The sequence below is a fragment of the Hemiscyllium ocellatum genome, chromosome 35 (assembly GCF_020745735.1).
Source record: "Hemiscyllium ocellatum isolate sHemOce1 chromosome 35, sHemOce1.pat.X.cur, whole genome shotgun sequence".
Taxonomy (NCBI): Eukaryota; Metazoa; Chordata; class Chondrichthyes; order Orectolobiformes; family Hemiscylliidae; genus Hemiscyllium; species Hemiscyllium ocellatum.
Window position 1 is genome coordinate 12,471,026 of NC_083435.1, and position 72,089 is coordinate 12,543,114.

General features: G+C 43.7%; 1 protein-coding gene across 1 annotated transcript; it reads left to right on the top strand.

The window, feature by feature from the left end:
- Positions 1 to 48,769: 48,769 nt before the first annotated feature.
- LOC132832830 (zinc-binding protein A33-like) lies at positions 48,770 to 58,888 on the top strand. The gene is made up of 6 exons (XM_060851001.1): positions 48,770 to 49,868; positions 49,953 to 50,048; positions 50,142 to 50,375; positions 50,837 to 50,859; positions 51,032 to 51,147; positions 57,339 to 58,888. The coding sequence occupies exons 1-6, from the start codon at positions 49,461 to 49,463 to the stop codon at positions 57,887 to 57,889; spliced, it is 1,428 nt and encodes a 475-aa protein (XP_060706984.1). The 5' UTR covers positions 48,770 to 49,460; the 3' UTR covers positions 57,890 to 58,888.
- Positions 58,889 to 72,089: the final 13,201 nt, after the last annotated feature.

A 72,089-nucleotide genomic window follows, 5' to 3' on the forward strand; every position in this document is an offset into this window, starting at 1 on the left:
GATAAAGGGATGTCTAGAGTATGAGAAGCCTTCAGAAATGAGATAATGAGAGTCCAGAGAAAGTATATTCCTGTTTGGGTGAAAGTAAAGGCTGGTAGGGGTTGGGAATGCTGGATGACTAAAGAAATTGAGGTTTTGGTTAAGAAAAAGAAGGAAGCATATGTGAGGAATAGACATGATAGATCGAGTGAATTCTTAGAAGAGTATAAAGGCAGTAGGAGTATACTTTAGAGGGAAATCAGGAAGGTGAAAGGGGACACGGGATAGCTTTGGCAAATAGAGTTAAGGAGAATTCAAAGGGATTTTTACAAATATATAAAACTCAAAAAGGCAACTAGGGAGAAAATAGGGCCCCTCAAAGATCAGCAAGGGCAGCCTTTGTATGGAGCCACAGGAGATGGTGGAGACAGTAAATGAGTATCTTGCATCAGTGTTCACTGTGGAAAAGGACATGGAAGATATAGAATGTAGGCAAATAGATGCTAACATCTTGAAAAATGTCCATATTACAGAGGAGGAAGTGCTGGATGTCTTGAAATGCATAAAATTGGATAAATCCCCAGAACCTGATCAGGTGTACCCCAAAACTCTGTGACTAGGGAAGTGATTGCTGAGCCCCTTGCTGAGATATTTTTATCATCAATTGTAACAGGTGAGGTGCCAGAAAACTGGAGGTTGGCTAACATGGTACCGCTGTTTAAGAAAGGCGGTAAGGACAAGCCAGGAAATTATAGACCAGTGAGCCTGACAGCAGTGATGGGCAAGTTGTTGGAGGGGATCCTGAAGGATTGGATGTACATGTATTTGGAAAGACAAGGACAGATTAGGGATAGTCAACATGGCTTTATGCATGGGAAATCATGTCTCACAAACTTGATTGAGGTTTTTGATTGAGGATTGATGAGGGCAGAGTGGTGGATGTGTTTTATATGGACATCAGTATGGCGTTTGACAAGGTTCCCCATGGGAGACTGGTTAACAAGGTGAGATCAGATGGAATACAGGGAGAACTAGCCATTTGGATACAGAACTGGCTCAAAGGTAGAAGACAGAAGGTGGTGGTGGAGGGTTGTTTTTCACACTGGAAGCCTATGATCAGTGGAGTGCCACAAGGATCGGTGCTGGGTCCACTACTTTTCATCATTCATATAAATGATTTGAATGTGAGCGTAAAAGGTACAGTTAGGAAGTTTGCAGATGACACCAAAATTGGAGGTGTAGTGGACAGTGAAGAAGGTTACCTCAGATTACAATGGGATCTTGATCAGATGGGCCAATGGGCTGAGAAGCAGCAGTTGGAGTTTAATTTAGATAAATGCGAGGTGCTGCATTTTGGGAAAGCAAATCTTAGCAGGACTTACACACTTAATAGTAAGGTCCTAGGGAGTGTTGTTGAACAAAGAGACCTTGGAGTGCAGGTTCATAGCTCCTTGAAAATAGAGTTACAGGTAGATAGGATAGTGAAGAAGGCATTTGGTATGCTTTCCTTTATTGTTCAGAGGATTAAGTATAGACATTGGGAGGTCATGTTGCTACTGTACAGGATACTGGTTAGGCCACTGTTGGAATATTGTGTGCAATTCTGGTCTCCTTCCTATCGGAAAGATGTTGTGAAACTTGAGAAGGTTCAGAAAAGATTTACAGGGTTGGGTATTTGAGCAATAGGGAGAGGTTGAATAGGCTGTCGCTATTTTCCTTGGAGCATCGGAGGCTGAGGGGTGACCTCATAGAAGTTTATAAAATTATGAGGAGCATGGATTGGATAAATAGACAAAGTCTCTTCCCTGAAATGGGGGAGTCCAGAACTAGAGGGCATAGGTTTAGGGTGGGAGGAAAAAGATATAAAGGAAACCTAAGGGGCAACTTTTTCACACAGAGAGTGATACATGTCAGAAATGAACTGCCAGAGGAAATGATGAAGGCACGTACAATTGCAACATCTGGATGGGGATATGAATAGGAAGGGGTGCTGGCAGGTGGGACTAGATCGGGTTGGGATATCTGGTCAGCATGAGCAGGTGGACTGAAGAGTCTGTTTCCATGATGTACATCTCTACGATTCAAATTATTTTCATACATCGTCTGTCCATCCCAGGTATCAGTGAATGAACATTCTTTAGAGTGCTGCCAATATCAATACATAGTTTCTGAAAACTGTTCACAGTTTTCCAGTTTCGATGTGACTACTGTCTTTTCCAGTTTTAGTAATTCTGCCCAATTTAATATTTCACTCACTTTGAAAAAAGACCGACTTTTTATTTGACGTGCCTATTACCACTGTAAGTGGATTCTACCCTTTGCGATTTATGGATGAGGACTCCCAAATACCTTTGCTCTTTAGTCTTCAGCAGTCTTTTCCCATTGAAGTAATATTTATCTCCTCTACGTTTCTGTCCAAACGTCCAAACATATATTTCACCAGATTAGTTTCATAGAATCAAAGAAGAGGTCTCTTGGCCTATCCAGTCTGTCCACCCAAAAATACATTAAACCTACAATAGGACAAAGTGGAATTACAGATGCTGGAGATCAGAGTCAAGACTGTGGTGCTAGAAAAGCACAGCAGATCAGGCAGCATCCACGGAGCAGGAGAATCAACATTTCAGGCATAAGCCCTTCATCAGGAATTCCTGATGAAGGGCCAATGCTGAAACATTGATTCTCCTGCTTCTCAAATGCTGCCTGACCTGCTGGCTTTTCCAGCACCAGTCTCGTGACTTAAATCTACAGTAGTCACACCTTCCAGCTCTAGGCCCCTAGCCTTGAATGTTATGATTTCTCAAGAACATGTTAATGTTGCGAGGTTACCTATCTCAACTACACTGCCAGTTAGTGCATTCCAGATCATTGCCACCCTGTGGGTAATTTTATGTTTGCTTAAGTATTCGGTAAACCTCTGGCCTTAAAAATATGCCCCTTGTTACTGACTATTTAAATAAGGTGAACAGCTACTTTCTATATACCCTGTCCATGCATCCTTTTAATTTGTACACTTGCATCAAGACACCACCCCCACTCCCATTCTCTGCTCTAAACAAAACAAACAGAGTCTGTTCAACTGCTTTGTGTTGCAAAGATGCTCCATGCCAGGCAACATGCTGGTGATTCTTGTCCGCACCACCTCCTGTGTAATGAGATCCTTTCTATAATATAGTGACTAGAATAGCACTCAGTACACCTGGTGTGGCCTAATAAAAGTCCTTTGTGCCTTGATTGACAAAGACATGCAACCTTCAGGGATCTGTGGACAAGCACCCCAAGCTTCCTCCAAGCTTTGTAGTGTCCTGCGTTATAATTAATATGCCTTTGTCTTGTTATTTCTTCAAAAGTGCATCATCTCACACCTATCAGTGTTAAAGTCCATATAGCCATCTAGCAAATCCATCTCTGTCCTTCTGTAACTGAAGACCTTCTTCCTCACTGACAACTAGCTTGCTAATCTTTGTGGTATGCACAAACTTAGCCACCTTGTCCCCACATTCTCATCTACATTTTTTACATGTATCACTAACAATAAGGGACCAAGCACTGATAGTAGTGGTATGCCACAGGACACCAGGCTCCAGTCTCTCAAGACAGCCTTTTACCACTACCCTCTGTCTAATGACACCAAGCCAATTTTCCTTCCACATTGCCAAGTTACCCTGGATCCCACGTGCTTTAACATTCTGTATCAGTCTTCGATATGAACCCTTGTTAAAGGCCCCTCTGAAATTCATATAAACTATATCAAATGCATGAGCATCATGCACACACTTGGTCACCTCCTAGAAAAATTCAACAAGCCTTGTTTGGCATGTCCTCCCTCTGACAAAGCCATGTTGTTTCCTATTGATCAAACATTGCTTCTCTGAATGAAAATTCATATTTCTCCTTCAGTATTTTCTCCAAAGATTTCTTTACCACTATGTGAGATTCCCTTCCCAACTGTGAATGTTCTGCTTGTATACCTAACGTATCTATATCCCTCTGTAGACACTCTGTTTATCCTCAGCAATTCCCTTTCCATCTGTTTTCATGTCATGTCCAAACTTGCCAATACTACACTCACTTTCATCATCCATGCCATTATATATATATATATTTATATATTCTAAATAATTCTGGTACTAACTCCAATCTCTTTGGCACACAACTGGTGAGAGTTTGCCATCCTGAAAATGTCCCGCTTATTTCAACTCTCTGCTTTCTATTATTTAGGAAATTCTCTCACCGTACTAATATACTACCTCCAAAACTGTAGCTTTATTTAGCAGCCTAACCTATGGTATCTTGTCAAACACCACTTCGTACATCCAAGAATATTATATCCACTGCAATCCATTTACCTATTCTGTTTATGACCTCCTCAAAGAATTGTAGAAAATTTGTCAGGCAAAATTGCCCCTCCATGATGCCACAATGACTTTGCTTAATCTATTACTATTTTTAAAGGCTCTGCTATTTCATCCTTGATAATAAATTAACAATTTCCAAATAACAGATGATACAGAAACTGTCATGTATTTACCCATTTAGTTTAGATTACCTACAGTATGGAAACAGGCCCTTTGGCCCAACAAGTCCACACCGACCTTCCGAAGAGAAATCCACCTCCCTATATTTACCCCTGACTAATCTACCTAACACTAGAGGCAATTTAGCACTGCCAATTCACCTAACCTGTACATCTTTGGACTGTGGGACAAAACCAGAGCACCCAGAGGAAACCCACACAGACACGGGGAGAATGTGCAGACTCCACACAGTTACCAGAGGCAGGAATTGAACCCAGGTCCCTAGCACTGTGCAGCAGCAGTGCTAACCACTGAGCCACCGTGCCACCCTGATTTAAAGCCTGCACTGATTTTAGAAGATCACTGAAATAAATCTTCCACCAATGCTTAGATTCTGGAAAAGAATGAGAGGATAAGCAGAATTTAAACATATTACATCGGCACATGTAACTAAACAGATACGTGAATGAGCAAGGAGCAGAGGGATAAAGATCCTCAGAAAATAATGGAAAGGTTTAGTTGGATCAGTGTAGGCTTGGAGGGCCGAAGGGCCTGTTCCTGTGCTGTAGTTTTCTTTGTTCTTTGACAATTTGCTTATCCTCTAGTTCTATTCCAGAATCTTTGGTGGAAGATTTCTTTCAGTGATCTTCTGAGAATCAGTGCAGACTCGATGGGCCACATGGCTTCCCTTTTTTGCACTGTAGGGATTCTATGATCACCCTGCAATCTAGATGACACAGTAGTGCGGAACTGGCCTGATATTGCATTCTGAGATCTAGTGGTTAAGTCACTAACTCGTTGGATAATTTGTTTTCGAAGTTTGAAGTAAATGATAATGTGACATTTCTCTAATCTGAGGTAGGAGTATCTTCCTCTGCAGCAGCTAACATTTCTCTCTCCACATACATCCTCAAAACAGCTGTTCTAGTCATGGGTTTCATTGCTGAGCTGGAGATGCCTGAAGTACTTCCTATATCACAACAGCAACCATGTCTCAGAAAAGGTCTTCAAAGCACCATGGGACAGCCCGTTGTTGCGAACGGCGCTACACAAATGCAATCGCCTGACAAATCCATTGCCCTAGAACAGTGCACTTCCAGCAGTGGTGGAAGCACTCCCTGAGGGGCATTTGCCTTCTTTCTGTGGGTGTTAAAGTCAAAGGGGGCAGCAATGGGGCACTAAACGACTTTGTAGAGAACTTACCAATCACTCGGAAGACTGGCGTGTCCTTGAAGGGCATTGCTGTGTGCAGATAGATAGTCACATAGAGTCTGTTATTTTCCCTGCACCCATGGAGGTGTGCACTCTGATTGGTTGCTGTGCTATTATTGATAGTCTTCTCTGTGAATGGCAAACCATTTGAACTCGTTGGCAGTTGGCACTGATTCTACTGCCGAGATCAATATCACCTAACTCGTGTCGCTTCTAGGAAGACAAAATGTAGCTTTTCAACTGTGCTATGGGGTGGCAGAATGAATGCACATCAAAGCTAATTAGCCAATCAAATTTTGCCACTTGTCTGAGCATTTTAAAATTATCGTGATAAGGTAATACCCATGATTCCATCAGAGTATTGGAGCGACAGTGAAAAAATGGCCTCATCCAGTAAGAATAAGTGAGGACAGTATAGCATGGACTATTTGCGATATGGCTTTATTCACTTTCCATCTAATAAGCAGTAATCACTGCTTGCTCTGTGAACAAAGTTTTTCCAATGAGGCCATGAAGCCTTCCCGTCTTATTAAATATTTGGAAAAGAAACACAGGAACAAAAAGGACAAAGATTTGGCACATTTTCAAACATTAAGGAATAAATTCAATCAGCGACCGACGATTTCCACTGCTTTTTCAAAGATGGGAACCACAAATGTGGATGGCCTTGTGGCATCATACAACATAGTGAAGCTAATTGCAAAACGTGATAAACCTCATCCCGTGGGTGAATAGTTGGTGCTTCCAGCTATTGCCAAAGTATTATCAACCGTGCTACATCAATGACTATCAAGCATTTTCCTCTTAGCAATGATTCCGTGAGAAGGCACATCGATGAAATGGCTTCAAATGTTGAGGATAAATTATGTTCCCTTTTGATATCAAAAGAAATCGCCTTACAAATTGAAAGAACTAAATGCGGAAATCAAGCTTTACTTTGGGGGTACGTACATTTCATCAACAAAAATTAAATACGAGAAGAACAACAGATGCCAAAGGTAAGACTGCGTCAAGGATTATTTTGATGAAAAGTCTGTTCCCCTCAAAAACATTGTTGCTTGTGCTGCGGATGGCGAGGGTGCTATGACTGGCTACTTTCGGGGATTGTCGCATTATTAAAGAGAGAAGTGCCACATGTTTTCACAGTACATTGCATTATCCATCCGCAGCATCTGGCTGCAAAGAAACTTAGTGTAGCCCTCAACCATTCTACAAGTGGTGATAGATGTGGCAAATTATATGCTCTGAATGAACGACTTCTCCGCCAACTCTGTAAAGCTAATGAAGGTGAATTTCTGCAATTGCTGTTACACACAGGAATGAGATGGCTCTCGAAAAGAAAAGGCCTCAATAGTTTCCATGAACTGTTCAATTCAACCATCGAATTCCAACACAGAAATAATGAAAACCTTTGTATGAAAGCTGAAACAGTAAAACACAACTGTGCATATCTCACAGATATATTCGATAAGTGGAATTCCCTGATCATGCAGATACAAGGAGATAATGTGAGTTTCATAAAAGCAAGGAATGCTGTTACATCTTTTATTGCGAAAGTTGATCTCTTTCATCGGAATATCAGTCTTTGTGAGTTTTACCAGTTCCTGAGTTTAAACAATATCGCGGAGGATGTTACTGATGATCAATTACCTATCTACTCAGCTCACATTTGTGTACTGCAGGATGATATGAAAATACGATTTGCTGATTTTATCGAGATGGAGATCCCTACATGGCTGGCTGACTCCTTTCTCTCATGCGCAGAAGAAATGGACATTCGCCTTCAGGAAGAAATGATAGAGTTCCAAAATGATACTGCAACGAAAATTCGGTTTTCGCAAATGGGTGAGCCCCTTCTTTGGATTCAAGATGCCACCCGATGTTGTTTCCCGCTATTAAGCGAAGAAGCAAAGCGGTTTGCACTACCGTTTCCTATCTCTTATTTGGTTGAGAAAGGATTGTGCTGTCGCCAGAAAACAAGACCCGCAATCGTGTGGATGTTGTTCAGCGTGGTGACCTGAGATTGCTTTTGACAAAAATTGAACCAGATGTATATGATTTAGCAAGAGAACATGAACCACGAGGATCGCATTGACGATTTTGCTATCACAGACTAAATTTTATACAGAGTGAGCCAAAAGTAGGTGGACAGTAAGAGCAGTAATGAATGATAACATTTATTCTTTGTTGTCTATCAAACATATTTCACAAAAGTTTTCCATTTTCAGCACTGCAGTGTATTGCAGTTACATGTGCAAAAACAGACTTTGGTGGTTTGGGGGAGTTGCATGATTTCAAGGTTAAGGGGTGGTTAAATACGGAAAAGTTGAGAAACGCTGGACTAGAAGATCTCTGTCTCTATCATTTGAAATATCTGCTGAACACTTACAGCACTTTGTGACTGAGGTTGCCCGTCTGAAGTCATTCATACAACGCAGGTGACCGATTTGGATTTTACATCGGCTTCCTCCGGGGGTTGGATGCGAGAGTTGAGTTAAGTCTGCAGTAAAACTCATTCCCTCTGCCATCGCTCTGTGTTCCGCTGTACCTCGTACCACTTTTAAAAATGTATTTTTTTCTTCTTTCCTCCTGGGAAAATGTCAGGAGTTCAAGCTCCAGTTTACTCTGAGAATTTCAGTGGCATTCATGGTGAAATAGTTCACCCAGCACGGTAACATAGGAAGAGAAGACGATTTGAATCAGGAAGTGCTGAGCGGGAACATGGCTACCAAACAGCAAGCTCATGGGAATGACCGAGGTGGCAATTTGTCCCATTTGTCTGAATTTCTTCACCGATCCGGTTATACTGGACTGTGCACATAACTTATACCGTTCCTGTATCACCCAGAGTTGGGAAAAGGAGAGAAACTTCTGTCTGCATTGTAGAGAGGAATTTTCGGAAAGAAACTTCAGTGTTAATCGCACCTTAGCGAATCTGGTCCAGGAGGCTCGCTAATTTGAGCTGGATCCGAAAGAGAAGGAAAGTAGTCATCACGGTGAAGAACATCAGAGAGAACTGGAGCTGTCTTGTGAAACTGACATGAAATTGATCTGTCTGATTTGTAGAGATTCGCGGGAACACAAGACTCACAACTTCCTGCCGATCTGTGAACCTGTTGAAACCTACAAGGTAAAAGAGGAAATGTTTCAGAAGGGAAAAGCTTTAAAACATCTTCGTGTTCAAACATTTTAATTCTGTCTCTTTTTTCACCTAATTCCCAGATCAGCTGAAATTTGCCTGAGAATCTCTCACACAGAAGAAATCCGTCAGTTCTAGAAACAGAAGTTAACCAGAAACGGAAGATTTCCGAAGTGAGGGTGAGGTCTCCCTGTGCTGATTTTCTGGGATCTCGGTTAGTTTTGTTCCCTTTACCGCGGGACATTAATGAGGTTTCACATTTCATTTGGTAGGAACAGGCGAGCAGTCTGCAGACCCACATCACATCCGAGTTCACTAAAATGCACCAGATTCTCACTGAGAAAGAGCAGCGTTTACTCAGAGATCTCAGGAAAGAAGAGGAGAGGATTGTAGAAATTATTGAGAGGAATCTTGAGATTATCCAGCAGAATTTAAATTCTATTGTGGAGAAATTCTCACAGTTGCAGAAACAATTGGAGAAAAACGTCAAGTTGATATTTCTGAACGTGAGTTCAGTGAATTTGCACATAACTGGAAAATTGCTGACTGTGAATTTAATACAGCAGATGCTCAAACGAAACTGAAATTGTGACTTGGGACAGTTCTGCTGTTGGCAATGCTCCCACAGACTCTACATATTCTCAAGAGTACCGGAAACCTCCCGTGAATGAAGTGTGACATTGATACTTGTTTTGTTATTATCTCTGTCTTGCTCAACTACACAGTGGTATCAACGCATTTCATCCCACCAACAAACTTACCATGGACTACTCTTTAGCAACGGTCTCATTCTTGGTCACATGCATCTCCATCTCAGCACCTCTCTTTACTGCAAACGCACACATAACCTAGCGATTCTGCACTTCTCTAGCTTCCACCTAAAATACATTAAAACAGCCATCCCCTCAGGACAAGCCCTCTGCATACACAGGATGAGAAGGAACATGGCGGACTCTTGAAAATAGTCAAGGATGCCCTCATAATTGCAGGGAACAAGCTCAACACATCAACTGCTTTTCCAAGCTGCCACAGCCAGAAACTGTAATGACCCCCTCAGGAGACAGATACAGGCTGCAACAAAATATCCTTCGTTTTCCAGCACTTGCCAGGAGTCAAATAACTACACTGCTTCACAGCTGCAATACATTATCGATGAGGATAAGTGTATCGCGAAGACCTACTCAATGCCTCAACTTCTCGTCTTCAAACAACAGCCAAATCTTAAATAGATCACAATTCGTAGCAAACTGCCCAGCCTTCAGGTCAACAACACCGCACAACCCTGCCACACCAGCCGCTGCAACATGTCTCAGAGTATTGACACAGGTATCACCATGTATGCCGAGAGCACTCATGATTCCGCCAATGAGGTCTATCTCATACGCTGCAGGCAGGGATGCCCTGAGGCATGGTACATTGGGGAAACGGAGCAGATGCTACGACAATGGATGAATGGACACCACATAACAATCACCAGCCAGGAGTGTTACCTCCCAGTCGGAGAACACTTCAGTGGTCTGAGACATTTGGCCTCGGACCTTTGGGTGACCATCCTCCAAGTTGACAAGCAACATCAGAACAAGCAACAATGCAGAATGGCTGAGCAGAAACTGATAGCAAAGTTCGGTACCCGTCAGAATGGCCTCAACAGGGTTCATGACACACTGCAGGTGAGCCCACTGTATGATACGTATATACACACACACACACACACACACACACACACACACTCCTATATACTCAACACAACCACACCAATCCTTCCTCATAACACAAGCTCTCTCTCATATGCATACATATACACCCCACATACTCACACCGACACATGCACCCTCTCACACATACCCCATCACACACACACACACACACACTTAACCAAGTTACAAATCACACAACACCAGGTTATAGTCCAACAGGTTTAATTGGAAGCACTAGCTTTCGGAGCGCTGCTCCTTCATCAGGTGGTTGTGGAGTGCACAATTATAAGACACAGAATTAATAGCAAAAGCTTACAGTGTGATGTAACTGAAATTATACATTGACAAATATCTTGATTGCTTGTTAAATCTCTCATCTGTTAGAATGACCATGATAGTTTCACTTCTTTCATATGTAAATCATAAAACCTTTTTGAAAAGTTACATTCTCAGGTTAACTGTAACAATTGCGAATTTAATTTAAAAGAAGTTCTGGGATATACATATCAAAGTGCAGAAATCAGCATATCTCAATATAAAAGATGAAAGCTTTAACCTATTATTTACTGTATCACATCTCCATGACACTGGACTCCTTTGGCTATAAATTCTGTGAACATGGATCTTAACCTCCACAGGGGAAAGTGAGGACTGCAGATGCTGGAGATCATAGCTGAAAATGTGTTGCTGGAAAAGCACAGCAGGTCAGGCAGCATCCAAGGAGCAGGAGAATTGACGTTTCTGGCATGAGCCCTTCTTCAGGAATCCTGAAGAAGGGCTCATGCCCAAAACATTGATTCTCCTGCTCCTTGGATGCTGCCTGACCTGTTGCGCTTTTCCAGCAACACATTTTCAGCTCTTAACCTCCACAACCACCTAATGAAGGAGCAGCGCTCTGAAAGCTAGTGCTTCCAAAGAAACATGTTGGACTATAACCTGGTGTTGTGTAAACATTCCCCTTCCTGCTCATTATCTCAATCCACTCACTTTCCTGTTTTCACTTCAGCACAATTTGCACAATCTCTCCCGACAAAAACGCCCTCACACATTTCTCTCATCTCCCCATTTCACTCACTCTCTTCCCTCCCTTCCCATCTGATCTCCTTCTCTCCCTACCGTTCAGGTGCCTTGCTTTCTCCAGTCCCTTTCTCTGATGCCCTGCATTACCCTCCACCTCATCGACTAACTTCTCTCGCTCCTCCAGCCTCTTGCACTCTGTCTACAGTTTCTCATTCCCCATTCACTTCCTTCTGCTTTCTACACTCTCCAACTATCTCACCCTCCTGATCCCACCACTCTCCCATTCTTCTCCCTTTCTCCATGCTGCCTCCCATCAAGGTGAACAACTGTGATGAATATGACAAGTGGATATTTCCTTGTGGAGGGCAAAGATGAAACTGTCTAAGCAGGGAGTAGATGTAGGAAGACCTTAAGAAAGGGCAAAGGGATTAAAAGTGCAACAATGGGCAAAGGGAGCACAGCCAAAAGACCTCTGCTGGTCCTGATGCTGCCTCAAGTCAGCTCCATCCCCAAGACCCCTGAGGCTAGGAACCTGCTACCCCCAAGTACAGTGACAGGCCCTATTGACACCCCAGCAATTAGCGACAAATCTGCATTCTGGGAAGGTCTGAACCAGCACCCAGAATGAAATCTTGAATGACAGAACAGTCCCAATACAGTTGATATCCCCTCATATCACCTCCCAAAAATCCCAGAACACCTCGATCTTCCCACCTCTCCTGTGCCCTGCCAATCCATTGCTCAACACTGCCTGTGATCTGCTCATCTGCTCGTAAACTCTCCTCTTTCTCACTCTCTCCTCTTCTCTTCTTCCCCAATCTCTCCACTCATCCTACTCACTCTTGCTTCCCTCTCACCCAAGTCTCTCCTTCACTGTCCCCACATTGGCAGGCCTTTCACACTCTCCTGCCTTTCAATTTCTACTTCCTCTCAATCCTTGATTCCCCTGTTCCATCACTCACCCTTCCCAATCCTCAGCTCTTTCTCTCCTTCTGCTTTACATTCCACTCCCCTCACTTTTCCTGTACTTCAGTCACCCCTTCACCTCCCCTACCCCCTCACCCACTCTTAATCTTTCCTCTTGTCTCTCCAGTCATGCTACGTCTTCACTCTCTGGTCCCATTTCTTCATTACCACCCATCTGGCTCATTTGCAATCCCAGTCCCTCTGTTTCGCTCTCAAATTCTCCCCCTTTCCATCAATCCTAGCACTCTGACTCCCTTGCCCTTGTACTCCACTTGTTGCATTCTGACATAAGCACATTCAAAAAGGAAGCAAGGGATAAACTAGAAAATTATGGACCGGTCCATCTAACCTTAGTGGTGCAGAAACTTTTGGAAGCATTTCTGAGGGACAGATTAATCTGCCTTTGGAGAGGCAGGGACAAATTAAGAATAGTCAGCACGGTTTTGTTAAGGGGACCTCATGTTTGACAAACTTTATTGAATTTTTCAAAGACATGACTAGGTTTGCAGGTGAGGTCAATGCTTTCAATGTTATTGACTTAGACTTCAGCAAGGCTTTTGATAAGGATCCACATTGAAGACTGATGGTCCCTGACCTTAAATCTATGACCCTGATCATTGAGCCCTCCATCATGGGAAATGTTTCTGTCCGTCTACTCTATTTATTCCCGTTGTAATTTTATGCATTTCAATCATGATCCCAATCAATCTCCTCTGCCAAACAAAAAACAGAAACTATCCAGTCTCTCTTCATCAGTAAAATGTTAAAAATCACACAATACCAGATTATAGTCCAACAGGTTTAATTGGAAGCACACTAGCTTTGGGAGCGTCACTCCTTCATCAGGTGATAGTCATCAGGTGAAGGAGTGACGCTTCGAAAGCTAGTGTGTTTCCAATTAAACCTGCTGGACTATAACCTGGTGTTGTGTGATTTTTAACTTTGTACACCCCAGTCCAACACCGGCATCTCCAAATCATGACTTCACCAGTAAAGCACTCCAGCCCAGGCAACATCTTGGTAAATCTCTTCTGCATCCTCTCCAGTGCAAACACATCCCACCTATAATGTGGATTCCATAATGTCACATAATGACCTAGCTGTGGCCTGGCCAACTTTTCACACATTTCCCTCTTCGCCTCCCTGCTGTTAAAACTCTATGCCTCAGCTAGCAAAGGCAAATATACTATGTGCTTTCTTGATCACATTATCCACCAATGCTGAAACTTGAAACTGGTGGACATGCACACTGAGATCTCTCTGACCCTCAGTGCTTCCCAAGGTCCTACTGGTCATCAGATATTTCCTTGCTATGAAGAGAGACTGGAACACTTTTTTTTTCTTTCATAGACAGGCAGGAGACTGAAAGAACATAGCAAGCCAGGAAGCATCAGGAGGTGGAGAAGTCAATGTTTTCGGTGTAACCCTTCTTCAGGATTGAGGGTGGTTGTGGGGAAAACTGCAGATAAAGGGGGTGGCAGGGTAGGGTGTTGAAGTGGTGATCAAGACAAGTAGAGGGTATGTGCTGGTTGGTCAATGTGAAGAATGAATCCGGTTGGTGGTAGGGAAGAGTGGAAGAGAGGAGGAGAGACTGGGAAAGGAGACGGGGATGGGAAGGGAAATTATTTGAAAATGGACAACTCAATGTTGAGTCCTCCAGGCTGTAGGCTGCCCAGGCAGAAGATGAAATGTTGTTCCTCCAATTTGCAGTGTGCTTCATTGAGGCAATGGAGGAGGCTGAGGATGGTCATTCGGAAAGGGAGTGGGAAGGGGAAAAAAATGGGTGGTGGCTGGGAGGTCCAGTCAGCCCCTGCGGGCCCGGCTGAGGTGCTCATCGAACAGATTCGAAGTTTACATTCAGTCTCCCCAATGTAGAGAAGACCATATTGGGAGAACCTGATGCAGTAAATCAGGTTGGAGGAGAGGCAGGTGGACCTCAGTCTCACCTGGAAGGACTGTTTGCGGCCCAGGATGGAAGTGAGGGGGTGTTGTTCTGGCAGGTTTTGCACCGTTTCTGGTTGCAGGGGAAGGTACCTAGATGTTCGGGAGGGAGGTGGGGGGGGAGAGGGAGGGGAATCAGTGGAGAGAGTGGCACAGACCAAGGACTGTCAAAGGGAACGGTCCTTGTGGAAGGCAAAGCGGGCTAGGGAGGAGAAGATGTTCTTGGTGGTGGGGTCTAGTTGGATTTTGTGGAAGTGCTTAAGAACAATGCATTGGATGTGGAGACTGGTGGGGTGGTAGGTGAGGACAAGGGGGAGTCTGTCTTTATTGCATTGTGGGAGTGGTTTACAGCAGTGGAATGGGAAATGGAGGTGGTGCTGGGGAGGGCTGTCTGGATAAGAAGATTGATAGCACCAGACAGTACTTCATTGAACAGAGTAACCCCCTCAGGATTCGGCATCAAAACCCCCTCCCAAAACTTCGGGGGTCCTAATTCAGCCAACCAGTTTGCCAACACAGTGAACTTATCATTAAATGACTATCCCAGGATGTGGAATGTTTCCTCAGCCAAAGTATCCTTCTTCTTGTTGAACATTTTGCTCAGACACTGATCGCAGTGCCAAATGCACTCTCAGGCTGAAAGTACCAAACAGGTTCCTTAAGATCTGTTCAAAATGATTACAAGAAACATGTACTTCAATAGATAGCTAACTTATTTGATTAAAATACTTAATCCTTACTTAAGTTAATAATTGTTAGTTTATGCTGTGTATATTAAAGCTAAGCGGTTCACTTAAACTACTTTATATGTTAAACAATTGAATCTCACGCTGCCTTTCAGCTCATCACCGACTTAGTGACAGCTGCACTTAAAGGTCCATCTTAGATTCCATTACATTGACCGTACCAATGTGAGGGAGGACAGTCCACGATAATCAGCAGGAGGTTTCTTTGTCTATGTTTGACACAATGCCATGGCGCATCACGGGGTTTGGACTCAATGTTGAGGACCACCAGGGCAACTCTCTCCCCATTCAATAATGCTGTGCCTCTGTTGAATTTGTCCTGTCAGTTGGACAGAATGTAGCAAAGGATTATGACAGTGGTGACTGGAACATTGTGTGAAAGATACAACTCCGTCAGTGTGACTATGTCAGGCTGTTTCTTGACTTCTCTGCAAGACAGTTCACCAAAGTTTGCCACCATCCACTAAATGTTCATAAGGCAGGCTTGTAAAGTTGACAGAGCTGTGTTTGCCATTGGTGTTTCCATTCTGTTTAACTTCTTTGAGACTGTGTAGTGGTTGTTGTAACTAGGTGGATTGCTGGGTCATTTCAGAGGACACTGGAGAGGCAACTATCCCTTCCCCTTTTATTTACACACACACACACACCCTTCAACTGACTTCTCCCATCATGACCTGATACTCCAGCTGCCCCAGTTTTCTGGGATGTAGCACTGCATTACTAACCCCTCCCCTCCCTCCCAATCTTTTCCCTCACTATCCCCTCTCACTCTATCACTTCGCACAGTCCCCGCACCCACTGTCTCCACCTGTCCTTCTCTCCCCCATCCACAGACTTACTCCCCAACCCATTTCTCTTTTTAAATAGTTATAGTTCACCTTCATTACTCCTCTCTCTAACGATGTTATTTGATCTCTCCCCCAGCTCCAGCCTCTCTGACTCTGGATCCGAACACAGCCCATCCCTGCCTCATCCTGTCTGAGGACCGGACCAGTGTGAGACTCGGTGACACAGAGCAGCCGCTCCCTGACTCCCTGGAGAGAGTTACTCCCCAGCTCAGTGTCCTGAGGGATTCTCATCAGGGAGACATTACTGGGAGGTGAAGGTGGGGGTAAAGACCTGGCGAGGCCTGGGAGTGGCCCATGAGTCTGCGGAGAGGAAAGGGGGTGTCGACCTGGAAGAGGAGACTGGATACTGGACTGTGGGGCAGTTACCCAAAAGAAGTTATTTAGCTACCATCACACCCTCACAGACTCCCCCCCCCCACCCCCCCCCCACCCAAACCTCTTCCTAAGTGTGAATCCCCGGAAGATCGGGGTTTTCCTGGACTATGAGGGTGGATAGGTGTCATTTTACGTGCAGACACCATGTCCCATCTCCACACTTTCACTGAGAGGCTCTTTCCCTTCTTCCATCCGGGAGGGAATGACGGCGGGAAAAACTCCGCCCCGCTGACAATCTGCGGGATTAAAGGGCACTGACAGATCCTTCCCATAATTTCACCCCGTCCCCCTGCCTCCTGCCAGCTGTAAACTGATGGGGGTCGGTCTCAGTCTGGGGGAGAGAAGGAGGGGGAGAGAAGAAACAAATAGAAATTCAGTTGTAGAGAGGGACTGACTGGGTAGAATGAGCTGTGAAGGAAAATAATATAAATTTGTGAGGATTGAAACTTGTGAGTTTATGCAGACTTCCCGTTGAAATGGATTATTTAAATATCTATATGGGATGAGACTGTTGCAACAACTGAATTGATAAATTGTCCACAGTGAATGTGCTGTGTGAACTGATCATTTGTGCACATCATTAGCAGATAATGTTTAACCACAAAAACAGTTCAGATAAAGTACATAAGAAATTAGTGGAATTAGAATTATCATTCATCTCTGGTTTACTGTCTGGCACATCACCCTCTACATATGTGAAATTGTCTTTAAATTACAATGTGTTATTGAAATTAGTATTAAGATTCTCTGTACAAGAACAAGTCCAATGCAACATTTTAAATTATTTGCCATGACTTGGAGGTGCCGATGTTGGACTGGGGCTGACAAAGTTAACAATTACACAACACCAGGTTATAGTCCAATGAGTTTTTTTTGAAAGCACTAGCTTTTGGAGCACCGCTCCTTCATCAGTGGTTGTACGATAACCTGGCGTCATGGGATTTTTAAATTTAAAATTATTTGGTGGTGCATAATCACGAATTCATGTGAAAAGGGATTCTTCAATAAAAGTAAAGACCCATGGCAAGGAAGGCTTTGGTCATCAAATCCCCATTCACATCTTAATTAAATCAAGAGTTATAAACTCAACACATTTTTGTTTTATTTCTTATTACTCCACACTTTGTATTTGTATACCATTCATTCCAAATTCATCTGAATAATGTAAGAGTAGGACTATTAAGTGGAGTGATGGTTGCCTCGAAATATTGCTACAATTCACTCTGATACAGCAGCCAGTACCACCTTGGGTGAGTTTCTGAGGTGGGTAGAAGTAACACCCTCCTGGATCAAGTGGAAAGCGACTCAAGATCCTAAAATCAAAATGAACAGAACATTATCAATAGGTCCTTTGTGGCTGCAGAGGTGCATTGACTGAGGTACCCTGTCCAGTACCTTTCCCAACACTTTGCCCCATCTCTATGACTACTACCCACACACCATTCTAGAATATTCTTTCCATTGAAGTGTTCACCTAAGTTGTTGTTCAATTCTTCCCTTCCCAAACTGAGACAATTTGCTCTTTAGATTGCCTCCCCCCCCACCCCCACCACTCACCAGCTCCTCCTAAATCTCACGCTTTCTTTTTCTAAGTTAAAAATCACACGACACCAGGTTATATCCAACAGGTTTAATTGGAAGCACACTACCTTTCAGAGTGACGCTTCTTCATCAGGTGATAGTGGAGGGCTTAATCCTAATACAGAATTTATGGCAAAAATTTACAGTGTGGTGTAACTGAAATTATACATTGAAAAAATGATTGTATAATTTCAGTTACATCACACTGTAAATTTTTGCTATAAATTCTGTGTTAGGATTAAGCCCTCCACTACCACCTGATGAAGGAGCGTCGCTCCGAAAGCTAGTGTGCTTCTAATTAAACCTGTTGGACTATAACCTGGTGCTGTTTGATTATTAACTTTGTACACTCCAGTCCAACACCGGCATCTCCAAATCATTTCTTTTACTACATTACATCTTAACCTTCTGTTGGTAATTGCTCCACTGTTGGGTACAGTCTCTCCTTATTACTCTATCAAAACTCTTCATGCTTTGCAAATTAACCACATTAAACCACCAATGAACTGTAGAGGCCATGAATATAATCGTCAAAAAGCCGTCAGACACTGGGTAGTACCAGTGGGCCAGAAGAGGCAGAATGAAGGGTGAGGAGGGGGAATAGGGCTAGCGAGAGGAATTAAGGAGAAGAAGTTATGACTGGATGAGAAAAATGCAAGGTGGGGCAAGGAGTATTGGAATAATGAGGAGTGATGTGGGGAGGAGGGAAGAAGGGAATTGAGCCAAAGGAGGAAGATGAGGGTAAGGATGAGAAAGTCTATAGCCTTAAAACCTGTCCCTAAAAATTTAGATTAAAATATAATGCTGAATTGTAGAGCACATTTGCTGCACACTAGCAAATAGACAGGTTAGGAGGGTCAGGCCATGAAAAAAAAAGGTGTAACCCAAGTTATGCGGAAGAGGAAGACACCAAGTGATAACAGGATGCTCTAAGGCAATTAAGAACATTTGCCTTAACACCAGTGAATCTGTGTAAACAGGACACCCAGTGATTCACGGCTGTTCCCTTGTGAAATTAATAATGGTGTTTCATTCTGACCTCAAAATGAAACTCAGTATCATCAAAAACCTTGTAATTTACGGTCAGCTCCTATCAATTATAATGGATTCTTATTAACCTTGCAAGCTGGACAGAAGGAAAGAGAGAGAGAGAATAGAGAGAGATTAAAGAGAAAGTAGAGAGAGAGAGAGAGACCATTTTAGTGCTGGGACTGCCAAAGCAAGTAGAAAATGAACTCTTTGTGCTTACTTGCTATGGATTGAACTTAATTGAATTTTGACACTTGATGATGATGATGAGTAACCATTACTGGTTATGAAATGCAAACTCTATAAAAAGTAATATTGATGAAGCTTTAACTTACTTGCTGTTTTTGCAGACCATGATTGCCCCACAGTCAATTCTAACTAATCAGATCTTATGTCTTATTTGAATCACAACTCTGAAAAGAAAGCAAACTTAATTCGAGGCTAATGAATCAGTTTAAATGCAACCTTACGGTAACGTCTCAGCCTCAGGTACAGAATGATTCTGTGCTTAAGATAAAAAGCAGGAGTCTGCTCCTAGACTAAAAAAGTATTCTAAACCTATCACTGAAGAGATTCTGGCACAATGTGTCATTTTAAGGTCAAAAGTTTGTCCACGTTGATAAGAAGCCATTTTGTAAAACAATTGCATCTGACATGTGAGCTGTGCAAGGTTACCTTATGACATCTCCCATTTAATTCAGACTGGTACCTCTTTCTGATAGGAATTTATCTTATCTCACCAGTAGATGCTTAACTTGGCTGGATTTGTTTTTCCCTCCTGATGAATGGCTATGGGCCTGTAGGAGTGATCAGTCAAGTGCACACTGACTTGTCAATTAACTTCTCTCCATTATGAATTATTGTCCTTCACTGTTTTCTGGCTAATTACGAACATGCAGTGTTTTTGTAAACTTTTTGTGTAAATGAAGCCAGTTTGTGACAGTAAGACAGAGTAGCCTGCGAGGGCTCTTAAAGGAAGAGCAGTATCCTTCCCTCCTGGGTTATTAGAACTAATCAGTTTAGCTTATGGTATCAGTGTTATGTTGTAACAGTGATGCTATTGGTAAATAAAGGAGATGACTAAAATTAAACTAAATTGTCTGGAAGAGGTTTTTTTTATTCCAGACTACCAAAGAGTACGATTTCGGGCCAAACCAAGAGAGGCTTAGGGGTTGAGACCATAAGGGATTTCCTGGGCCATCTCAAATCTGTACTTTAACAAGGAGGAGGGGGTAATAGTTTTACGAGGACATGAGAAAATATAGGCATGAAGAGGGGAATAGAGTGAGATGGGGAAAATAGGTATCTGGAAGGTCTGGAGTGAGGAGTAAGTTAGAAGATGAGAAGATTGTCGGTGAGTAGGGTGGATAGAGTTTATTTGAGGAAGTGAACAGAAATTTGATAATGGACAGAATGGATAGAGTTTATGGGGAGGGATTGTGGAATCAGGGTGAGTATGATGGTGACAAAGAACAAGTGGAGGAGGAGAGGCTGGTGTCAGGAAGACGAGGATGTGTTAAGGAGGGTTTTGAGGATGGGTGTAAGGAGGATTTAAGGCAATGGTAATTAAGAATGAGGAAGACTTCACCCAAGAAGAAAAAAAACTCAACACCGCCTTCTCAAGAGTGTCTAGGGACAGACAATAAATGCTGGCCCACCCAGCTGATGAAGTTTGAGAACCACAAAAGAAAAAAATTCTCTTGCTTATGATGGTGTATTGGGAACTCAGAGGTTAAAAGATCCCCTATTAATGTGACTGACTGCATGTTCGATTGTGTGCCTGTCTTTTGACACAGTGAGACTGGAAATCACAGTGTGGATCTGGCTGCTGTCTCCTAACTGTCAAAATGATCTGGAGCTATACATGTACCAGGCAAAGGTGTTTGTTCTCCCCGGACAAACTGAAAGCCTTGGTTATTGATCTTATTAATTGCCTTCTGTCCCTATTAATGTACCTCCTTACCTATTAACAAGGGCATGTGAAGACCAACAATAGGGAAAAACAGAAATCCTATTGTCTAAGACCCTTACCCATTAACATACAATTGTGTATAATACAATAACCAGCTCCTGTAACCCATTCACTATTGGTCACAGTAAGTCAGCAATTACCGGGCATTGTAACATTGTGAAATATCTGTCTTGGACGATAAAATGGCGATCAGCCATGTGACTTTAAGACTTCTGTATTAGTCACATCCAAATAAGATATAAAATACACTGCTTGCAGGTAAACATAGACATGTACAGCATGGAAACAGACCTTTCGGTCCAACAGTCCATGCTGACCAGATATCCCAACCCAACCTAGTCCCACCTGCCAGCACCCAGCCCATATACCCTCCAAACCCTTCCTATTCATATACCCATCCAAATGCCTCTTAAATGTTGCAATTGTACCAGCCTCCACCACATCCTCTGGCAGCTCATTCTATACACATACCACCCTCTGCGTGAAAACATTGCCCCGTAGGTATCTTTTCCCTCTCACCCTAAACCTATGCCCTCCAGTTCTGGACTCCCTGACCCCAGGGAAAAAACTTTGCCTATTTATCCTATCTATGCCCCTCATAATTTTGTAAGCCTCTATAAGGTCACCCTTCAGCCTCCAACGCTCCAGGGAAAACAGCCCCAGCCTGTTCAGCCTCTCCCCATAGCTCAGATCCTCCAAACCTGGCAACATCCTTGTAAATCTTTTTTGAACCCTTTCAAGTTTAACAACATCTTCCCGATAGAAAGGAGACCAAAAGTGCACGCAATATTCCAACAGTGGCCTAACCAATGTCCTATACAGCTGCAACATGACATCCCAACTCCTGTACTCAATACTCTGACCAATAAAGGAAAGCATACCAAATGCCTTCTTCACTATCCTATCTATCTGCGACTCCACTTTCAAGGAACTATGAATCTGCAATCCAAGGTCTCTTTGTTCAGCAACACTCCCTAGGACCTTACCATTACGTGTATAAGTCCTGCTAAGATTTGCTTTCCCAAAATGCAGCACCTTGCATTTATCTGAATTAAAGTCCATCTGCCATTTCTCAGCTCATTGGCCCATCTGGTCCAAATCCTGTTATAATCTGAGGTAACCCTTTTCGCAGTCCACTACAAGTCCAATTTTGGTGTCATCTGCAAACTTACTAACTGTACCTCTTATGCTTGCATCCAAATCATTTATGTAAATGACAAAAAGTAGAAGGCTCAGCACTGATCCTTGTGGCACTCCACTGGTCACAGGCCTGCAGTCTGAAAAACAACCCTCACCACCACCCTCTATTTTCTACCTTTGAGCCAGTTCTGTATTCAAATGGCCATTTCTCTCTGTATTCCATGAGCTCTAACCTTGCTATTCAGAGATTCATCACAAGGAGGCTATGAGACTCCTTTGTTGTCACCCAGAATCTCTTACCACCTTTCCAGGAATAAAGCAACTACTTTTGAACTGAAATTTGTGTGGTCCGGAGTTGAGAGTCAAACTTCCACACAGCAATGCCCATGATCGATACTGAATAACAAAAAATAAGTTGACTCCAGCTCCCAATTTGTTGAATCTGGGTTGAAACTAGGAAAATATAGATTTAAAAATACCAGCTAATTATTGTGTCAGCCATGGGTTCATTCCAACCAAAAACAAATCTGATGATGTCACTGAGGTGTGGGGTCAGGCAATTATCTCAACTCACTGCACACTAGTGCTGTCACATTTGGGAGGACAATTCACTGGTCAATATGTGGGATGGTAACACTCAATCATCCCATCTTCTGTCAGGCCAGTGAATTCACAATTAGCAACATAGGTTTTTAATTTTTTATCACATCCAAGACTAAACCAAAAATCTTGCGGTTTCAAATAAACCTGTTGGACTACAATGCAGTATTGTGTGGTTTTTGGCCCTGTCGACCCCAGTCCAGCATCGGCACCTCCACAACATGATATCCAGGACTGAATCTCATTTACTGGCCCTCTTCTCAATATAATGATCTGTAGGACATAAATCTGCTTATTAATAAACTCTTGCACGGGCCAAAGGGAATGGAGGCAGCAAAGAAATAGCAAACCCAATGACGTCTCTGCCACCAACTCAAAGAACAAAATCAAACCAAGCAAACAAAAATGATGCAAATTGATTACAGGAGCTTGTTTATGCAATTAAATAGTTGAACACCATGTTGAATCCCGAGACTGTACAGTTTCTATTTGAAAGATAAAATTCTATCCCTAAAGCCATAATGAGAGTTTCACGGTATATGCCGTGCACAGGTTGGTGACTATCTTCAGAAACACCTCTGCTCTGTCATTAAACATCATTCCAGTGGCCAGTCATTTGAATTTATTGCCTTGCTCTGACACTGTGCTCGATCCAAGGACAGAAATGTCAGCCTCGCGCAGAGGTGCACCTGAAGACAGTCAACAGTCTGTGCTTAGCATGCGGCACTGTTCTAGTCAGGTTCAATGTGACCTTTGGAAACAGTTTCTCATCCTTAAGAGAAATATAGATACTAGGAGCAAGTGTGGGCCACTTGGCCTTCAAATCTGCTCTACTATTCAATATAATCATGGCAAATTTCTAGCTGAATGGTAAATTCCTCCTCTTTTTCCTTTGATGCTTTCAATAGCTAAAAAATGATAACTGTCTTCCCCAAACGTACTCAGTGATCGAGCCTCTACAGCCTCTTGCGCTTGTGAATTCCACAGATTAAAACTTCCTGAAGTAATGTCCCCTCATTTCAGTCCTAACCCGTATGTTCAGAGAGGCACCCTGGTTCTCGACTCCTCAACGAGGGTAAATATCCTCCCTTCATCTAGTCTGACAGGGCCTCTTAGAATTTTATGCATTACAATTAGATATCCTCTCATTCTTCTAAACTCAGTGAAAACCAACCACTCCTCAGATGGCAGTCCTGTCACTCCCGGTAACAGCCAAGTGAACCTTTGGTGCACTTGCTCTGTCTTCTGTAGGGTTACCATAACCGCTCTTGATGATCACCCATGATCAAACTGAATGGCAGAACAGACTCCTATTACCTGCTCCTATCATCTATTCTAACCATCGCACCCAAACAATTCATTCCAGACCCCTGTCACTTTCTAGGTGAATTGATTTTCCTCAAGTCTCCTCTAAATCTCTTAGTCCTAAGTCTCCTCTTAGTGGGTGGCACTGTGGCACAGTGGTTAGTACTGCTGCCTCACAGCGCCAGAGACCCAGGTTCAATTCCCACCTCAGGCGACTGACTGTGTGGAGTTTGCACATGCTCCCCGTGGCTGCGTGGGTTTCTTCCCACAGTCCAAAAATATGCAGGTTAGGTGAATTGGCCACGCTAAATTGCCCATAATGTTAGGAGTAGGGGAATGGGTGTGGATGGGTGTGCTTCAGTGGGTCGGTGTGGACTTGTTGGGCCGAAGGGCCTGTTTCCACACTGTAAGTAATCTAATCTTAAAAACCTCCTTTCTTAACTGTAAAAGTGTGCACTCTTGTTATTGACCCTTCAGCTAATGGGAGCAGCTGCTTGCTGTCTGCCCTGTCCACGCACCTCATAATTCATACGCCTCCACCAGGTTCCTCTCACTTTCTCTGCTTCAATGAAAACAACCAGAGCCTTTTCAGCCTCTTTCCATTTTTAAATGCTTTATGCCAGGCAATACTCCCCCATCCTCCAGGCCTGGTGGCATTAATTCAGAGACACAAGTGAAGGTTGGACTCCCACCACGGAAGGTGGTGGAATTTGAATTCAATATTTTTTTTTAAATCTGTAATGAAGAGTCTAATGATGACCATCAATTCATTTTTAATTGTCAGGAAACCTGTTTCACTGATGTCCTTTAGGGAAGGAAACTGCCATCCTTATCAAGTCTGGCCTACATGTGACACCGGACCCACAGGAATGCGGTCAACACTTAACTGTTCTCTGAGCAGTTAGGGAATGGCAACAAATGCTGACTTAGGCAAAACAAATGATTTCCCCCTCTTCCCTTCACACTCCTAGTCACCCATTCTCTTATCTACTCCCCATATATTTCCCTCTCACAATCACTCTCTTCACACAATCAGCTCCCTCTTCACTCTGCTCATTGTCCATTCCAGCTTCCCCAACGTATCACTCTCCCTCAAACTCATTCGCCTGTCACCTTCTACTCACATGAATACTCACTCAACCCTTACCACCATTGAGCTCCCTCTTCCCCCCTCTCAGACTCCACAGCATTCTCTATGCAGACTCATTCCTCCTCCTGCTCACCATTTACTTAATCCCTCACACTGGCCAGCCCCCATTAAGCTCGCCTCACATTTGATTCTCTCCAAACCATTGCACAATCCTTCTGCCCCCATCATTCTATTTCCCCCAAACATTCTGGTTACCTACATTCTAAAATCTCTCCACCCCAGCACTGATCCCCTGCCTGACTCTTCACTCCTCATGTCCTTTCCCCACTGCACTCTCCCTGCACGCTCCTCTCTCTGATCCTTCACTTTCCTATTCCAACCAACACACTGCCCCCAAATTTCTACCAATTCTCCATCTCGCTAACCATCTCACCTCATACTCTGGCTCTCCTGCTTCCTCACATCCCATCCATCTGCCTTGTCTCAAAGCTTTGCAAACCCTGTCTCAAACAGCACTCACTCAACCACTAAATTAACCCCTCACCCTCACTCCAGCTAATCTTCCCATCCTGGTTGCTATTCCCTGAAACTCAGTCTCCATTTGCCCCCTTTCACCTCTGTTCTTGTGCCTTCTTCTCCATCACCCAATTTGTATCACCCTCAGCTTTGCACTTGCCACCCTTTCTTCTTGCCACATGCAAGATGCTGGCGGAGTAGGGCTCCTGAGCTGGAGCTCATCCACTCTGATTGTTTTTCTGTTCTTTTTCTCTTTTCTTTATTTTTCTATCTTATGCTTTCCTTATTTAGCTCTTGAGCTCAGATGGCATCAGCAGCACGGAACTTGATCATTCACCAAACTGGGGCCATGGAGGCAATGGTGGGCATGAAGCGCGGCAGCAGTTGGGTCTCAGCAATGGCAGTGGCAGCAATGAGCAGTGATTGGCAGCAAAGGACGGCAACAGTGGTGGTCAGCGATGAGACAGCAGCAGCAATGCATTGCAGCAGCAGCTGTCAAAACATGTGGTGCTGGAAAAGCACAGCCAATCAGGCAGCATCTGAGGAGCAGGAGAGTCGATATTTCGAGCATAAGCTCTTCATCAGCAGTGTGGGGGAGGCCCAAAGGGGGAGACTGAGAGATAAATGGGAGGGGTGTGGGGCTGGTGGGGGGGAAATGCGATATGTAGATGAAGGTGGGGGGTGACGGTGATAGGTCAGAGCAGAGGATGGAGCAGATGGGTGGGAAAGACGATGGACAGGTTGGACAGTTCAAGAGGGCGGTGCCAAGTTGGAGGTTTGGATGTCAGATAAGGGAGAGGAGGAAACTCGTGAACTCAACATCGATCCCGTGTGGTTGGACGGTCTCAAGGCAGATTATGAGGTGTTCTTCCTCCAGGCATCAGGTGGCTAGAATCTGGCGGTGGAGGAAGCCCAGGACTTGGTGGAGTGGGAGGGATAGTTAAACTGTTTGGCCATGAGGGTTGGTTGTCAGCGATGAGGCAGTGGTAAGGCCTGGTGTGCCAGGTGGATCTTAGCCTAGTGAGGGGGGCAGTCAGCCCTCTTGTGGAAGCCCAGGCTTGATGCACCTGCAGGCCTGTGGCTCAAGAAAGGACTGTAATGTTTGACATTTTAAAATTTATTTCTTTATTTTTTCTGCATTTATGACCAGAAGACTACAGTGCTAAACTTGTTAAAACTTACCGCTTTCGTTCTGCATTTCTGTAATTAAGATTCTGCACCTTGGTACTTTGTATCTGAGATGGCGCTGTGCATGGCCACATTGTCCACCTTTCACTGCACTCTTGTATCCTGTAAAACCGGAATCTAAATGATCCAATTCTTTCTCCCTCACAATCTGCTCCCCCAACCCCATTCCACATCACGTCCCTCACCTTCCCATGCTCACAACGAATGGCCTTCTCCAACGCTCCTCCCTATTTCCAAACCCGACCCATTGACTACACTCTCCTGTGCCGCGCCTTTCCCTTCAGTCTCTTCACACACGTTACCCTCCGCTCCTGTAATATCCTCCCCTTCTCTCTCACGATCCTTTCTCCTCTCCCAAAATTCCCTCCTCACCATCGTCCCCACCTGTGTGTGTGTGTGTTTGTCTAAATACCTTGCGGTTACTTTAACTTCCCACTTCGCGCCCTTCCCCTCTCTCTCTGACGGTGTTATTTGATCTCTTCCCCCAGCTCCAGCCTCTCTGACTCCGGATCCGAACATCGGGGCCAGCTCATCCTGTCTGAGCACCGGACCAGTGTGAGACTCGGAGACAGAGGAGCCGCTCCCTGACTCCCCGGAGAGATTTGACTCCTGGTTGTCACCTGAGATCAGAGGGATTCACATCAGGGAGACATAATGGAGAGGGGGAAGGGAAGTAGATCTGGTGGAGCCTGGGAGTGGCCCGAGAGTCTGTGAAGGGGAAAGGGAGGTATCACCACAAACCCGGAGAGCGGATTATGGATTGCGCAGCAGTTTGCCGAATAGGTTATTTAACCGGCACTTCCCCTCTCTGTCCCCCGCCCGAGTGTGAATCCCCGGAAGATCGGGGTTTTCCTAGATTATGAGGGTGGACAGGTATCATTTTACAATGCGGACACCATGTCCCATCTCCACATTTTCATCCATACTTTAACTGAGGGTCTTTCCCATCTTCAATCCGGGAGGGAATTACGGCAGGAAAAAAACCTCGCTCTGCTGACAATCTGCGGGATTAAAGGGCACTGACAGATCCATCCCATAGTTTCACCCCGTCCCCCTGCCTCCTGCTAGCTGTAAACTGATAGGGGAGGATCAGTCTCAGTCAGAGGTGGAGAGAGAAACCAGGTTAACATTCTGAGAATGGAATTCTCCAATAAAAATACAGGCAACCAGGGGCTGTATTCATCAAAACCGAATTAAATCCAAATATCAGAAACGCATAACAAATCTTCTCAAAACTTGCTAAAATCATAAACGCATTTTCCTTTTATTCGATAGTACCCAAAAAATTCTATTTGCATGCCGTGCATTCCAAATTCAGATCAGATTTTAATTTACAACTGATCTTGACATTATTTCAAAATCTGTATTTGATAACACAGCTGCAAAGACTGATTTGGCATTCCTAGTGTAGGGCTTTTGCCAGAAACGTCGATTTTTCTGCTCCTTGGATGCTACCTGACCTGCTGTGCTTTTCCAGGATGTAATGTAGTCAAAGAAAAAAGTGTAGATGGAGCTTCTGTGGGCGGTTGGGGTGAGGGGAGTGAATCCAGCATCTGCAGTACCCACTTCCGCCTATTCTGTCGTGAATGTCAGGGCGGCACGGTGGCACAGTGGTTAGCACTGCTGCCTCACAGCGCCTGAAGACCCGGGTTCAATTCCCGACTCAGGCGACTGTCTGTGTGGAGTTTGCACATTCTCCTAGTGTCTGCGAGGGTATCCTCCGGGTGCTCTGGTTTCCTCCCACAGTCCAAAGATGTGCGGGTCAGGTGAATTGGCCATGCCCGTAGTGTTAGGTAAGGGGTAATGTAGGGGTATGGGTGGGTTTCGCTTCGTAAGTCTAATCTAATGTCATGCGTGAACTGATCGTTTTCATATGACATTAATAGGCAAAGTTTAAACAAATAAAATCAGGTCAGTTACTTTACATCAGACTGTTACTAGAGTCAAAAGTGTGGTTTATCTCTGATTTATTGGTCTGTGTATTACTATCCACATCAGCAAAACTGTCCTAAAGTCATAATGTAATTATTTGTATCATAAAATTACAATTAAAATACACTCTACGAGTTTTAAAATGTGTTGCTGGAAAAGTGCAGCAGGTCAGGCAGCATCCTAGGAGGAGGAGAATCGATGTTTCAGGCATAAGCCCTTCTACGAGTTTTGTCTATTTCGAATCATTATACAACTTTATAAACTATTTGGACATTGACGGCATTGCACGATTAGATTAGATTCCCTATACAGTGTGGAACCAGGCCCTTTCACCCAACAAGTCCACACCGACCCTCCGAAGAGCAACCCACCCAGACCTATTTCACTACATTCACCCCTGACTAATGCACCTAACACTAAGGGCAATTTAGCATGGCCAATTCACCTAACCTGCATATCTTTGGACTGTGGAAGGAAACCAGAGCACCCGGAGGATACCCTCGCAGACACTAGGAGAATGTGCAAACTCCACACAGACAGTTGCCCGAGATGTGAATTGAACCTCGGTCTCTGGTGCTGTAAGGCAGCTGAGCTAACCACTGAGCCAGATTAATGAATCTATTAACATGCTATTAACATCACATTCAAGCACCCCCAGATCCCTCTGTTCCTCTGAGTTTTCGAAGATCCTATCATTCACTGAGTACAGCTCTGTTATGTTACTTCTTCCAAAGTACATCACATCACACTTTCAGGGTTAAATTCCATCTGCAACTGATCTGTTCATCTAACCAATCCATCTACATTCTCCTGTAACATAACACCTTCCTCTTCACTCTCAATCACATGGCCGATCTGTGAACTCACTTGTCATCACCCCTCCCCCACTTCACATTATCATGTACATCACACACAATAAGGGACCCAGCATTGATACTCTGGTATGCCATTGGACACCAGTCTGCTGTGACACAAACAGCCTTCCACTGCTGATTTTGACACCTGCCACTAAGTCAATTTTGGTTCCATCTTGCCAAGTTACCCTAGATATCCTGTACATTTACCTTCTTTATCAGTTCCTATCTAGGACCTTGTTGAAGGCATTACTGAAATCCATATAAAATACATCTATTTTAAATGAGAGACATTGAAATCTTTTTGGAGAAAAGATCTGGAAGATTCTTACGCATATGTTGCGCCATTAACAACAATGAAATGCTCCACAGCACTTTAAAGCACATTGGCCATTTCTGAAATGGAGTTACAGTTGGGATGTAGGAAATTCATCAGGTATCTTGAGCACAGCACTGAAGCCAATGACCAGAACGGATGGCTTGGGGACATTAATTTAAGGAGAAATGTAAGTCATTACAACAGAATATACTCTCATTCTCAGGCTAGAATAATGTCACAATATAATCAATACAAAAATTTGGAGAACATATTTGGTGACAGTTTATTGGTATATCCGAAAAACACCACATCTCACACGGCAGGGTCCAACTGGATTATTCTCCAGGCCTCGCTACTCTGATCTGACTCAGAGGTCAGAGTGCTCCCACTGAACCAAAACTGACACCTATCAGTGGAGCTGAGACAGTTTCCCACCTGTTTCTGGAATGTTGCTTTCCAGAAGAAGGCTGGAGAGATTATGCAGTGCATTTTCTGTTGATGCGGTCACCTCCCAGACAGGGAGGTAACCTTTATCTTCAAAGGAGCCTTCCCACTGACACTGGCTCAGAAATAAAGAAAGCTGATCGTAATGGAATCTTCCATCCAACATTGAGAGGATTTTTTTAAGCAGAGGATCATGAGAATGTGGAACTGGGTGTAAAAGGGATTGGATGATGAGGAGAATATAATCCATAATTTCTGGGTTTAAAGTAGTGAATACATGGATTAGAGAGGAGACATGTGTCCTCTGTCTGTACTCTTTCCTCATTTCATTGTCCCCCAACCACAATGGCAAGGAAGCTGAAAATTAAATTATTCCATGGTAGTCAGTTTACTGTGGGATATAGGTAAAGTAGTGTTACTTCTGCAATCACAATTACTTATACAAGGTAAATGAACTCACACCAGTGTGTAATTGTTTTGGCCAAGAGCTGAGTCAACAAGAATGAAAACTATGCAAAGGAAATACATAATTATTTTTGTATTAGCTAAAATGTGCACGCAAGAATGAAATATGCCTGCAAATAGATGGTAGATGTTACAGATGTGGGATATAGGAAATTTATGTTTCTTCTGCAATTCTAAATTCATTATATAAAAAAAACTGAACTCACATCAGTGTGTAATTGTTTCAGCCAGGAGCTGAGTCAACAAGAATGTGAACTCTGTGGAGGAAATGCTAATTGGTTTGTTTATGTTAACTAAGAATGTATGCAAGAAAGAAATGGGAATACACAACAATGGTAACCCCATTTAGAAGGGCTTCATGATAAGATGCTGTGAAGACAGACAGTTAAACTCAATATGCCTGGATAAACAATAGGTATATGCATCTGTTTCCCACTTTTACAGATACACAGGACAAACCCCATTTAGAAGGGCTTAGTGATAAGGCAAGGATGTGCCCACAGCAGGATGAGGGCAAATGGCCTTGAGAACAGGAATGAGCATGTTTTTCACAGACAAGACCGGATAAGACACGAGATAAGCAGGAGTACCAGTCTTAGGGAAGTGGAGGATGTAAACAGGGGGGGAAACAATGAAATAAGAAAAAAACATATAGGAACCAAATTATATAAATATTGAGTATTTGTTGAATTCAGTGTGTGTTTTGTCCCTGCCTTGTGGACATCACACCCACTTGCAAGTGTGAAATAAAGAGCCCTACTGATTCAGATCTTATCTCGGTGAGGAAATATATTGGTGGTCAGTTCAGTCAATTTGCACACAAATTTTAAATCATTGGCGATAACTCTTAACTTAACATCGCACCAACTGACAAGACCTGATCTGAATTCATCTGAAATTGTGGTATATTGGACGGTTTTGCTCTTGTCACTGAACTCATTGCCTGCATACTGCAGAATTTTGGAAATGCTGGCCAGCTCCCGAGCATGAATTCTAATATTAATATTTGCCAAGTACCTTTCTCTGTATTCTTCAAATTTAATTATCTAGTGGAACTCCCATTGTAATTCAGTTCCAGTCCCATGTGGAGAGTGCGTGGGTGTGTCTGGTACAGTGGGAGTGTGAGAGTCACTGTGTCTGTGAGCAGGGCTGATGGTCAGTTCCAGTTGATTTTACCCTCTCCTCAATCTTCCTTCCAAAATGGATCACTTCCCACTTCCGTGTTGTGTCTGCTCATATCAGCAGCCTGTCTGTCTCCTCCTGAAATCTGTTACTGCCATCCTCACTGTTTGTGATTCATTTCTTTCAGGAGGCAGCTTGTCGGAAGAGAAGGTAGGACACTCATTTTATTTGATTTCATTTTTGATTTATTATTGTCACATATACCGAGATAAAGTGAAATGCTTATGTACAATATTGGCAGATCACACCATGCAAAGTGCATCAAGGTAATACAGCACAGTGCCGGAAAGATTATTACAGTTACAGAGAAGGTGCAGAGAGAGAGAGAGAGAGAGAGAGATTAACATTAATATTTGAGATTTCTGTTGAAAATTCTGATAATAGCTGAGAAAAAGCTGGTCTTGAATCTGTTTGTAAATCTGTTCAAACTTTTACATCTTGTGCCTGACGGAAGAGGGTGGAAGTGAGTATATTTGGGTGGGAGGAGTCTTTGAAAATGTTGGCTGCTTTCCCAAGATAGCACAGTTTACAAAATCACTCAATGACTTGTAATTCATGCACAGTGGAGAAGGTTACCTAAGATTACAAAGAGATCTTGATCAATTGCGTCAATGGGCTGAGGAGTACCAGATGGAGTTTAATTTGTACAAAGGTGGGGCATTGCATTTTGGTAAAACAACCAGGGTAGACTTCTACAATTAATGACCAAAAGAGAAAATGCTGGAAAATCTCAGCAGGTCTGGCAGCATCTGCAAGGAGAGAAAAGAGCTGACGTTTGTCAAAGCAAATTTCTACAATTAATGGTAGGGCCCTAAGTAGTGTTATCAAACAGAGATCTAGGGGTTCAGGTACATAATTCTTTGTAATTTGTGTCACAGGTAGACAGTGTAGCTAAGAAGGGGCTTGGCTTGCATGGTTTAGTGACTCAGACTTGGAATAAAGAAACTGAAAGAATTGCAGATGCTATCATTCAGAAACAAAACAGAAGTTGTTGGAAAAGCTCAGCAGGTCTGGCAGCATCTGCAAAGAGAAATCAGAGTTAATGTTTGGTTCCAGACACCCTTCCTCAGAACTGATGGTAGCTAGGAAAATGTTGGTTTATTTGCAGAAGATAGGCCTGAGGGAGGGGGTAAAGAGCAAATGATAGGTGGGGATAGTGCCCAAAGAGAGAGAGGAAGAATTGGATAGACAAAGGAGTGGACAACAATCTGGCTAGGAGAGTGAATAGCTGTGAATGGAGACAGTTAGTGGCTAACAGTAGTTGGTATAGGAGTTGGGACATCATGTTGAAGTTATACAGGAGTCCTTTTAGTGAGGCTTCTTCTGGAGTACAGTGTCCATTTCTGATTGTCCTGTTATTGGAAGGATATTCTTAAACTATGGAGGGATCAGAAAAGATTTACCAGGTGTTATGGGGAGTGGGGGGGGGGGGGGGGGGGCTTGAGTTATTAAAAACAGGTTGGATAGGCTGGGACATCTTTCACTGAAGCATAGGAGGGGTGACCTTATAAAGGTTTATAAAATCATGAGGTGCATAGATAAGGTGAATAATAATGGTCTTTTCCCTAGGGAGGGGGATTTCAAATGAGTGGGCATAGTTTTAAGGTGACAGGAGAAAGATTTAAAAAGGACATGAGGCCAACATTTTATGCAGAGAGTGGTTCATGTGTGGAATGAACTTGCTGGGGAAGAGTGGATACGAGTCTAGTTACAATGCTTAAAAGACATTCCGATAGATACGTTAATAGGAAAAGTTTGGAGGGATATGGGCCAAAAACAGGCAGGTGGGCCTGGTTTAGTTTAGGAACACAATCAGCATGGACGAGTTGGACTGCAGGTTCTGTTTCCATGCTGTATGACACAATGACTCTATTGCTTTAAAGTGTTTAAAGTGACAATAATTCAGTTTTGGTTCAAACTCAAGCATTTTTTCATAATTTATTGCAGCGTTGAAACAGTAACAGTTTCTTTTTGTAATGATCAAAATGGAAACAGGTTAGGGAGGGAATTCCAGAGCTGAAGGCCTCTTCAGCTGAAGATCCAATTTCCAGTGGGGGAGATGTTCATGAGACTCGAAGTAGAACAGCAGAATTCTCAATGTCAAAAAGAGAAATTGCTGGAGAATCTCAGCAGGTCTGGCAGCATCTAAGGACAGGAAGCAAAGTTAACATTTTGGGTTCAGCAAGCCTTCTTCAGAGCTGTTGGAGGGTTGTGGAACTCACAGATTAAACAGTTGGATATGAGGTTATTAGATATTTTCAGTTCCACAAGCTCAAGTGAGTGATGTATTAGAATGTAATCTACTGTCAGGTTAAAACCTCTTTTTCTTAACCTGCATGCTCCTAAATTCATGTCCTTTCATTATTAAAGTTACCCTTACTCTGTTATAAAACCAAGATTAGCGTTTCATTTGAACCACATTTGCTGAAACACAAAAAGTACTTAAAGATTGATCATTTAAATCACTTATGAATACTCTGACAAAGTGGAGTTTGTAAAATCGATGGTTTAATAATTGCAGGATTAGTGACCCACCTGAACAACTGTCAGTAGCAGAATTTGGCCTGGCTATAGGAAATTTCAAAGGTCCTTTACAGTATACAGCGGGGAGAGAAATCCTAAATGCCATTCACCCAGGTAAAACTCACATTAATTTTGCTGATGATAAATCAATTTGTGTGGGGACTAAATGAATTCCAAGGCCCCAGTTTATTGTAGCTAATCTCAGGAGGACTTCCTTTTTGTATTATCCAGTGCAAATATCTCAGTAACTGGCTGAAGCAATCAGCACTGGCTGTCAAATCAGTGAAAACATTTGTCTAACAATAGGGATAGAGGTGAGAGGGGAAAGATTTAAAACGAACCTAAGGGGAAATTTTTTTAGGCAGAGACTGGTGCGTATATGGAATGAGCTCCCAAAGAAATGGTGAAAGTTGATAAAACTACAACATTTAAAAGGCATCTGGATGGACATATGAATAAGAAGGGTTTTGAGAGATATAGCCCAACTGGGACTAGACACGGTGGCACAGTGGTTAGCACTGCTGCCTCACAGCGCCTGAGACCCGGGTTCAATTCCCGACTCAGACGACTGACTGTGTGGACTTCCTGCTCACCTCAGTTATCCCTTCATTCTGAGGCTGTGCCATTGGGTCTCCTACTAATGGAAACAGCTTCACCACATCCACTCCATCAAGGCCCCTTACTAAATTTTATGTTTCAATGAGATTCCACACTTAGTGGGCGGCACGGTGGCAGGTGGGTGGCGCAGTGGCACAGTGGTTAGCACTGCTGCCTCACAGCGCCAGAGACCCGGGTTCAATTCCCACCTCAGGCGACTGACTGTGTGGAGTTTGCATGTTCTCCCCGTGTCTGCGTGGGTTTCCTCCAGGTGCTCTGGTTTCCTCCCACAGTCCAAAGCTGTGCATGTCAGGTGAATTGGCCATGCTAAATTGCCCGTAGTGTCAGATAAGGGGTAAATGTAGGGGTATGGCTGGGTTGCGCTTCGGCGGGTCCGTGTGGACTTGTTGGGCCGAAGGGCCTGTTTCCACATTGTAAGTAATCTAATCTAATCTAACTTCCTGGGAAAGACTCCAACAAACAACAGAATCCATGCCCTTTCATAGTTTTATATACTTCTATCAGCTTGCCCTTCAGCTTCTGGTTATCTACCAAAACAATCCAAGTTTATGCAACTTTTCCTAATAGCTAATGCACTCCAATCTAGGCAACATCCTGATAAATCACTTTTGCACTCTCTTCAGATCCTCCATATCCTTCCTATCATGTGGCCAGCAGAACTGTGCACAATACTCTAAATGTGGCCTAACTGCAGTCTTGTACAGCTGCAACATAACTTGCCAACTTTTTTGCTCAGTGCCCTGACTGATGAAGACAATTATGCTGTATGCCATATTTACCACCTCATCGACTTGAGTTGCAATTTTCAGAGAGCTATGATCTTGGACCCCACAATCCCTCTGGATATCAATACTCCAAAGCGTCCCATCATTTATTATATACTTTCCTATTGTATTTAACCTCCCAAAATTCATTACCTCACACTTGTCTGGATTTAACTCCATTTCCCATTTCTCCGCCGAACTTTCCAACTGATCTATATCCTGCTCTATCCTTTGATTACCATCACTGTACATAACTCCATTAATTTTCATGTCATCTACAAACTGACTAATCAGACCACCATATTTTCACAAACAACAGAGGTCCCTGTACTGAACCATTGATCATAGGCCTCCAGTTAGAGAAACACCGTTCCAAACTACACTTTGCCTTCTATGAGCAAGTCAATTCTGTATCCAGCTTGTGAACTCACTATGGATCCCACAAGATTTCATCTTCTTGACCAGCCTACCACGAGTGACCTTGACAAATTCTTTAGAAAGGTCCATAGAAGCAAATCAACTGTCCTACCCTCACAACCACTTCCTCAAAAGCTTCAATTAACTTTGTGAGACAAGACCTTCTCCGCATAAATCCATGCTGACTATGCCTAAAAAGCCCATTCTTTATCAATTGTAAGTAAATCCTATCTCTAAGAATCTTCTGCAATAATTTCTGGACCACTGGCTCACTGGCCTACAATTTTCCTGAATTATCCTTGATGCCCTTCTTCAATAAAGGAACAATATTGGCTATTCTTCAGTCTTCTGGCTCCTCACCTGTGACTAAAGAGAATGCAAAGGTCTCCATGAAGACTCTAGCACTCATCTCCCTTGCCTCCTTCATTTCACAAGATAGTAACCATCAGGAAATTTTATCTACTTCAGTTATTTTCAAGACACCTGACAAAGCCTCCTTCTTAATATTGACATATCTAGAATATCAACATAACCGTCCTTATTTTTACTATGATCCATGTCCTTCTCGTTGATGATACCAATGTGAAGTACTCATTAAGGACCTCATCCATATCCTCTGGCTGCTTGAGTAAACATCTTCCTTTTCTCTTGATTGGACTGATCCTTTTCTTACCTACCCTCTTGTTCTTAGTGTATATTTACATGCCTTGGGATTCTCCTTAATCTTACTTGCCAAGGACATTTCATGGCTACTTCTAGCCACCCTAATTTCTTGATTAAGTTATTTTCTGCTTCTTTTATATTCCTCAAGGACCTTGTTTGATTTCCAGTTTCTTAAACCTTACATATGCTTCCTTTCACTTTTGACAAAACTTTCAAATCTCTTGTCATTCAAGGTTCCCAAATCTTTCCATCATTACCTTTCATCCTCACAGGAACTTGCTGGTTTGAATCTTATTAACTGGTCTTTGAAAGACTCCCACATGTTAAGACATGGATTTATCTTCAGAAGGCAGCCCCAATTTATTATATCCAGTTCCTGCCTAATACTGTAGTAAATAGCCTTCACCCACTCCCACTCCAGTTCAGTACTGGAATCACAGGTAGATAGGATAGTGAAGAAAGTGTTTGGTATGCTTTCCTTTATTGGTCAGAGTATTGAGTACAGGAGTTGGGAAGTCATGTTGCAGCTGTAAGGGACATTGCTAAACCTACTTTTGAAATATTGTTTGCAATTCTGGTCTCCTTCCTATCAGAAAGATGGTGTGAAACTTGATAGGGTTTAGAAAAGATTTGTAAGGATGTTGCCAAGATTGAGGATTTGAGCTATAGGGAGAAGTTGAATAGGCTAGTGCTGTTTTCCCCAAAGTGGCAGAGGTTGAGGGGTGACATTATAGAAGAATATAAAATCATGAGGGGCATGCATAAGATAAATAGACAAAGTCTCTTCCCTGGGGTGGAGGAGTCCAGAACTAGAGTGCACAGGTTTAGGGTGAGAGGGGAAAGATATAAAAGAGTTCTAAGGAGCAATGTTTTCACGCAGATGGTGGTACATGTATGGAATGAGCTGCCAGCAGAAGTGCTGGAGGCTAGTATGATTGCAACATTTAAAAGGCATCTGGATGAGTATGTGAACAAGAAGGGTTTGGAGGGATATGGGCCGGGTGCTGGCAGATGGGACCAGATTAGGTAGGGATATCTGGTTGGCATGGACAAGGTGAACTGAAGGATCTGTTTCCATGATATACAACTCGATGACTCTGTGACTCTAAGTCTTACCCATAACTATCTTAAAACCTATAGTGTAACCCCATCATGATGATTGCACTTACTTATTCAAAAAGTTCTCCCCATGTGGCCTTTATATTGAGCCCTCCAACATGTACTCTCTTCCCGCTGCTGTGACATTCTCCTTAATCAGGAATGTGACTCTTCCATACTTTTACAACCCTCTCTATATCACACAAAACATCAAAACACTGAATTTGCCAGTTCTGTCCTTCTCTCAACCAAGGTTCGGTATTGGCTACCACAATGTACTAACCCCGGCTGTAAACTCACCTGCTCTACCTCTTCTAATCCTTGCATTAAAATGAATCTGACTACTAATCATGTTGTGTTTATTAACGTAGCCTTGCCTGTTCTTCCCATTAGATTTGACATAATGTTGGCTTTCTCCTCCACAACTCCATGTTCTTACCTACTGCTCTGTTTCACACCCCTTTGCCTCAGTAAACTCTCCAGAGTGGCAGCACAAACCTCTCTGCATGGATATTGGTACCATTCCAGTATTAGTATTTTTCTTGACAAAGTCCCAACTGCCCTGGAAGAGAACCCAATGACCCAGATGTCTGAAGCTCTCCTTCCTATATCAGCTGTTTGGCCACATATTCAACACAAGCAATCTCCCTCCAGGCACTTCTCATGCAATCTTGACATCTGGTTCCTGAGAAGTCAACCCTATGTAACATTTTGAACCCAAACATCACCTCAGCTGGTCCACTTCTGGTATCAATGAAATTTCTACCAACTCTGTTCTGCTCTGACCACCATTTCAACTGACCTTGATCTAGGCTTTGCTCCTCAGGGTTTTATCCAAAGGCTCCTGCTGGTGGTAACCCCCAGGTTCAATCTGCTCCAGTCCTGCCTCTGCTCTGACTGGCTAATGTCCAGTCACATCAGTAACACAAAAACCAAACAACGTGTATAAGTCTGTTCTGGTGCAGTCTTTTTAACAAATAAACTTCAAGACAACTGTTGCACAATTCACCTCGTTGTGGTAAATAGAGTCAGTGAGATGTACATCATGGAAACAGACCCTTTGGTCCAACCCATCCATGCCGACCAGAGATCCCAATCTAATCTATTGCCACCTGCCAGTACCTGGCCCATATCCCTCCAAACCCTTCCTATTCATATACTCATCCAGAGGCTTTTCAAATGTTGCAATTTTATTAGCCTCCAACACTTCCTCTGGAAGCTCATTCCATACACATACCAGCCTCTGAGAGTAAAGGTTGCCTCTTAGGTCTCTTTTATATTTTTCCTGTCTCACCCTAAACCTATGCCCTCCAGTTCTGGACTCCCCCATCCCAGGGAAAAGACTTTGTCTATTTACTCTATTCATGCCCCTCATGATTTTATTAACCTCTATAAGGTCACCCCTCAGCCTCTGACCCTCCAGGGAATGGCACACAGGCTAACATATAGCAAACTCACAAATGGCACAAGAGGGCACTAAAAGCTGATCATAACAGCTTGTTACTGGCACTGAGTGAACAGCTGTGCTCATTTATTTTTCTTGGAGATAGGCAGGAGGCTGGAAAATACAGCAAGCCAGGCAGCATCAGGAGGTGTAGTAGACGATGTTTCGGGTGTAATCCATTTATTTTTATGTCAGATGAGAATGAATAATTGTTTCAGTTTATCCATTTGTCTTTAAAAGTTCACCATTGCTATTTCCTTTAAGTAACATTCTGCTACTTACCAAGGCAAGCTCATTCCTCATACCAGTATAGCTTTCTTTTACTTAATTTCAGCATGAATTGAATTTAATAGACCTATTCTGATGTTACTTAATCGTGTTAATGATTCCCAAGTGTCCTATCTTTTCTCATAGGTTCTAAATGCCTTCCCATGACAGATGTTAGGATGAGCCATTTTCTTATTGAAAGGTGGAGCAGGCTTAAGGGCCCAAATTGTTTACCTCTTTTTTGTATTTCCTATGTCCATATGTGTCAAGTTTCAGTCCCATTAATTAGACCAACACTTTTTAACTCATATTATGGTTCTCCGTTCCTCATTCCCATGAGACCTTTACTGACCAGCATTTTCCAAAGATTTCTCCTTTTACTTTTGTGTAACTATAGTTACACAAAAGTAACTATATTTATTCTGCCATCTCCTTCTTATCCATTAGCAATTCTCCATTTCAGACTCACAAAGGACTGTATTTGTGTTCCCTAACCTATTGCTTATGTCATTTCGAATGCCTTCCAATTCACTGTCAGCTTCCATATTTTTCTCCATACCCCTCTCTCTCCCTCACAATCTCTCCTGACCCCGTCTCATATACTTCTTTCTCTCTCCTCCACACACAAGCTTCCTCCACACACAAGCTTCCTCCATAATCACTCTTCAATCTTGCTCATTTCCCCACCCAAACAATGCCCCCTCACTTCATCAAACTCTGCCATCTCACAGTCACTCTCTTCTCAAAGTCAACTCACTCTTCACTCCTGCTCACTATCCACTCTGTTGAGCTTCCCCAACATGTTACTCTCCCTCAAACCCTTCACCTCATATGAATACTCACTCAACTCTTACGACCCTTGCACTGACTCTCACCACCGCCCCCCCACCAAGATTCCACAACAATCTCTACATCCACTCATTCCCCCTCCTGCTCACCATTTACTTAATACCTCACAATGCTCAGACCTCATCAATCTCCCCTCAGATTTCCTTCCCTCTAAATCATTGTACAAATCCCTCATCTTCATCATTCTGCCTCACCCAAACATTCTGGTCACCCACACCATAAAATCTCCCCTCCCTAAATCTGATCCCTTGCCTTGCTCTTCGCACCTTGTTTCCATTCCTCACCACACTCTCCCTGCAAGATCCTCTCCCCAATCCTTCACTTTCCTGTTCCAACCAACACACTGTCCCCAAACTCTTTCAAATCTTCCATCTTGTTACGTTTCTCACTTCATGCTCTCCCTCCCTCCTGCTTCTTTACATTCCTATCTACCCTGGCTCTTCCCAAACCTTTTCATTCACCATCTCAAACAGACAGCACTAGCCCAACCACACTAACCCCTCAATCTCTGTCCAGCTAATCTTCCCATCCTGGTTGCTACTCTCTAAAACTCATTCTCCTCTCACTACTCCCTATTCACCCCTAATCTTGTGCCCTGATCTCCACTGAAAATGTGTTGCTGGTCAAAGCACAGCAGGCCAGGCAGCATCTCAGGAATAGGGAATTCGACGTTTCGAGCATAAGCCCTTCATCAGGAATGAGAGAGAGTAGCCAAGCAGGCTAAGATAAAAGGTAGGGAGGAGGGACTTGGGGGAGGGGCGATGGAGGTGGGATAGGTGGAAGGAGGTCAAGGTGAGGGTGATAGGCCGGAGTGGGGTGGGGGCGGAGAGGTCAGGAAGGAGATTGCAGGTTAGGAGGGCGGTGCTGAGTTGAGGGAACCGACTGAGACAAGGTGGGGGGAGGGGAAATGAGGAAACTGGAGAAATCTGAATTCATACCTTTTGCTTGGAGGGTTCCCAGGTGGAAGATGAGGCGCTCCTCCTCCAGCCGTCGTGTTGTTATGTTCTGCCGGTGGAGGAGTCCAAGGACCTGCATGTCCTCGGTGGAGTGGGAGGGAGAGTTAAAGTGTTGAGCCACGGGGTGGTTGGGTTGGTTGGTCCGGGCGGCCCAGAGGTGTTGCCACGGGGTGGTTGGGTTGGTTGGTGACACTGACAACCCTGATCTCCACTCAACCTATGCCCCTCTCTCCACTACCCCTAATTGCCCCATCCTCTGATTTGCTCCTGCCCTCATTCCTTTTTCAACTCTGTCTCTTGACACTCCCTCCTCTGCTCAGCTTTAATCTCAGAAACCTTTCCCTCTCACACACTCCCATCCACTCACTCACCCTCCTACTCACTCCCACCACCATGGCCCGATCCTACCACTGTGCCATTTTCCTAGACCCCCCACTGCCTTAACTATCCCCCCCTCCACAATCACCTACCTCACTATCCCCTCTCACTATATCCCATCCTATCCTAACAAGTCTTACTACACCCCAACAATCTCCTCCCACACTCTCTTCTCCCACTATAGACTCCCCCATAAGAGCCTTCCTTCCCCAGAACCCTCCCCTCACAGTCTCTTCCCGCAAATGCCCTCCACTGCCTTACTGCATCTGCCCAAACATGCTCTCCTGACAATGTTCCCCACCCTTCTCTCAAAATAACTTGCTGTTACTCTAACTTTCTGCCTCTCTCTACCTCCCCCTCACCCTCTCTCATCTCTGTGATTGTGTTATTTTCTCTTCCCCCAGGTCCAGCTGCTCTGGCGCTGGATCCAAACACAGCAAATCTCAGACTCATCCTAGCCGAGGACTGTACAAGTGTGAGACTCAGAGACAAACCGCAGCTGCTGCGGTTAGGGAGGGGGAGTTAAAGATTTCAGCCACGGGGCAATTGGGTTCCACAAGTAGGCGGCCTGTCTCCCCAATGTAGAGAACACCACATCAGGGAGACTACATAGGGGAGACAGGCCGCCTACTTGTGGAATGTTTCAGGGAACACCTCTAGGACACCTGCACCAACCAACCCAACCGTTCTGTGACTGAACACTTTAACTCCCCCTCCCACTCCACCAATGACAACCCTGATCTCCACTCAACCTATGCCCCTCTCTCCACTACCCCTAATTGCCCCATCCTCTGATTTGCTCCTGCCCTCCTCCATCGCCAGACCCTGGCCACACGACGCCTGGAGGAAGAGCGCCTCATCTTCTGCCTGGGAACCCTCCAACCACACGGGATGAATGTGGATTTCTCCAGCTTCCTCATTTCCCCTCCCCCACCTTATCTCAGGCCCAACCCTCGGATTCAGCACTGCCCTATTGACCTGCAATCTTCTTCCCAACCTCTCCACCCCCACCCCCTTTCTGGCTTATCACCCTCACCCTCACCTCCTTCCACCTATTGTATTCCCAGTGCCCCTCCCCCACATTCCCTCCCCCCTACCTTTTATCTCAGCTGGCTTGGCACACCAGCCTCATTCCTGAGGAAGGGCTTATGCCTGAAACTTCGATTCTCCTGCTCCTCGGATGCTGCCTGGCCTGCTGTGTTTTTCCAGCACCACATTTTTCAACTCTGGTACTCTAGCATCTGCAGTCCTCACTTGTGGCATTCTCAGTCAGACTTGGAGATAGAAGCCTAGTTAATAATCTGCGATTTGGATTCTTCACCAAAGGTACATTCAGAGAACCATCAAAACTGAATTAAGCCTAAGAATAATACATTTATCCTTTTGCTTGATTTTATCCCTCACTTTGTATTTTTATGCCATACAGTCCAAATTCATGGCAGATCTTTTCATACGATGAAACAGGAAACTAATCTGATGTTATTTCAACATCGACATAAAGTGAGACTGCTGCGATTTGACAATCTGTCTGTGGTGAGTGTGATACAGGAACTGATCTGTTGCATATGCCATCAATGTATAATGGTGGAGTCATTACACACCAGAGTGTTACCAGAGGCAATGTTATGATTATCTCTCATTTATTGATCTCCTCACTGTTTATATCAGTGAAATTGTCCTTAAATCATTATGTAATTATTTGTATTTTTAAACTAATAATTAAACACACTATTTATTAAAATCTTTCGAATTAGAATTATACCGTAGAGTCATAGAACATTGAACAGTATAGCACAGGAATGGACCCTTCGCCCCACAATGCTATGCCATACTTGATGCCAAATTAAACTAATCCCTTTTGCCAGCCATTGGTCCATATCCCTCTATTCCTTGCTTACACATGTGCTTATCTAAAACTCTCTTAAATACCTCTTTCGTATCTGCCAGCACCCATGGCAGTTCATTCCAGACCACAACCACAGTGTGTAAAAAACTTGGCCCTCAAAACTCCTTTGCACTTTTCCCCTTCTCACCTTAACTGCAGGTTCTCTCGTAATAGACATTTCAACTCTGGGAAAAAGACTCCGACAGTAAACTCTAACTATGCACCTCAGAACTTTATAGACTTCTGTCAAGCTTCCCATCAGCCTCTGCCGCTCCAGAGAAAACAACATTTCCTCGTTGCTCATACCTTCGAATCCAGGCAGCATCCTGGCAAACCTCTTCTGCATCCCCTCTGAAGCCTCAACATCCTTCTTAATGTGTGGACCAGAAGTGAACGCAATATTCTGAGTGTGGCCTAACCACAGTCCTATAAAGCTGATTCTTGTATTCAATTTCCTGAATAATAAAGGCAGGCATGCTACAAGCCTTCTCTACCACCCAATCTATTTGCCTGGCCACTTTCAGAGAGCTATGGACTTAAACCCCAAGATCACTCTGTACATCAATGTTGTACAGGCACCTACCATTAACTATAAAGTTTTCCTTAACATTTGATCTCCCAAGGTGTAGCACCTCACACTTACCCGGATTAAACTCCATCTGCCATTTCTCCACACATACCTGCCACTGATCTATATCCCACTGTACCCTTTGACAAGCTACTAAAATATCCACAACTCCACTGATCTTTGCATTGTCTGTAAACTCACTAACCCACCACTCTACATTTTCATCCAAGTCAATAATATATATCATAAATAGCGGACGTCCTAGTAGAACATCACTAGTAATGGACCTTCAGTCGGCAAAACACCCTTCCACTCTTCATAATGTCATAAAGATGTACAGCTTGGAAACTGATTCTTTGGTTCAACTCATCCATGATGACCAGAAATCTTAAATTAATCTAAACCCATATGCCAGGATATGGCCCATATCCCTCTAAACCCTTTCTATTCAGATACCCATCCAGATGTCTTTTGAATATTGTAATTGTACCACACTTCATCTGGCATTTTGTTCCATACATGCACCACCCTCTGAGTGAAAATATTGCCTCTTAGGACCCTTTAAATCTTTCCCCTCTCACACTAAATCTATGGCCTCTAGTTTTAGACTCACCACCCCAAGGAAAATATCTTATGTATTTACCCTATCCATTGCCTCTCATGATTTTATAAACCTCTATAATGTCACCCCTCAGCCTCCGACACTCCAGGGAAAATAGCCCCAATCTATTCAGCCTCTCCCTATAGCTGAAACCCTCCAACCCTGGTAACATCCTTTTCAATCTTATTTGAACCCTTTCATGTTTTACAACACTCTTCCTGTAGCAGGGAGATCAGAATCACATACAGTATTCCAAAAGTGCCCTAACCAATGTCCTGCAACATGACATCCCAACTCTTATATTCAGTGCACTGATCAATGAAGGCCTTTGACATCAAACTGTTTACCTGCAACTCCACTTTCAAGGAACTGTGAACTTGCACCCCAAGGTCTCTTTGTTTGGCAATACTCCCCAAGCCATTACTATTGGATGTGAGCATAAGAGGTACACTTAGTAACTTTACAGATGACACCAAAATTGGAGGTGTAGTGGAGAGTGAAGAAGGTTACCGCAGATTACAATAGGATCTTGATCAGATGGGCCAATGAACTGAGAAGTGGCAGATGGAGTTTAATTCAGATAAATGTGAGATGCTGAATTTTGGGAAAGCAAATCTTAGCAGGACTTATACACTGAATGGTAAGGTCCAAGACAGTCTTGCTGAATAAAGAGATCTTGAAGTGCAGTTTCATAGCTGCTTGATAATGGATTCACAGGTAGATAGGATAGTTAAGAAGGCATTTGGTATGATTTCCTTTATTGGTCAGAGTATTGAGTACAGGAGTTGGGAGGTCATGTTGTGGCTGTACAGGATATTGGTAAACCCGCTGTTGGAATATTGCGTGCAATTCTGGTCTCCTTCCTATCAGAAGGATGTTGTGAAACTTGAAAGGGTTCAGAAAAGATTTGTAAGAATGTCGCCAAGATTGGAGGATTTGAGCAATAAGGAGAAGTTGACTAGGCTAGGGCTGTTTTCCGGGGAGCGTCGGAGGCTGAGGGGTGACCTTATAGAGGTTTATAAAATCATGAGGGGCATGGATAGGATAAACAGACAAAGTCTCTGCCCTAGGGTGGGCGAGTCCAGAACTAGAGGGCAGAGGTTTATGGTGAGAGGGGAAAGATATGAAAGAGACCTAAGGAGCAACTTTTTCACACAGAGGGTGATACATATATGGAATGAGCTGTCAGAGGAAATGGTGGAGGCTAGTACAATTGCAACATTTAAAAGGCACCTGGATTGTTATCTGAATAGGAAGGGTTTGGAGGGACATGGGGCTGGGTGCTGGCAGGTGGGACTAGATTGGGTTGGGATAACTGGTTGGCATGGACGAGTTGTACCAAAGGGTCTGTTTCCATGCTGTACATTTCTATGACTCTATAAGTCCTGCTCTGATTTGTCTTTCCTCATCCTTATCTAAATTAAACTCCATCTGGCTCTCCTCAGCCTATTGGCCCATTTGATCAAGATCTGGTGATACTCTGATGTAACTTTCTTCACTGTCTACTAAATGTCCAATTTTGGTGTCATCTACAAACTTACTAAACATACCTCCTATGCTCACATCCAAATCATGTATATAAATGACAAAAAGCAGTGGACCCAGCCCTGATCCTTTAGTACACCACTGGTCTCAGGCCTCCGGTCTGAAAAGCAATCTTCCACCACTACCCTCTGTCTTCTACCTTTAAGCCAGTTCTGTATTCAAGTCATTAATTTTCCCTCAATTCCATGTGATCTAACATTGCTAACCAGTCTACCATGGTGAAACTTTTTGAATGCCTTACTGAAGTCCATATAGATTATGTCCACCAGTCTGCCCTCATCAATCCTTTTCGTTACTTCTTCAAAACACTCAATCAAGTTTGTGAGACATGATTTCCCATGTACAAAGTCATGTTGATGATCCCTAATCAGTCCTTGCCTTTCCAAATATTTAGAAATCCTGTCTCTCAGGAATCCCTCCAACAGCTTGCTCACCACCGACGTAGGCTCACCGGTCTACAGTTCCCTGCCTTTTCCTTACCTTTCCTTAATAGTGGCACTAATTTAGCCAACCTCTAGTCTTCTGGCACATTGCATGTGGCTATTGATGATACAAATATCTCAGCAAGGGGCCCAACAATCTCTTCCCTAGCTTACCACAAAGTTCTTGGGTACACCAGATCACCTTTCGGAGATTTAGCTACATTTATCAATTTTAAGACATCCAGCACCACCTCCTCTGTAATGGGGGGACTTTTCCAAGATATGACTATTTATTTCCCCACATTCTCTCCTACCATAACCTTCTCCACAGTAAAGACCAATATTTGTTTAGTATCTCCCCATCTCCTGCAGTTTCTCACATCAGTGATCTTGTTGATCTTTAAGGGGCACTATTCTCACACTAGTTACTCTTTTGTCCTTAATGCATTTGTAGAATCCCTTTGGATTCTCCTTAACCCTATTTGACAAAGCTATTTCATCTCCCCTTATTGCCCTCCTGGTTTCCCTCTTAAGTATACTCCAGCTGCTTTTATACTCTTCTCGGGATTCACTTAATCTCTGCTCTCTATACCTGCTATATGCTTCCTTCTTATTCTTGACTAAAAGCTCAATTTCTCTAGTCAGCCAGCATTCTCTCCACCTATCAGACTTGCTCTTCAGCCTAACAGGAATATACTGTCTCTGGATTCTCGTTATCTCATTTTATAAAGATTTCCCATTTTCCAGCCATCCCTTTCTCTGCAAACATCGACCCCCAATCGGCTTTTGGAAATTCTTGCCTAATCCCATCAAAATTGGCCTGACTCCAATTTAGATGTTTAACTTTTAGAACTGATCTATCCTCTTCCGTCATCATTTTAAAACTAGTAGAACTATGGTCACAGGCCCCAAAGTCCTTCCCCACTGACACCACTGATGACCTGCCCTGCTTTAGTTTCCAAGAGTGGACAAGTTTTGCATCTTCTCCAGTTGGCACATCCACCTACTGAATCAGAAAATTTTCTTGTACACACTTAACAAATAACTCTCCATCTAAACCCTTAATCACAGTCCATGTTTGGAAAGTTAAAATCCGCTACTGTAACCACTCGATTATTCTTACAGATAGAAGATCTCCTCACAAAACTGTTTCCTGCTGACTACTGGGAGTTCGATGATACAATCCGAATCTATTCTTTATTTCTCAGTCCCACTCAAATAACTTCCCTGGACGCATTCCCAGCAATATCACCCCCTAAATATAGCCGCCATGTCATCTGTGAAAATAAAACAAAGAATAAATGATGGAACATCTCCAGAGGTCTGGCAGCCTCTGTGGAGAGAGGAATAAAATGAACATTTCGAGTCCAGTATGACTGTTCTTCTAGTAAATTGGCAAGACATACAATCTTCATAAGCACGTATACTGTACTTAGAATTCCGACAGTGTGGAAACAGGCCCTTCGGCCCAGTAAGTTCACACCGACCCTCCAAACAAGAACCCACCCAGACCTATTCCCTTATTACTGTATATTCCCCCCTGAATAATCCACCTAATCAGCACATCCCTGAACACTATGGGCAATTTAGCATGGCTAATTCACCTAACCTGCATATCTTTGGACTGTGGGAGGAAACCGGAATAAACTCACGCAGACACGGTGAGAACGTGCAAACTCCCCACATCGACATTTGAATCCGGGTCCCTGGGGCTGCAAGGCAGCAGCAGCAGCGCTACCCACTGAGCCGCCACGCCACCTGCTAGCAACTGAGGAGTTGTGCTTGAGCGTGTTTGGGGGGGGGAACAAAATAGTGCGGGTGTTAGAATTCGGAATTATCAACGGAAAGCACTGAAGGATCTGGTCAGGGCTGGCAACTTCTGTGGAGAGAGAAACAGCTAATGTTCCGGTTGCTGAATCGTTTCCCACTTTCGCAGCAATCTCCGCGGCCCAGATCAACTCCTTTGGTTTTAACGTGTTTGGGTAGAATCCTGGATTTTTTACCAAAACGCACGCTTCGCTTCCTCATAGGTAACCCCGAACTTCACTTGGCGAGCCCCTCTTCTCTGTAGCTATCATCCGAATTGAGTCATTGACATTGGAAGCAGAGCAAACCAGATGATTACGTATGTAATTTGGTGAAACACCACGAAAATTTGACCCGCAGCGAGTTCAGACACGACCAAAGTTCTTGGAATCTCGAATTCAACTGACAATGTTCCCTGGGGCTTTAACCACACCCGGCTGAGTTTTGTAATCCGACCACAGCCAGTCTTCCTCTAAACCTATTTAGCTTTCACACTGTTAACCTCGTGTGAAGGTCTAGAGCAAATAAATATTTCTCCCCGAATCCCTGCAAAAGCTGAAGGAATCCAAAATCCCATCGGTTTGAGTTACAGGGTGAACATGGCTTCCAGACAGCAGATTAAGAGTTGGGCCGAAGAGGCCATTTGTCCCATTTGTCTGGATTTCTTCACCGATCCGGTTATCCTGGAGTGTGGACACAACTTCTGCCGCTCCTGTATCACCCAGAGTTGGGAAAAGAAGGAGATAAACTGCCCGGAATGTAGAGAGGAGTTTCCGGAAACAAATCTCAGGGTAAATCGGGCCTTAGCGAATCTGGCCGAGAAAGCTCGCAAATTAAAGCTGGATCCTCAAGAGAATGAGAGTAAATCTCACTGTGAGGTACATCAGGAAGAACTGAAGCTGTTTTGTGAAACTGACAAGAAATTGATCTGTGTGGATTGTGTCACTGCTCCGGAACACAGAGAGCACCGCTTCATACAGATTAAAGAAGCTATTAAATACTACAGGGTAAAGTGGAAATATTTTGTAAGATTATGTGTTTATCACATTTTCACGTTCTAATTTCTGCTTTTTTTTCGTTGTCACTCCCAGGATCAGTTGAAATGCTCCTTAAATTCTCTCACAGAAAAGAAATCGACAGCTGTACAAATGGAACTGACCCAGAAACGGAAGATTTCCGAAGTGAGGGTAAGGTCTCCCTGTGCTGATTTTCTGGGATCTCGGTTAGTTTTGTTCCCTTTACCGCGGGACATTAATGAGGTTTCACATTTCATTTGGTAGGAACAGGCGAGCAGTCTGCAGACCCACATCACATCCGAGTTCACTAAAATGCACCAGATTCTCACCGAGAAAGAGCAGCGTTTACTCAGAGATCTCAGGGAAGAAGAGGAGAGGATTATGGAATCAATGCAGAAAAACCTTCGAGAGATTCAGGACAATTTAAATTCTATTGAGGAGAATCTCTCAATTGTACAGAAACAAATGGAGCAAAAAGACGAGCTGATATTTCTGAAGGTGAGGGAATGTATTGTGGGTTAGTTCAATGAAACTTCCGCAATCTCTGTGAACTGTGCACATGCACTTTCACTGAAAAGTAGAAACCGAATTAAAATGGCGTCTGTGCAACTTGTTAGCAAAGGATTGGCTTTCACCTTCTTTTGGAGAATCCGGGGGATGAAGCTTGATACTTTGCCATTAGTTCCGTATTCCCCGAGCGAAATTACCTCTTGGAACTCCCATAGTAATCCAGTGCCAGTTCCATGTGGAGAGTGTGTGGGTGTGTCTGGTACAGTGGAAGTGTGAGAGTCACTGTGTCTGTGAGCGGGACTGATGGCCAGTCCAGTTCATTTTATCGTCTCCTCAATCTTCCTTCCAAAATGGATCAGTTTACACTTCCGTGTTGTGTCTGTTGATTTCAGCAGCCGGCCTGTCTTTCCCCTTACCATCAAACTAAATATTTGCGATTTTTTTTTCAGAATGAAACTCGTCTGAAGAAAAGGTAAGACGTTTCACACTGAAATTTTGCAGTTTGTTAGATTCACTCGGAAATGTGTTGCCAATGATTTATAGTACTTCATGCTTAAGCATATTGAAAATTAGGATTGTTTGAGGATTTTACAGTATTTTCTACCAAAGCAGAATTTGTAAAATCGATTGCTTAATATGCACAGGATCAACGACGAGTGTCACCTCCCTTCAACAGCAGAATCCGCTCTGTCTATTGGAAACTTCAAAGGTCCCTTACAGTACATAACGTGGAAAGAATTGATGCGCGGCATTAACCCGGGTAAAACTCACATTATTTCACTTGATTTTAACAAAAGGGGACCCAAGGTCCCAAATTATGTGACTGGATGATTGCTCCTCTGAAGCCTCTCTGCTTTTACATTTTGCTTTCTGAATTTCACTGGGTGCCTGGAGCCATTGGCTCTTTGAAAGCAGTGAAAAGATCTGTAGAGCCAAAGGAATAGAGCACTGATTTCAGAACGTGAAATTGAATTTCCAGTGGAGAATTAGGTAAGTTTTCTTAATGCAATATCTCTGTGGTACACAGAGATATTGAAGGGATTGAGTTTAAACTATGATTCTGTTTGCTGAGATCAAGCAACTTAAGTTGCGACATTGTTCTTCACAAGAGAGGACTGGTATGTATGAGCATTCTAGGTTAGAAGATATAGATATGATAAATACACAAAGCTGCATTGGAAAGAACACAACTGCTCCACTATAAATAGCTTAGGTGCTGACATGGCCAGAAACTAAACTGGACAGCGATGTAAATCCTGTGGCTGGAACAGCAAGTCAGAGGCTGGGAATCATGTGACAAGTAACTCACCTCCTGAGTTCCCGTTGCATGTCCATATTCCACAAGTCAAGAGTTTGAAGGCATACTCTCAACTTGCCTGGATGATTGCAGCTCCACCAACATTTAAGATGCTCAAAAAGATTCAGGAAAGTTCATTTGATTACCATTACATTCACCACTTTAAATATTCACTCACTCAATACCTACTCACAGTGGCAGCAGGGTTCAGCATCTACGAGAGACAATGCAACAACTCAGCAAATCGAAGACAGTAGTACCTTCAACATTTACCCACCTAGAAGGACAAAAAAAAACAGATACAAAGAGACTCCACTATATGTAAGGTCCCATCTATGGCACACATTGTCCTGATAGGGTAATATATTGTCACCCCTACACCGTCATTATATCGGAATTCTGGAACTCCCTTCTGCACAGTTCAGAAGATATTCAAGACTAATTGGGGATGAAAAATAAAAGCTGTCCCAACCAGCATTGGCCACATCCAACTAAAGGAGAAAAAAATTCTTGACTAGCATCTTCTGCCTTTTTCACATATGTGTGAACTATGTCTGTATGATATTTTGGGCTAATTGGCTGTGACAGAATTCAAATGGATAGTTTTTTTTAGCGAATGTTGCTTTTTAACAACTTTCATTATTCTGTTGGTGATTGAGAGCAAGTCATTGGGTCAGTAATTGGCTACACTGAATGTTCTTGCTTTATGCAAAGAAGACATATATGAGCTATTTTCCACATGGAGACTAAAATACCTGTATTGTAACTATACCAGGAAAATTGGTTTAAAAAGCATATAATTTTGGAACTCATTTCCTCTGGGCTGCTTTGGAACTATATATTCTGTTGCACTCCACGCCTTCAAACATTTTGTGATATCATGTAGAGTCAACAATATTGAGTGAAGATTGACATCAGTGATGTTGGGGATTTCATGAGAAGCTGAAAATGTGTTGCTGGAAAAGCGCAGCAGGTCAGGCAGCATCCAAGGAGCAGGAGAGTCGATGTTTCAGGCATGAGCCCTTCTTCAGGAATGAGGAAAGTGTGTCCAGCAGGCTAAGAAAAAAGGTAGGGAGGAGGGACTTGGGGGAGGGGTGTTGGAAATGCGATAGGTGGAAGGAAGTCAAGGTGAGGATGATAGGCCAGAGTGGGGGTGGGGGCGAAGAGGTCAGGAAAAAGATTGCAGGTTAGGAAGGCGGTGCTGAGTTTGAGGGATTTGACTGAGGCAAGGTGGGGGGAGGGGAAATGAGAAAACTAGAGAAATCTGGGTTCATCCCTTGTGGTTGGAGGGTTCCTAGGCGGATGATGAGGTGCTCTTCCTCCAACCGTCGTGTTGCTATGGTCTGGCGATGGAGGAGTCCAAGGACGTCCTTGGTGGAGTGGGAGGGGGAGTTGAAGTGTTGAGCCATGGGGTGGTTGGGTTGGTTGGTCCGGGTGTCCCAGAGATGTTCCCTGAAACGTTCAGCAAGTAGATGGCCTGTCTCCCCAATATAGAGGAGGCCACATCGGGTGCAGCGGATGCAGTAAATGATGTGTGTGGAGGTGCAGATGAATTTGTGGCAGATATGGAGGGATCCCTTGGGGCCTTGGAGGGAAGTAAGGGGGGAGGTGTGGGCGCAAGTTTTGCATTTCTTGCGGTTGCAGGGGAAGGTGCTGGGAGTGGAGGTTGGGTTGGTGGGGGGTGTGGACCTGACGAGGGAGTCACAGAGGGAGTGGTCTTTTTGGAACATTGAGAGGGGAGGGGAGGGAAATATATCTCTGGTGGTGGGGTCCGTTTGGAGGTGGCGGAAATGACGACGGATGATACGACATATATGGAGGTTGGTGGGGTGGAAGGTGAGGACCAGTGGGGTTCTGTCCTTGTGGCGATTGGAGGGGCAGGGCTCAATGGCAGAGGAGCGGGAAGTGGAGGAGATGCAGTGGAGGGCATCATCGATCACGTCTGGGGGGAAATTGCGCTCTTTGAAGAAGGAAGTCATCTGAGTTGTACGGTATTGGAACTGGTCCTCCTGGGAGCAGATGCAGTGGAGACAAAGGAATTGGGAGTATGGGATGGCGTTTTTACAGGGGGCAGGGTGGGAGGAGGTGTAGTCTAGGTAGCTGTTGGAGTCAGTCGGTTTATAGTAAATGTCCGTGTTGATTCGGTCGTCTGAGATGGAAATGGAGAGGTCTAGGAAAGGGAGGGAGGAGTCTGAGACAGTCCAGGTAAATTTGCAGTCGGGGTGGAAGGTGTTGCTAAAGTGGATGAACTGTTCAACCTCCTCGTGGGGGCACGAGGCAGCGCCGATACATACGGTATTGGAACTGGTCCTCCTGGGAGCAGATGCGGCGGAGATGAAGGAATTGGGAGTATGGGATGGTTCCTCCTGGGAGCAGATGCAGCGCTGCCTCGTGCTCCCACGAGGAGTTTGAACAGTTCATCCACTTTACCAACATCTTCCACCCCGACCTCAAATTTACCTGGACCATCTCAGACTCCTCCTTCCCCTTCCTAGACCTCTCCATTTCTATCTCGGATGACCAAATCAACACCGACATTTACTATAAACCGACTGACTCCCACAGCTACCTAGACTACACCTCCTCCCATCCTGCCCCCTTTGAAAACGCCACACCGTACTCACAATTCCTTCGTCTCCGCCGCATCTGCTCCCAGGAGGACCAGTTCCAATACCATACAACTCAGATGGCCTCCTTCCTCAAAGACCGCAATATCCCCCCAGACATGATCGACAATGCCTTCCACTGCATCTCCTCCATGTCCCACTCCTCTGCCCTTGAGCCCCGCCCCTCCAATTGCCAACAGGACAGAACCCCACTGGTTCTCACTTACCACCCCACCAACCACCTTATACATCGTATCACCCGACGTCATTTCCGCCACCTCCAAACGGACCCCACCACCAGAGATATATTTCCCTCCCCTCCCCTATCAGCATTCCAAAAAGACCACTCCGTCCATGACTCCCTCGTCAGGTCCACACCCCCCACCAACCCAACCTCCACTCCCAGCATCTTCCCCTGCAACCGCAAGAAATGCAAAACTTGCGCCCACACCTCCCCCCTTACTTCCCTCCAAGGCCCCAAGGGATCCTTCCATATCTGCCACAAATTCACCTGCACCTCTACACACATCATTTACTGCATTCGCTGCACCCGATGTGGCCTCCTCTATATTGGGGAGACAGGCTACCTACTTGCGGAATGTTTCAGGGAACACCTCTGGGACACCCAGACCAACCAACCCAACCACCCCATGGCTCAACACTTCAACTCCCCCTCGCACTCCGCCAAAGGCATGCAGGCCCTTGGGCTCCTCCATCATCAGACCATAGCAACACGACAGTTGGAGAAAGAGCGCCTCATCATCCGTCTAGGATCCCTCCAACCACAAGGGATGAACTCAGATTTCCCGAGTTTCCTCATTTCCCCTCCCCCCACCTTGTCTCAGTCAAATCCCTCGAAATCAGCACCGCCCTCCTAACCTGCAATCTTCTTCCTGACCTCTCCGTCCCCACCCCCACTCCGGCCTATCACCCTCACCTTGACCTCCTTTCACCTATCGCATTTCCAACACCCCTCCCCCAAGTCTCTCCTCCCTACCTTTTATCTTAGCCTGCTGGACACTTTCCTCATTCCTGAAGAAGGGCTTATGCCCGAAATGTCGATTCTCCTGCTCCTTGGATGCTGCCTGACCTGCTGCACTTTTCCAGCAACACATTTTCAGCTCTGATCTCCAGCATCTGCAGTCCTCACTTTCTCCTAGAAGATTTCATGAGAAGGCCAAGAAAAATTATCTACTTATATGGGTGCATAATTTTCAGCTTTTTCCTTTGCATTATTAGTCTCCAGAGTCAATGTTGAGGCCTCAGGGACTCAGGGACTTGTTCACTGTTTCATATCAACATGCCACTACTTATGGTCTGTCCTGACAGTGGAATACAGAACTTTAATGATTGAGTAATTTCCCTTCCTAAGAGCTGAATTCCAATAGTCTTCCACAGATTTCCAGATTTGCTGCAGCTTTTTGCTTAGATTGCCACTTCTACTGAATGCACCTTCTGATCTAAAAACGAAGTGCTGTAAAAAATTATATATCTGGCAGTAACTTTGGAAAGAAATAGATTTAATGCTGTGAGTCGAGTATGACATTTTGTGGAACAGCCCTCTTCTTTTGCTCTCCCTCTTTCTCTCACCTCTTACTATTCTCTCCCTATCTGCCTCTTGCCTCTTCTTCCCATACTTTTCTCCTAGCTCTTTTTTTCTTCTTACTGCTTCCTTTTCCTTTCCTCTCTCTCCTGAGTCTCATACTTGCTCACACTCCACTAGCACCTATTATCCCTCCCTTTTTACGAATTTGATGTCATGGACAATGAAGAAGGTTATTTCAGAGACCTTGATCAGATCAGCTGATAGGCCGAGGAATAGCAGATTGACTTTAATTCAGGTAGGTTTGAGGGAAAGCAAAGATCTTACCAGGAATGCAGAGTTTGAGCAATAGGGAAAGGCTGAAAAGACTGCGGCTATTTTTCCTGGAGCATCAGACACTGAGGTGTGACCTTATAGAGGTTTATAAAATCATGACAGGCATGGATAGGGTGATTAGCCTTTTCTCCAGGGTAGAGGAATCTAAACTAGGGGACACAGATTTGGAGTGAGAGGGCAAAGATTTAAAAAGGACCTAAGGACAACTTTTTCATGCACTTGGTGATGCGTGTATGGAATGAGCTTCCAAAGGAAGTGGTGGAGGCTGGTACAATTATAACATTTAAAAGGTATCTAGAAGGGAATATGAAGAAGAAGGATTTGGGGGATATGACCAAATGCTGGCAAATAGGACTAGACCAGTTTAGGATATCTGGTCAGCATGTTCAAATTGGACTGAAACATTTTGTCAACTCTATGTCTATAGCTCCATAATTCATATTTCATTAGCACTTACAATGTGATAATCCTCTCACAAATATACTTCCCAGCAGCTATGATTTGATAATTCAATACAGCCGCATAACAAGATATAATTTCAAGTGACCAAGATCTTCATGGAAGCATAGATTTTAAGGAGTCTCATAGGAAATAAATGTGCTGTGGAGTGATAGAGAATCTCAGAGCTTCACACCCCGGCAACTGAAAAGCTGAACACCAATGATGCCATCCTCTCTCTCTCATCCCATACTACCCAAATCCTTAACATTGCCATTTCTACTTGTCATTTTCCTATTCCCCCCCCCACTCCCCCATAATCTCATTGCCCGAGTCTCTTCTAACATAATTTCCCTTTTCATCCCTCACTCTCTGACCTCCCCCTCCAATAATCCTTTCCAGCACCCTCGCTGCCATCTACCATCAATTCACTCGCCTCCAGTCCTGCACCTTTGATTTCACATTCAACAGAAAGACCCTTAAACGACATCTGATCATTCTTTTGCCTCTCTTTCCTTGTCATATGCTCTGTCTGCTCCTACCTTTCCCTATTATTGTTTCCCTTTACCCACTCACTCTACTCCCTCTGATAACCCTGTCCTTCTACACACACGTGTTCATGTTCTCTTCTGCCCCCCTCACCTTTTTGAACCCCCTCCCCCACATCACGCGTTCTCAATTCCTCTCTCCCTCTCTCTCTCTCTGACGGTGTTATTTGATCTCTCCCCCAGCTCCAGCCTCTCTGACTCTGGATCCGAACACAGCGAATCCCTGGCTCATCCTGTCTGAGGACCGGACCAGTGTGAGACTCGGAGACAAACGGCAGCCGCTCCCTGACTCCCCGGAGAGATTTGATCCCTTACCCTTTGTTCTTGGATCACAAGGATTTACATCCGGGAGACATTACTGGGAGGTGGAGGTGGGAGGAAAGACGGAATGGGGTCTGGGAGTGGCCCGAGAATCTTTGGACAGGAAAAGAGTCAATATCTTGAACCCCGAGTCCGGAAACTGGACTGTGGGACTGATTCCAGGGAGTGGTTACTTTGCCGCCACCTCCCCCTCACCGACACCATTCACCCATAGTGTGAATCCCCGGAAGATCGGGGTTTTCCTGGACTATGAGGGAGGACAGGTGTCATTTTACAATGCGGACACCATGTCCCATCTCCACACTTTCACCCACACTTTCACCGAGAGGCTCTTTCCCATCTTCAGTCCAGGACTGAATATTGATGGGAATAACTCCGCCCCGCTGACGATCTGCAGTAGGAAAAACCACTAATAAATCCATCCCATAATTTCACCCCGTCCCCCAGCGTCCTGCCAGCTGTAAACGGATGAGGGTCGGTCTCAGTGACGGGTGGGGAGAGAAGCCAGGTTAACATTACGGGGATAAACCCCCTATCGGAACAGGGAACTGAAAGAATTGCAAAGAGCTGTGTAGGGTTAAGGAAAAGAAGGAGGGGGAGAGAAGAAACAAATAGAAGCTCAATTGTAGAGAGGGACTGACTGGGTAGAATGAGCTGTGAGCTGCAGGAACCCGGGGACCTTCCTGCCTGTAATGTTGCTCCACAGGCGGGAGGTGGCGCTACATGACGGTATTCGAGATGAGGCAATGAATCAGTCAGTAGTTCACAGAATGGGCTCAGGGGAGTCTTTCCAAGGGGACACTGAATCATTTCACCGCCGGTGCACTTGGCGTCTATCCAGGGAGACACCAGGTCAGATCACTATAGAATAAGTGTGTGGGGAGTGGAAGTGACGGGAAAAAAAGTAGCTGGCATCAAAGTTTATATTATCAGCAGTTAGTGTCAATCCTGCATGATGTGGACGGACCGGTGTTGGATTGGGGTGGACAAAGTTCCAAATCACACAACACCAGGTGATAGTCCAGCAGGTTTATTTTGAAGTACAAGCTTTAGGAGCGCTGCTCCTTCGTCAGGTAGCTAGTGGGCAGGATCACAGGGCACGGAATTTATAGGAGGAAGTGAGGACTGCAGATGCTGGAGATCAAAGCTGAAAATGTGTTGCTGGAAAAGCACAGCAGGTCAGGCAGCATCCAAGGAACAGGAGAATCGACGTTTCGGGCATGAGCCCTTCTTCAGGAATGAGGAGAGTGTGCCAAGCAGGCTTAAGATAAAAGGTAGGGAGGAGGGACTTGGGGGAGGGTCGTTGAAAATGTGATAGGTGGAAGGAGGTCAAAGTGAGGGTGATAGGCCGGAGTGGGGGTAGGGCGGAGAGGTCAGGAAGAAGATTGCAGGTTAAGAAGACAGTGCTGAGTTCGAGGGATTTGACTGAGACGAGGTGGGGGGGAGGGGAAATGAGGAAACTGGAGAAATCTGAGTTCATCCCTTGTGATTGGAGGATTCTTAGGCGGAAGATGAGGCGCTCTTCCTCCAGCCATCGTGTTGCTATGGTCTGGTGATGGAGGCGTCCAAGGACCTGCATGTCCTTGGTGGAGTGGGAGGGGGAGTTGAAGTGTTGAGCCATGGGGTGGTTCGGTTGGTTGGTCCGGGTGTCCCAGAGGTGTTCTCTGAAACATGCTGCAAGTAGGCAGTCTGTCTCCCCAATATAGAGGAGGCCACATTGGGTGCAGCAGCTGCAGTAAATGATATGTGTGGAAGTGCAGATGAATTTGTGGCAGATATGGAAGGATCCCTTGGGGCCTTGGAGGGAGGTAAGGGTGGAGGTGTGGGCGCAAGTTTTGCATTTCTTGCAGTTGCAGGGGAAGGTGCCAGGACTGGAGATTGGGTTGGTGGTGGATGTGGACCTGACGAGGGAGTCACGGAGGGAGTGGTCTTTTCGGAATGCTGATAGGGGTGAGGAGGAAAATATATCTCTGTTGGTGCGGTCCGTTTGGAGGTGGCGGGAATGACGATGGATGATATGATGTATATGGAGGTTGGTGGGATGGTAGGTGAGGACCAGTGGAGTTCTGTCCTGGTGGCAATTGGAGGGGCGGGGCTCAAGAGTGGTGGAGCGGGAATGCGGTGGAGAGCATCGTCAATCACGTCTGGGGGGAAATTGCGGTCTTTGAAGAAGGAGGCCATCTGGGTTGTTCGGTCTTGGAATTGGTCCTCCTGGGAGCAGATGCAGCGGAGACGAAGGAATTGGGAGTATGGGATGGTGTTTTTACAGGGGAAAGGCTGGGCGGAGGTGTAGTCTAGGTAGCTGTGGGAGTCGGTCAGTTTATAGTAAATGTCCGTGTTGATCCGGTCTTCCGAGATAGAAATGGAGAGGTCTAGGAAGGGGAGGGAGGAGTCTGAGATGGTCCAGGTAAATTTGAGGTCGGGGTGGAAGGTGTTGGTAAAGTGGATGAACTGTTCAACCTCCTCATGGGAGCACGAGGCAGCGCCGATACAGTCACCGATGTAGCGGAGGAAAAGGTGAGGGGTGGTGCCAGTGTAGCTGCGGAAGTTCCACGTATCCAATGAAGAGGCAGGCGTAGCTGGGGCCCATGTGGGTGCCCATGGCTACTCCTTTGGTTTGGATATAATCAAAATGTCAGACAATTGATGTGATCTATCCACAAACCTAATTGCTGTTGAGTCTTTAATCACTTAGAATAGGGATGGAGGTTTCGATTGATTATTATGTAGTTCCCAGACCTTCTTTCAAGTCACAGCCCCGGGATAACTTATAGTGTTATAAAAACCTCAGCTCAGCCAATGCATTAGAGATGTGAGGTTAAAGCAGATTTGTGTCCTAACATTTGGTTTTATTTCCAAAGTAGGAATTTATAAAATGTTACATTGACTTCTGACAGATAGTGTGCTTTTTGAACAAATGTGAATGTTTCTGTGAATACAAATCTGCAAATGGAAATTTGCCCCATAGAATTTATGAGACTCACATGCACACACTCACACACTATGTCCCTCCCTTCCCCCCACACACTGGCAACCTCTCTCCCCCGTCTCCGCGCACACACACACATAAGTATGTGAAATGAATTTGCATTTGCAGACGTGTATTTGCAGGTACATTCTATTCTGTTCAAAAAGCACACCATCTGCACGCAGTCAGTCAATGTTGCATTTTATAAATTCCTACTTCGAAAATAGAACCTGACTCAACATTAGGATATAGACAGACTCTAACCTCACATCTTTACTGCATTGTCTGAGCTGAGATGCCACTCTTTTTAAAATTAATACTTTGTTATCTCAGAATTGTGACATGAAAGATGATGTGGGATTTACCTATTAATCAATCAAAACCTGTGCCCCCATTCTATATGATTAAAGACTTAATAGCAATCTAGGTTTGTTCAAAATATTACTGTAAATTCTGGGTCCTGCCCCACTAGCTACCTGATGAAGGAACAGTACTCCAAAAGCTTGTACTTCCAGATAAACCTGTAGGAATATAATCTGATGTTGTGTTATTTTTAACTTTGTCCACCATAGTCCAACACCTGCACCTCCATATCATTGATAAATAATTTCTAACCACTTTTAAAACAGCTCAATTTGCATACACTAGAATATAAGTGAAATTGGAGTTGTCATTTATTCCTGATTTAGTTTTTTTAAACACTCTGCACATTCCTGAAATGATTATTAAATCACTACAATGTAAAGGACTTTTCTTCAATTAAAAGTGTGATTCAACACTTGTGTGTCACCTGCTCAGATTATAGCTATAATTATAACTCATATTGGAGTTTATGAGTACATGTGGAAATAGGTTCAATAAATAGTACAATCCAAGAATCACTGGAACAGATGAAACGTCTAACAAAAATGACAAATTTCATTGTTAAGTCCACGAAACAAAAATGAAAGTATGTTGCCTGTTTGGTTCATAAATTGTTCTAGATTGTGGATCCTTAGGTAAAATTTCTCAGTGCAAGCTTTGAGGAACAAAAGGCCTGTTCCTGTTCAGTATTGTTCTTTATTCTTAGAATTGGTTGATTCCAAATGCCTCTGGCTTGGATGAATAGAGAAGGTGTTGCTCCAAAATGATACTAAGATCTACTCTGGGACTTCCATAATTGCCAGTGTAGATAAGGTCATGCTGTAGACAGTAGGAACATCCACTTACTTTAGCTCTTGAGGCTGGAGAGGTGCCTGGATAAAGCTATTCAGCTATTAAAGATTCAGGGACTTTCACACTATAGGGCTGCAACTTCTTTGTTACATTGAGGTGTTTATCCAATTCCCTCTTAAAAGTAGCTGCCAGAAGGCAATTGCAAATATTTTGACTTGTTCAAAAGAAATGTAAGAATAGAATCATATAATCCCTACAGTGTGTAAACAGGCCCTTTGGCCAAATAACTTCTTAATGACAGGCCAGTGAGTTTAACTTGGTGGGAAAACTTTAGGATAATCTTAGATGCAGTTAGATAAGTGTGTATTAATTTAGGGAACCTAGATGGTATGTTAAAAACAATTTATATTAAAATAACAGAATTGAATTGACCATTAGGATTTTTAGGATAACTTGTTAATTGACTTACAAAAGACATTTAACAAAAGTGTCACACAAAAAAAAGGTTTTCACAGCCCACATAATAAGAATGACAGTGATGACTTGAATATATATTTGGCTGGATGATATAAAACAGTTGCAGAGAATTTTTATGTTTTAGATGGGGATAAGATTCACCGTGATGTTACGTAGAGGACAGTTCCAGGATCATTGCTTTTCTCACATGTATTGATGGTGTAGTGTCCATAATTTTAAATTACATAGATGCTGTAAAAATTGGATTTACTTTAAAAAGTGAAAAGAAACGTGATGAACTAAGATGACCTAAAAAATGTTGGTGGATTGAACTGAAATGTGACAGCTGAAATTTAATGCAGAGAAGCGTGAAGTGATAGATTTTGTCAAGACTAGAGAAAAGCAATATGAACTAAATGGTATAATTATTGAGAAAACATATATGGAGGAAGCAAAATATTTGGAAGTGAAGGTGGTAGGGCACAGTGGGTATTTATTTAGAAAATATATGGAGTCTTAAATCTGAATAAAGGCCTAAGATCAAGGACATTATGATGGAATTCCAAAAAAAAATTGATTTACTCGCCATTGGGGTATGAATCCAATTCTGAGCAATCCACTTTGGAATGTATGTTTTGACTATATGCAGATACAATTCACCCAGTCTCACTGGTCTGACTTTTCTATTGCAAATCATTTTGGTTTGATCTATCCATTAGCATTTTCTACCCTCGTGGACTCTGTCTGATATTGATTCTGCATGCTGGACAGCTGCACTGCATTTTGGAGGCTGTTCAAGTGTTCCTGCTCTGAATCTGCTGCATCGCTGTCTTTACCTTCTCGAAGAGGAACTATTATCTGATTCTCAGTAAGCCCTGTAAGCTCTTCCTTTACATTCTGATATTAGCAGTTATTCCTGTTTAATAAAACAAAGGCCTGTTCATGTTGGAGACCTGAAACTAAAACAGAAATTGCTGGTGAAACTCAGCTGGGTCTGCAGCATCTGTGGGAAGAAAGCAGAGTTAACTCTTCCAAACTAGAGACCCTTCTTCAGAATTCCTCAGAGTTCTCACAGATGCTGCCATCCTACAGGCAATTTCTCTTTTTCTTACAGTTATTCCAGTAGCACCTTTGCAGGTGCTCAATAGGATATCACTGTGTAATGTTTTATTTGCATTACCAACATTTCAGTTCTGATTTTGTTTCATTTTGTCTTGAGATAATGATCCAGTCCTTTTTCGACCATTCTGATTGAATCTACATGCAGCAGACTGTGGATTTCAGAAACATAATGCTACCTGTTCAAGAGATGATTTGGAGATGCTGGTGTTGGACTGGGGTGTAAAAAGTTAAAAATCACTTCACACCATGTTGTTTATTTTAATGCTTCCAAATAAGCCTGTGCACTATAATCTGGTGTTGTGTGATTTTTAACTTTGTTTAAGAAATGTATTTCTTCCTGTCACTTTTGGTTATATTGCCAGTCTCTTTTGGTAATGGGTACTCTGCCAACAGAACAAATCCTCACTCTCTCGCTATTCTGGCCAGACACCTGAGAATTATAAACACATCTGACAATTGTCTTCAGAATTATCACTTCACTCAGTCTTTCTCTGTTGTTACAATTCTATTATTTAGTGATTTGCTGGAATTATATAAATGTTCACTGATCTGCAACACAATTCCATTGATTCACCTCACCTCCAATTCACTGCATACTAGATCAATCCATTCACAAACCCATAAAGGTTACGGACAACATGGTTAACAGGGTTGCTTCAGAATGCAAGGGGCTGGGGTCTGATCCCACCCTTGGATGGCTGCTGTGTGGAGGTTGGGTTTGTTGGGATAGAGTCAAACTCAAATATTTGTTTACTTGATATGCCTCCATACAGAATTGTGACAATATGTAAATGCTAAGAGATTTTTTTATGAATAAAGTATATTTTGAAATTTAAAAAAGCATGCGCATGTACTCATTAGTAATGCTGGAATTGCTGTTCTGCCAGTGTGAATTTCTTTGAATATTTCACCTGACTTGTTTCATTTGGAGATATGATGGCTATGATTCCATTGAGCCAAATTTTCAAATTTTGTTTGACAAAATACAACAACGGGCTTTGGAAACATGCTGTAAAATTTCTATGATTTGGAATTTCTAAGCATTTTGGTCTTTTGGAGCAGAAAAAAGCCGAGTGTCACTCCTCCCATTTGCTCTAAGCACATCTCTGTCAATACCTTTCAAGATTATTTTGATGTTTATGCTTCGTGGTTTAGGTGGGGCGCTTAGAATTAAACAATTCAGTTTGTGGATCCAGATCAGTGTGTTTAACCAGGGAGTCTGAAAAAACAGCACTGCTGCCTCACAGCACTAGGGTCTTGGGTTCAATTGCAGCTTTGGCTGATTGTCACTGTGGAGTTTGCATGCTCTTCCCGTGTCTCCGTGGGTTTCCTGTCTCAGTCCAAAGTCGTGTAGGCCAGGTGAATTACCCCTGGGAATTATGAGAGTGAAGGGGTGGGAGGGCCGAGTGGTCTGCTGCTATGCTGTCGAGAGTGTATAAACTTGCAGGCAGTTAGTTGCTATAACCTTGCCTATGTCATGTGAGTAGTTCCACATTTCTCAAATTTAATTTTCTTCACAAACCCCCATTGTGCTTGAATTACAATCTGACGTTTTGTGAGTGTGCGGGTGTGTCTGGTACTGTGTGTGTGTTGGAGGGCGAGTCATTGTGCCCGGAAGGGAAATTGTGATTCCAGTTTGTTTTGCTCCTTCACAATCTTACTTACAAAGTGCAACACTTCACACAGCCTGTTCAATCATTAACAGAGTACCCCCACCCGATCCATCCCCGCGTTTTCACATTGCATTAGTCTATGGCCCCTGAATTCTGTTACTATTATTGAGTAAACTAATGGTTCTGAAAGAGTAACTGTTCAAACTACAGTGAGCTCTGGCTCGTCACAGAGCCTTGAGTAGAGGACCAGGGACTCTGCTTAAGACTTAATGTAACTTTTATATAGTAATTGAATTATTTCCGGATCTGAGGCTGGTACAATTACAACATTTAAAAGGCATCAGGATGGGTATGTGAACAGGAAGGTTTTCGAGGGATATGGGCCAAGTGCTGCCAAATGAGTCTAGTTATTATATCTGTTCAGCATGGATGATTGGGACCGAAGGGTCTATTTTCATGTTTTATATATCAATGACTCTATAATGAATAGCTCCTTAGAATAATAGAGGAAGGACAATTGGTGGCAGTACTGTTTCTTTTTTCTTTCTTTCTATCTTTCTCTCTTTCTCTCTTTCCCTCTCTCTTTCTTTCTTTCATCAGAAGAGACGGTAAGTCATGCTATTTACTGAGTCTCCATAGCATTTGGTAAAGTATCTCAGAAAAGTCTTCTTCGTTGGTGGATTTTTTTTAGATTAGATTAGATTACTTACAGTGTGGAAACAGGCCCTTCAGCCCAACAAGTCCACACCGACCCGCCGAAGCGAAACCCACCCATACCCCTACATTTGGCTCTTACCTAACACTATGGGCAATTTAGCATGGCCAATTCACCTGGCCTGCACATCTTTGGATTGTGGGAGGAAACCGGAGCACCCGGAGGAAACCCACGCAGACACAGGGAGAATGTGCAAACTCCTCACAGTCAGTCACCTGAGGTGGGAATTGAACCCGTGTTTCTGGCGCTGTGAGGCAGCAGTGCTAACCACTGTGCCACCGTGCCGCCTTAAACTTATTTTCTAGTTACATGTCATAACATTGAATTAACATACCAATGTAAGAAACAGGAGCCAAAGTGAATCATTTGTCTCCTTAAGCCTGTTCTATCATTCCATGAAATCACAGTTGATCTGTTCAGATTCCCATCAACCTGTGATAACATTTGTCTGTCTTGTCCACCAAGAACCTACCCAACTTTATCTTCTGAGGCAGAAAGTTCCAGGTTCACAAAAACCTCCAAGAGAAAAAAATACCCCCTCTGTGAGACAGTGTTCTCTCAAATGAAGATCATAGAAACATTGAAAATAGCAGCAGGAGTAGGACATTCAGCTCTTCAAGCCTGCTTCACCATTTAACATTATCATGGCTAATGTTCCAATTCAGTGTCTTGTTCCCACTTTCAGCCTGTACTCATTGGTCCTTTTAACCCAAGAATAATTCAGAGGAAGTCATAGATTCATAGAGTTGAACTGCATGGAAACTGACACTTTGGTCCAACTCATTCATACTGACCACATGTCCGAAATTAATGTAGTTCCATTTGCTAGTATTTGGCCCATATCCCTCTATGGCCTTCCTGTTCATGTAACCATCAAGATGCCATTTAAATGATGTAGTTGTACCAGTCTTTATGATTTCTTCTGGCAGCTTATTCCATACACCACCTTCCACATGAAAAGGTTGCACGTTGGGTCCCTTTTAAAGCTTTCCCCTCTCACCTTAAATGTATGCCTTCTAGTTTTGGACCATTTCCTTTAACCTGGGAAAAGACCTTAGCTATTAATGGTCCTTCTGTGTCTGCATGAGTTTCCTACCACAGTCTAAAGACATGTAGGTTAGGTGGATTACCCCTATCCATGCCCATTATGATGTTATAAACCTTTATAAGGTCACCTGACAGCCTCAGATGTTGCAGGGATGATAGCCCCAGCCTATTCAGCCTCTCCCTACAGCTCAAACCTCCCTCCAGCTCAAACCTCCCTACAGCTCAAACCTCAGTAACATCCTTGTAAATCTTTTCTGCACCTTTTCAAGTTTAACAACACCTATCCTATAGCAGGAATCAAACACGATATTCCAAAATTGGTCTGACCAATTGATCACAGAGTCATAGAGTCATAGAGAGTACAGCATGGAAACAGACCCTTCGGTCCAACCCGTCCATGCCGACCAGATATTCCAACCCAATCTAGTCCCACTTGCCAGCACCCGGCCCATATCCCTCCAAACCCTTACTATTCATATACCCATCCAGATGCCTCTTACATGTTGCAATTGTACCAGCCTCCACCATTTTCTCTGGCAGCTCATTCCATACACGTATCACCCTCTGTGTGAAAAAGTTGCCCCTTAGGTCTCTTTTATATCTTTCCCCTCACCCTAAACCTACGCCCTCTAGTTCTGGGCTCCCCGATCCCAGGGAAAACACTTTGCCTATTTACCCTATCCATGCCTGTCATCATTTTGTAAACCCATATAAGGTCATCCCTCAGCCTCTGATGGTCCAGGGAAAATAGCCCCAGCCTGTTCAGCCTTTCCCTATAGCTCAAATCCTCCAACCCTGGCAACATCCTTGCAAATCCTTTCTGAACCCTTTCAAGTTTCACAACATCTCTCTGATAGAAAGGAGACCAGAATTGCATGCAATATTCCAACAGTGGCCTAATCAATGTCCTGTACAGCAACATGACTTCCCAACTCCTGTACTCAATACTCTGACCAATAAAAGAAAGCATACCAAACGCCTTCTTCACTACCCTATCTACCTGTGACTCCACTTTCAAGGAGAGATGATTCTGCACTCCAAGGTCTCCTTGTTCTGCAACACTCCCTTACCATTAAGTTATAAGTCCTGCTAATATTTGCTTTCCCAAAACGCAGCACCTCACATTCCTGTACAGCCACAATATGACATTCCAACTAATATACTCAATGCACTGACCAGTAAAGGCAAGAGTACCAAACACCTTCTTCACTACCCTGTCTACATGCGACTCTACATGCAAGGAACCAGGAATCTGCATCTCAAGGTCTCTTTGTTCAGCAGCACTCCCCAGGAGCCTATCATTAACTTATAAGTTCTCCCCTGTGCTTGCCCTATCAAAATGCAACATCTCACATTTAATAATCTCTAAATTAAATACCATCTGCTTCACCTGAGCCCATTGGCCCATCTGATCAAAGTGCCCTGAGATAACCTCCTTCACCCTCCACTACACCACTGATGTTGATGTCATCTGCAAACTTACTAATGAATCCTCTGATATTCACATCCAAATTATTTATATAAATGACAAAAAAAACAGTCAACCCAGCACCAGTCCTTGCGGCACACTACTGGTCACAGGCCTCCATTCTCAAGGATGGAGATGGGTATAATTACAACATTAAAGGACATCTGGATGTGTATGTGGATAGGAAGGGTTTACAGGGAGATGAGCCAAATGCTGGCAAATTGGATTCGATCAGTTTAGGGTATTTGGTTTGGTGCAGACAAGTTGAAGTGAAGGATCTGTTTCCATTCTGTATGATTTTATCTCTGTCCTGAAATGGCCACACCAAACTTTAAACTTTGCTTTGAATTGACCCCAGAAGAGAAAACATCCTTCCCACATACACGTTGTCAAAACAAGTCAGAAACGTAAATAGTTCAATACAGTAAATTTAACCATACGCTCTACTAAAGTCCAGTGGAATGAAGCACAGACTGCCCAAACCATCCTTATTAGAAACTCCATTCATTCCAAGCATCAACGTAGTTAACCTTCTTTGAATTGTCTCAGTGGGGTTACATCCTTCTTTTAATTAAGGAGCTACAATTGCGCAAATGATTTTAGATGTGATCTCAACAATGTCTTATATAACTGAAGTATAACATCTTTACATCTATGTTTAATTCATCATGTAAAAAGTACTGGCATTCCATTAACCCTCTTCATTACTGTATTTATCCTGTACATGCATAGTAACTTTATGTGATACAAGCATGACAGCATCTTAATCCATCTCCATCTCAGAAATCTGTAGACGTTTTTCATTAATTTAATATATTTTTTTTCAATCTTCATGCCAAAGTAAACGAAGTCACTAATTACAACATTATATTTTATCTGCCTGACTTTACCCTCCCATTTAAACTACCTATGTCAATCTTCAACCACTTGGTTCCTCCTTCACAACATAGTTTCCAACCAAATCTGGTATCCTCTGTGAATTTGGCTTCCTTGCCCTTGCTCTCCTCATCAAAGTCATTGTTATGGAAATTGACATTAAGTTGCTGCACAGATTTTTTAACACTTATACAGCTTCCAATATTTTTGCCCTTTGCCATTGTTCTACAAGTTCTGTTTACAAAGTGGTACATGTATAGTTACAAGTTTATCCTTTCCTCTGCTGTGTCAATTTCTCAAGAATTAATTTGTTATCAGGCCTTGGGCCTTGATTTTCATAATTGCATTTACATTCTCTGTCCCTTCACTTTCAAGCAACATGTTTTTTGGTTATAGAATAAAGATTAATATTTCTCTTTTTATGACATATATTCTAACAGGAAGTGCTGGAAGTTAGGAATGTTGGCCTGCGTGTTTATTTAATCATATAAAAGAATGAATTTATATTAAACAATTTAATATTTGCAGATTCAGTAAGGACTCTCACCTATTCTCAATTGCTGATGCCATTTTACCTGTCAGAAAGTTCAACAGTCCTTTACAGTACACAATGTAAAGAGAAATGATAAACATCATTAATCCAAGTAAAATTCCAGTTATGAGTATTTCTCATTATCAAGCTAGTTGAGAAGGGACAAAAGGGAGTACAAGTTATTTGGCTAAAACTCAAATTGCTAACTGTTAATCCCAGGAACCTCTACATTCTCATATTTTGCTTTCTATTGTTAGGACGGGCTACCGTCCCCGTGTTCGGTTGAAGGAGAGAAACACTGGATCTGATTCAAAATATAAGCTGTTTTAATGAGAGAGAGCCGTACACAAATACAGTGAGGTTTTCAGCTCACTGGAGAAGGCGTTCTGACTATTTTTTAAATTTATCTATCCTTTTGTTCTCTCACATTCCAGAGTTACATCCTTATTTGGTAAAACTCAGAATTTTCGTATGTGATTGGGTCTCGCCTGATAACGTTCTATTACCTCAGTTTGAGCTACGTGTATCTAGACACGGCTCTAATGTCCTGTTATCTCTCACCCTCCCTGGGGCCTCTTCAGGCTATGCCATCAGCTTTTCAGTCTGTTCTTAGTGTAACATAATGGCTTACTGTTGTCTAGTGAAGCTAACAAGTTCCAGACTTGCTAATACTACCTTACGTGAGCACTACCTAACAATAAAGTTTCTTACACTGCCTAAACTTAATAATGGATCCCAACACTCCCTCCCTTGACCTCGAAAGAGGCCACACAAAATACAGCAGTTCGCGCGCAGCAGTCAGGACCCGGACGGTCGGTGAGCGCCCCTCCGTCGCTCCTTTGCAAGACCGACCATTTAGCTAAACCCGGCTTGTCTGACTCTAGGGAGACATAGTTATAGGGGATAGGAGTCCCTAAGCAGCATACAACCTCACAAAGCAATCCGCGTCGCAAAAAATCCCTACTCTAGGCGCCTCTCCAGTTTGCATACAATCGTTAAGGCACGAGAAGCAGTGAAATAATACATAACAGACATAAGCACTCAAAAGTCGTAAACATCTACAAAAAGCTATCTCAAAACCAACAAAACGATTACTGAGTATGATAACAAAAGCGAAGAGAACCAGAGGAAAACACAAAGTGGATGAGTTAGGACGCCTGCAGAATGAAGGTCTGCTGTCCAAAGAACACCCAATTGGACAACCTCCCAGTAAAATCGGTCGTATTATACCATGACATCAAACTACTGACATAGTGTCAAATCTTTTTTGTAATAGGATTCAATGAGCTCTCCTTCCTTCCCAAAGGTTTGTTGTTAAGTCGGTTCTGGAAGATGACACAAAACTGGCATTTTCCTTTGTCAAAAATACAGTGAATACAATGTCAAACTGCTGGGTCCACGATTTTCCTTATATCAAGCTGCTTTGCAAGCCAGAAACTTGACCAGATTCCCGACACGGATACAAAAGCCAGGCATCTGTTAAAACCACATGACCACAGGCCATTATTCTGAAGGTCAATGCACGACTGTGCCTGTCTTAGGTTGTCCCTCGCTCGAGGAATCTTACCTGTCATTGGCTAACCAGTCACCTTCACTTGACCAATAAAAACCCACATCCATTTTACATCTGTCAAGTACGGACACGGGCAGTGGTAACTGGCTTATCATTGTGAACAGTGGCTGTCGAGACCAATCGAAGCCATTTAGGAATACCAGATGATGGCTAGGAATCTCTTGAGTGAACAATAGTCTCTTGAGTCTCGAGGCACATAGCACTTCACAATCTCTAACTGCAGCATAAAAGCACAAATTTACCTGTTGTCAATTTGAACAGGAAAGAAAAAAAATACACAACGAGGGGGTCTCTGCACCTCAGCCCTCACATTCTGAGGCCCAAAATGGGAAGGATTAGAAATGAGAGATACACTTATAAAGTAAAATCATAAGTTGTCCCGCGCTTCTCTCTCAGGCATATCTCCTCCATTCCCTCTGATACCGATCCCGTAATCTTTCCCTGGGGTGCCCCCATCACAGGCTCCTCCAGCCCCGCTGCCTGGTATGCGGGTGGGGGGTTATCCTTTCCCATCAGGGCATGGTCGATCGTTCGTGTCACAAGCGTCCTGATACATGGTATACAACAACAACCACAGGTAATAAAGATAGCAACAGAGATGCATAAACCAAGGGCCAGCTGTCCCAGCACAGTTCCCCATCTACCGAATGTGCTATTCAGCCAATCTATGACTGGGTTTTTTAACCCCTGACTGCTCAGAAATGATGCCAGTTGTTGTTCCCCTCCCTGTCGTTATCAAAATCATAAGCGGAATGGCTCTTTCTTCCCTTTATAGATCAGGACCTCCCGCCCAAAATGCCCTATCCTTCCACAATAATGGCATCCTGCCTGTGGAGACCTTCGTCTCTGCCCCTGTCGCTCAAACTCTCTATCAAATGCTCCTCCATGTCTCTCCCTACTCCCTTTCTTCTCTGCCCTACATGCTATCACTCGCTGCTCCGGTTGCTCACTTTTGGCTGCATTCTTCTCCTAATTACCTCATCAACCGCAGCTACCATCATTTACGCATTCTGCTCCTGTCACTCGCCCTTTCTCTCTTTACAAACACTTTCTGTGCCCCTCCTAACAATTCATTTAATGGATTTATC

Coding starts and splice junctions, on each gene's coding strand:
- LOC132832830 (XM_060851001.1), top strand. CDS start 49,461: ATGGCTTCCAGACAGCAGATTAAGAGTTGGGCCGAAGAGGCCATTTGT. Junction 49,869..49,952: donor AAGCTATTAAATACTACAGG/GTAAAGTGGAAA, acceptor TGTCACTCCCAG/GATCAGTTGAAATGCTCCTT. Junction 50,376..50,836: donor ACGAGCTGATATTTCTGAAG/GTGAGGGAATGT, acceptor TTTTTTTTTCAG/AATGAAACTCGTCTGAAGAA.